Genomic DNA, 72,089 nt, shown 5'->3' on the forward strand with positions numbered 1-72,089 from the left:
GAGGGAGCACTGTCTGAGGTACTGAGGGTGTACTATCTGAGATATTGATGGAGTTGTTTCTGAGGCACTGAAGGTGCGCTGGCTAAGGTATTCAGGGAGCAGTATCTGAGGAATTGAGGGAGCAATTTTTGAGGCAATGAGGGACGGACTATCTGAGGTACTGAGGTAGCCCTTTTTGAGGTATTGGGTGTGCACTATCTGAGGTATTGAGGGAGCACTTTCTGAGGTATTTAGGAAGCACTATATGAGGTACTGAGGGAGTACTTTGCGAGGAATTGAGCAAGCACTATATGAGGTACTGAGGGAGTACTTTCCGAGGTATTGAGCAAGCACTATGTGAGGTACTGAGGGAGCAATATCTGAGGTATTGAGGGAGCACTTTCTGAGGTATTTAGGAAGCACTATATGAGGTACTGAGGGAGTACTTTGCGAGGTATTGAGCAAGCACTATATGAGGTACTGAGGGAGTACTTTCCGAGGTATTGAGCAAGCACTATGTGAGGTACTGAGGGAGCAATATCTGAGGTATTGAGGGAGCCATTTCCGAGGTATTGCGGACGCACTATTTGATTTGCTGAAGAAGCACTCCGTGAGGTGCTGAGGGAGCACTTTCTGTGGTATTGAGGAAGCATTATCTGAGGTACTGAGGGTGTACTTTCTGAGGTATTGAGCAAGCACTAAGTGAGGTACTGAGGGAGCAATATCTCAGGTACTGAGGGAGCACTTTCTGAGGTATTGAGCAAGCATTGCCTGAGGTACTGAGGGAGCACTCTCTGAGGTATTGAGGGAGATCTCTCTGAGGTATTGAGGAACACTATCTGAAGGTATTGAGGGAGCACTATCTGAGGGATTGATGGAGCACTTTCTGAGGTATTGAGAGTGTACTATCTGAGGTTTTGATGCAGCATTTTCTGAGATACTGAAGGTGCGCTGTCTAAGGTATTCAGGGAGCACTATCTGAGGGTTTGAGGGAGCACTTACTGAGGTAATAAGGGACTGACAATCTGAGGTACAGAGGGAGCCCTTTCTGAGGTATTGGGTGCGAACTATCTGAGGAACTGAGGAATCACTATCTGAGGTATTGAGGGAGTATGTTCTGAGGTACTGAGGGAGTACTTTCTGAGGTATTGAGGGAGCACTTTCTGAGGTATTGAGGAAGCACTCTGTGAGGTACTGAGGGAGCACTTTCTGAGGTATTAAGGAAGCACTATCAGAGATACTGTGGGAGTACTGTCTGAGGTATTGAGCAAGCACTATCGGAGGCATTGAGGGTGCAATATCTCAGGTATTGAGGGAGCACTTACTGAGGTATTGAGGAAGCACTTTCTGATGTACTGATGAAGCACTCTCTGAGGTACTGAGGGAGCACTTTCTGAGGTATTGAGCAAGCATTGCCTGAGGCACTGAGGGAGCACTCTCTGAGGAATTGAGAGAGATCTATCTGAGGTATTGAGGAACACTGTCTGAAATATTGAGGGAGCACTATCTGAGGTACTGAGGGAGCACTTTCTGAGTTATTGAGGAAGCAATTTTCTGACGTACTGAGGGAGTACTTTCTGAGGTATTGAGTGAGCACTTTCTGAGCCATTGAGTGAGCATTATATGAGTACTGAGGTAGCACTTGCTGAGGTATTGATGGAGCACTATATGAGGTATTGGGGGAGCACTATCTGAGGTATTGAGTGAGCAATTTTTGAGGTATTGGGGTGTCCTATCTGCGGTATTGAGGGAGCACTCTCTGAGGTATTGAGGAAGCACTATCTGAGGTACTGAGGGAGTACTTTCAGAGGTATTGAGCATGCACTATGTGAGGTACTGAGGGAACAATATCTCAGGTACTGAGGGAGCACTTTCTGAGGTATTGAGGGTGCACTATCTGAGGTATTGAGGGAGCACTTTCTGAGGTATTGAGTGAGCACTATCTGAGGTATTGACGGAGTACTTACTGAGGTATTGTGGGAGCATTTTCTAATGTATCGAGGGATCACTTTCTGAGGTATTGAGGGAGAACCTTCTGAGGTACGGAGGAACCACTATCGGAGGTACTGAGAAAGCATTATCTGACATACTGATGGAGTATTATCTGAGGTACTGAGCGAGCACATTCTTTGGTACTGAAGAAGCACTTTATGAGGTATTGAGGGTGCACTGTCTGAGGTATTGAGGGAGCACTTTCTGAGGTATTGAGGGAGCACTATCTGAGGTATAGGGGTAGCTCCTTCTGAGGTATTGAGCAAGTATTTTCTGAGGTATTGAGAAAACACGATCTGAGGTACTGAGGGAGCACTTTCTGACGTATTAAGGAAGCACTCTCCGACGTATTGAGGGAGAAATGTCTGAATTGTGAGGAAGCACTGCCTGAAGTACAGAGTGTGAACTATCTGACGTATTGAGGGAGCACTTTCTAAGGTATTGAGTGAGGATTATCTGAGGTATTGAGGGAGCACTTTCTGAGGTATTGATGGAGCACATTCTGAGGTATTGAGGAAGCATTATCTGAGGTACTGAGGGAGCATTATCTGGCATACTGAGGGAGCATTATCTGATGTACTGAGGGAGCACTTTCTGTGGTACTGAGGAAGCACTTTCTGAGGTTTTGAGGGAGCACTTTCTGAGGTATTGAGGGTTTTCCTTCTGAGATATTTAGGGTGCTCCTTCTGAGGTATTGAGCCAGGGCTTTCTGATTTATTGAGGGAGCACAATCTGAGCTATTGAGAGTGCACGACCTGTGGTACCGAGGAAGCACTTTCTGATGTATTGAGGAAGCACAAAAAGAAAACTGAGGGAGCACTATCTGAGTTACTGAGGAAGCACTATCTAAGTTATTGAGGGTGCACTGTCTGAGGTATTGAGGGAGCATTTTCTGAGGTACTGATGGTGCACTATCTGAGGTACTGTGGGAGCCGTTTCTGAGGTATTGTGTGTGCACTATCTGAGGAATTGAGGAAGCTCGAAATGAGGTATTGAGGGAGTACTTTCTGTGGTATTGAGCAAGCACTATCTGAGGTACTGAGGAAGTACTATCTGAGGTATTGAGGGAGCACTTTCTGAGGTAGTGAGGAAGCAATATCTGAGGGACTGAGAGAGCATTATCTGACATACTGAGGGAGCATTATCTGATGTACTGAGGGAGCACTTTCTGTGATTCTGAGGGAGCACTATTTGAGGTATTGAGGGTTCACTATCTTAGGTATCGAGGGAGCACTGTCTGAGTACTGAGGAAGCACTGCCTCAAGTACAGAGTGTGCACTATCTGAAGTACTGAAGAAGCACTTTCTGAGGTATTGAGGGTGCACTATCAGAGGTATTGAGGGAGCACTTTCTGAGGTATTGAGTGAGCACTATCTGAGGTATTGACGGAGTAGTTACTGAGGTATTGTGGGAGCATTTTCTAATGTATTGAGGGAGCACTTTCTGAGGTATTGAGGGAGAACCTTCTGAGGTACTTAGGAAGCACTATCTGAGTTATTGAGGGTGCACTATCTGAGGTATTGAGGGAGCCTTTTCTGAGGTTTTGAGGGTGCACTATCTGAGGTATTGAGGGTGTACTTTCTGAGGTATTGAGCAAGCACTAAGTGAGGTACTGAGGGAGCCATATCTCAGGTACTGGGGGAGCACTTTCTGAGGTATTGAGCAAGCATTGCCTGAGGTACTGATGGAGCACTCTCTGATGTATTGAGGGAGATCTCTCTGAGGTATTGAGGAACACTATCTGAAGGTATTGAGGGAGCACTATCTAAGGGATTGAGGGAGCACTTTCTGAGGTATTGAGAGTGTACTATCTGAGGTATTGAAGCAGCATTTTCTGAGACACTGAAGGTTCGCTGTCTAAGGTATTCAGGGATCACTATCTGAGGTTTTGAGGGAGCACTTACTGAGGTAATGAGGGACTGACAATCTGAGGTACAGAGGGAGCCCTTTCTGAGGTATTGGGTGCGCACTATCTGAGGAACTGAGGAATCACTATCTGAGGTATTGAGGGAGTATGTTCTGAGGTACTGAGGGAGTACTTTCTGAGGTATTGAGGGAGCACTTTCTGAGGTATTGAGGAAGCACAGTTTGATTTGCTGAGGAAGCACTCTGTGAGGTACTGAGGGAGCACTTTCTGAGGTATTAAGGAAGCACTAACAGAGATACTGTGGGAGTACTGTCTCAGGTATTGAGCAAGCACTATCTGAGGCATTGAGGGTGCAATATCTCAGGTATTGAGGGAGCACTTACTGAGGTATTGAGGAAGCACTTTCTGATGTACTGATGAAGCACTCTCTGAGATACTGAGGGAGCACTTTCTGAGGTATTGGGCAAGCATTGTCTGAGGCACTGAGGGAGCACTCTCTGAGGTATTGAGGGAGATATTTCTGAGGTATTGAGGAACACTGTCTGAACTATTGAGGGAGCACTATCTGACGTACTGAGCGAGCACTTTCTGAGGTATTGAGGAAGCAATTTACTGATGTACTGATGGAGCACTTTCTGAGGTATTGAGTGAGCACTTTCTGAGCCATTGAGTGAGCATTATATGAGAACTGAGGTACCACTTTCTGAGGTATTAAGGGAGCAATTTTTGAGATATTGAGGAAGCACTATCTGAGGTACTGAGGGAGTACTTTCAGAGGTATTGAGCATGCACTATGTGAGGTACTGAGGGAACAATATCTCAGGTACTGAAGGATCACTCTCTGATGTATTGAGGGGGATCTCTCTGACGTATTGAGGAACACTATCTGAGATATTGAGGAAGCACTATCTGAAGTAATGAGGGAGTACTTTCCGAGGTATTGAGCAAGCACTATGTGAGGAACTGTGGGAACACTATCTGAGGTGTTGAGGGAGCACTTTCTGAGGTATTGAGTGAGCACTTTCTGAGGTATTGAGGGAGCACTGTCTGAGGTATTGAGTGAGCACTTTCAGAGGTATTGACGGAGTACTTACTGAGGTATTGTGGAAGCATTTTCTAATGTATTGAGGGATCACTTTCTGAGGTATTGCGGGAGAACCTTCTGAGGTACTGAGGAAGCACTATCGGAGGTACTGAGAAAGCATTATCTGACATACTGATGGAGTATTATCTGAGGTACTGAGCGAGCACATTCTTTGGTACTGAAGAAGCACTTTATGAGGTATTGAGGGTGCACTGTCTGAGGTATTGAGGGAGCACGTTCTGAGGTATTGAGGGAGCACTATCTGAGGTATTGAGGGAGCACTTTCTGAGGTATTGAGGGAGTATTTTCTGAGGTATTGAGAAAGCACGATCTGAGGTACTGAGGGAGCACTTTCTGACGTATTAAGGAAGCACTGTCCGACGTATTGAGGGAGAAATGTCTGAATTGTGAGGAAGCACTGCCTGAAGTACAGAGTATGAACTATCTGACGTATTGATGGAGCACTTTCTAAGGTATTGAGTGAGGATTATCTGAGGTATTGAGGGAGCACTTTCTGAGGTATTGATGGAGCACATTCTGAGGTACTGTGGGAGCCGTTTCTGAGGTATTGTGTGTGCACTATCTGAGGAATTGAGGAAGCTCTAAATTAGGTATTGAGGGAGTACTTTCTGAGGCACTGAGGGAGTACGTTCTGTGGTATTGAGCAAGCACTATCTGAGGTACTGAGGAAGTACTATCTGAGGTATTGAGGGAGCACTTTCTGAGGTAGTGAGGAAGCAATATCTGAAGGACTGAGAGAGCATTATCTGACATATTGAGGGAGCATTATCTGATGTACTGAGGGAGCACTTTCTGTGATTCTGAGGGAGCACTATTTGAGGTATTGAGGGTTCACTATCTTAGGCATTGAGGGAGCACTGTCTGAGTACTGAGGAAGCACTGCCTCAAGTACAGAGTGTGCACTATCTGAAGTACTGAGGAAGCACTTTCTGAGGTATTGAGGGTGCACTATCTGAGGTATTGAGGGAGCACTTTCTGAGGTATTGAGTGAGCGCTATCTGAGGTATTGATGGAGTACTTACTGAGGTATTGTGGGAGCATTTTCTAATTTGTTGAGTGAGCACTTTCTGAGGTATTGAGGGAGAACCTTCTGAGGTACTTAGGAAGCACTATCTGAGTTATTGAGGGTGCACTATCTGAGGTATTGAGGGAACCTTTTCTGAGTTTTTGAGGGTGCACTATCTGAGGTATTGAGGGTGTACTTTCTGAGGTATTGAGCAAGCACTAAGTGAGGTACTGAGGGAGCAATATCTCAGGTACTGAGGGAGCACTTTCTGAGGTATTGAGCAAGCATTGCCTGAGGTACTGAGGGAGCACTCTCTGATGTATTGAGGGAGATCTCTCTGAGGTATTGAGGAACACTATCTGAAGGTATTGAGGGAGCACTATCTGAGGGATTGAGGGAGCACTTTCTGAGGTATTGAGAGTGTACTATCTGAGGTATTGATGCAGCATTTTCTGAGATACTGAAGGTGCGCTGTCTAAGGTATTCAGGGAGCACTATCTGAGGTTTTGAGGGAGCACTTACTGAGGTAATGAGGGACTGACAATCTGAGGTACAGAGGGAGCCCTTTCTGAGGTATTGGGTGCGCACTATCTGAGGAACTGAGGAATCACTATCTGAGGTATTGAGGGAGTATGTTCTGAGGTACTGAGGGAGTACTTTCTGAGGTATTGAGGGAGCACTTTCTGAGGTATTGAGGAAGCACAGTTTGATTTGCTGAGGAAGCACTCTCTGAGGTACTGAGGGAGCACTTTCTGAGGTATTAACGAAGCACTATCAGAGATACTGTGGGAGTACTGCCTCAGGCATTGAGCAAGCACTATCTGAGGCATTGAGGGTGCAATATCTCAGGTATTGAGGGAGGACTTACTAAGGTATTTAGGAAGCACTTTCTGATGTACTGATGAAGCACTCTCTGAGATACTGAGGGAGCACTTTCTGAGGTATTGGGCAAGCATTGTTTGAGGCACTGAGGAAGCACTCTCTGAGGTATTGAGGGAGATATTTCTGAGGTACTGAGGGAGTACTTTCTGAGGTATTGAGGGAGCACTTTCTGAGGTATTGAGAAAGCACAGTTTGATTTGCTGAGGAAGCACTCTCTGATGTACTGAGGGAGCACTTTCTGAGGTATTAAGGGAGCACTATCAGAGATACTGTGGGAGTACTGCCTGAGGCATTATATGAGAACTGAGGTAGCACTTTCTGAGGTATTAAGGGAGCAATTGTTGAGGCATTGAGGAAGCACTATCTGAGGTACTGAGGGAGTACTTTCAGAGGTATTGAGCATGCACTATGTGAGGTACTGAGGGAACAAATCTCAGGTACTGAAGGAGCACTCTCTGAGGTATTGAGGGAGATCTCTCTGACGTATTGAGGAACACTATCTGAGATATTGAGGAAGCACTATCTGAGGTAATGAGGGAGTACTTTACAAGGTATTGAGCAAGCACTATGTGAGGAACTGTGGGAACACTATCTGAGGTGTTGAGGGAGCACTTTCTGATGTACTGATGAAGCACTCTCTGAGATACTGAGGGAGCACTTTCTGAGGTATTGGGCAAGCATTGTCTGAGGCACTGAGGAAGCACTCTCTGAGGTATTGAGGGAGATATTTCTGAGGTATTGAGGAACACTGTCTGAAGTATTGATGGATCACTATCTGACGTACTGAGCGAGCACTTTCTGAGGTATTGAGGAAGCAATTTTCTGAGGTCCTGAGGGAGCACTTTCTGCGGTACTGAGGAGGCGCTATCTGAGGTACTGAGGAAGCAATCTCTGAGGTACTGATGGAGCTCTATCTGAGGTATTGAGGGAGCACTATTTGAGGTATTGGGGAGCATTATCTGAGGTATTGAGGCATCACTTTCTGAGGTATTGAGGGTGCTCCCTCGGAGGTATTGAGCGAGTGCTTTCTGAGGTATGGAGGGAGCACTATCTGTGGTACCGAGGAAGCACTTTCTGATGTCTTGAGGAAGCACAATGAGAGTTACTGAGGAAGCACATCTGAGTTATTGAGGGTGTACTATCTGAGGTGTTGAGTGAGCATTTGCTCAGGTATTGAGGGAGCACTATCTGAGGTACTGAGTAAGCACTTAATGAGGTATTGAGGGAGCACTTTGAGAGTTACTGAGGAAGCACTATCTGAGTTATTGAGGGTGTACTATCTGAGGTGTTGAGTGAGCATTTGCTGAGGTATTGAGTGAGCATGGTCTGAGGAACTGACAGTGCACTATCTGAGGTACTGAGGGCGCTATTTCTGAAGTATTTTGTGTGCGCTATCTGAGGAACTGAGGAAGAACTAAATGAGGTATTGAGGGAGTCCATTCCGAGGGACTGATGGAGTACTTTTTGTGGTATTGAGCAAGCACTAACTGAGGTACTGAGGAAGTACTATCTGAGGTATTGAGGGAGCATTATCTGACATTCTGAGGGAGCATTATCTGATGTACTGAGGGAGCACATTCTGTGGTACTGAGGAAGCACTTTCTGAGGTATTGAGGGTGCACTATCTAAGGTATGGGGGAGCACTATCTGAGGTATTGAGGGAGCACATTCTGAGGTATCGTGGGTGCACTTTTTGAGGTATTAAGGGTGCACTTTTTGAGGTATCAAGGAAGCGCTATCTGAGGTAGTGATGAAGCACTCTCTAAGGTACTGAGAGAACATTATCTGAGGTACTGAGGGAGCACTTTCTGAGGTATTGAGGGAGCATTATCTGACATACTGAGGGAGCATTATCTGACATACTGAGGGAGCATTATCTGATGTACTGAGGGAGCACTTTCTGTGGTACTGAGGTAGCACTTTCTGATGTATTGAGGGAGCACCTTCTGAGATATTGAGGAGCATTATCTGAGGTATTGAGGGAGCACTTTCTGAGGTATTGAGGGTGCTCCTTCTGAGGTGTTGAGGGTGCTCCTTCTGAGGTATTGAGCAAGTGCTTTCTGAGGTAATGAGGGAGCACGATCTGAGCGATTGAGGGTGCACTATCTGGGGTACTGAGGAAGCACTTTCTGATGTATTGAGGAAGCACAATAAGAAAACTGAGGGAGCACTGTCTGAGTTACTGAGGAAGCACTATCTGAGTTATTGAGGGTGCACTGTCTGAGGTATTGAGGGAGCATTTTATGATGTACTGACGGTGCACTATCTGAGGTACTGTGGGAGCCATTTCTGAGGTATTGTGTGTGCACTATCTGAGGAACTGAGGAAGCTCTAAATGAGGTATTGAGGGAGTACTTTCTGAGGCACTGAGGGAGTACTTTCTGTGGTATTGAGCAAGCACTAACTGAGGTACTGAGGAAGTACTATCTGAGGTATTGAGGGAGAAGTTTATGAGGTATTGAGGGAGGAATTACTGAGGTACTGAGGGAGCACTTTCTGAGGTATTGAGGGAGCACTGTCTGAGTACTGATGAAGCACTGCCTGAAGTACAGAGTGTGCACTATCTGACGTATTGAGGGAGCACTTTCTAAGGTATTGAGTTAGCACTATCTGAGGTATTGAGGGAGCACTTTCTCAGGTAATGAGGGACTGACAATCTGAGGTACAGAGGGAGCCCTATCTGAGGTATTGCGTGTGCACTATCTGAGGAACTGTGGAATCACTATCTGAGGTATTGAGGGAGTATGTTCTGAGGTACTGAGGGAGTACTTTCTGAGGTATTGAGGGAGCACTTTCTGAGGTATTGAGGGTGCACTTTCTGAGGTATTGAGGAAGCAATATCTGAGGGACTGAGGGAGCATGATCTGACGTACTGAGGTAGCACTTTCTGTTGTACTGAGGAAGCACTTTCTGAGGTATTGAGGGTGCACTATCTGAGGTATTGAGAGAGCACTATCTGAGGTATTGAGGGAGCACTGTCTGAGTACTGAGGAAGCACTGCCTGAAGTACAGATTGTACACTATCTGAAGTATTGAGGGAACTCTTTCTGAGGTATTGAGTGATCACTATCTGAGGTATTGAGGGAGCACTTACTGAGGTATTGTGGGAGCATTTTCTAAAGTATTGAGGGAGCACTTTCTGACGTATTGAGGGAGAACCTTCTGAGGGACTTAGGAAGCACTATCTGAGTTATTGAGGGTGCACTATCTGAGGTATTGAGGGAGGCTTTTCTGAGGTATTGAGGGTGCACTACCTGAGGTATTGAGGGAGCACTTTCTGAGGTAGTGAGGGAGCACTTTCGGAGGTACTGAGTGTGTACTATGTGAGGTATTGATGGAGCATTTTCTGAGGTACTGAAGGTGCGCTGGGTAAGGTATTCAGGGAGCACTATCTGGGGAATTGAGGGAGCTCTTTCTGAGGTAATGAGGGACGGACTATCTGAGGTACTGAGGTATTCCATTCTGAGTTATTGGGTGTGCAGTATCTGAGGTACTGATGAAGCACTATTTGAGATATTGAGGAAGCACTATCTGAGATATTGATGGAGCACTTTCTGAGGTTTTAGGAAGCACTATTTGATTTGCTGAGGAAGCACTCTCTGAGGTACTAAGGGAGCACTTTCTGAGGTTTTGAGGAAGCACTATCTGAGATACTGAGGGAGTACTGTCTGAGGTATTGAGCAAGCACTGTCTGAGGTACTGAGGGTGCAATATCTCGGGTATTGAGGGAGCACTTACTGAGGTATTGAGGAAGCACTTTCTGATGTACTGAGGAAGCACTCTCTGAGGTACTGAGGGAGCACTTTCTGAGGTATTGAGCAAGCATTGCCTGAGGTACTGAGGGAGCACTCACTGAGGTATTGAGGGAGATCTATCTGAACTATTGAGGAGCACTATCTGAGGTACTGAGGGAGCACGTTCTGAGCTATTGAGTGAGCATTATATGAGTACTGAAGTAGCACTTTCTGAGGTATTGAGGGAGCACTATATGAGGTATTGTGGGAGTACTATCTGAGGTATTGAGGAAGCAGTATTTGAGGTATTGGGGTGTCCTATCTGCGATATTGAAGGAGCACTTTCTGAGGTATTGAGGGAGCAAAGTCTAAGGCATGGGGAGCAATATCTGAGGTATTGAGGAAGCACAATCTGAGATACTGAGGGAGTACTTTCAGAGGTATTGAGGAAGCACTATCTGAGGTAGTGAGGGAGCACTTTCTGAGGTTTTTATGAAGCACTATTTGATTTGCTGAGAAAGCACTATCTGAGGTACTGAGGGAGGACTTTCTGTGGTTTTGAGGAAGCAGTATGTGAGATACTGAGGGAGTACTGTCTGAGGTATTGAGCAAGCACTATCTGAGGTACTGAGGGTGCAATATCTCGGGTATTGAGGGAGCACTTACTGAGGTATTGAGGGAGCACTTTCTGATGTACTGAGGAAGCACTCTCTGAGGTACGGAGGGAGCACTTTCTGAGGTACTGAGGGAGCACTTTCTGAGCGATTGAGCAAGCATTGCGTAACGTACTGAGGGAGCACTCTCTGATGTATTGATGGAGATCTACCTGAACCATTGAGGAGCACTACCTGAAGTATTGAGGGAGCACTATCTGAGGTACTGAGGGAGCACTTTCTGATGTACAGAGGGAGCACATTCTCTCACCCCCGGTCTCTAACTCTCCGCAGTCTCTCTCGCCACCGGTCTCTAACTTTCCCCGGTCTCTTTCGCCCCCGGTCTCCAACTCTCCCCGGTCTCTCTCGCCCCCGGTCTCCAACTCTCCCCGGTCTCTCTCGCCCCCGGTCTCCAACTCTCCCCGGTCTCTCTCGCCCCCGGTCTCCAACTCTCCCCGGTCTCTCTCGCCCCTGGTCTCTAACTCTCCCCGGTCTCTAAGTCTCCCCAGTCTCTCTCGCCCCCAGTCTCTAACTCTCCCCGGTCTCTAACTCTACCCGGTCTCTCTCGCCCCCGGTCTCTAACTCTCCCCGGTCTTTCTCGCCCCCGGTCTCTAACTCTCCCCGGTCTCTCTCGCCCTCGGTCTCTAACTCTCCCCGGTCTCTCTCGCCCCCGGTCTCTGAATCTCCCCGGTCTCTCTGGCCCCGAGTCTCTAACTCTCCCCAGTCTCTCTCGCCCCAGGTCTCTAACTCTCCCCAGTCTCTCTCGCCCCAGGTCTCTAACTCTCCCCGGTCTCTCTCACCCCCTGGTCTCTAACTCTCCCCAGTCTCTAACTCTCCCCGGTCTCTAAATCTACCCGGTCTCTCTCGCCCCCGGTCTCTAACTCTCCCCGGTCTCTCTCGCCCCCGGTCTCTAACTCTCCCCGGTCTCTCTCGCCCTCGGTCTCTGACTCTCCCCGGTCTCTCTCGCCCCCGGTCTCTAAGTCTCCCCAGTCTCTCTCGCCCCTGGTCTCTAACTCTCCCCGGTCTCTCTCGCCCCCGGTCTCCGACTCTCCCCGGTCTCTCTCGCCCCCGGTCTCCAACTCTCCCCGGTCTCTCTCGCCCCCGGTCTCCAACTCTCCCCGGTCTCTCTCGCCCCTGGTCTCTAACTCTCCCCAGTCTCTCTCTCGCCCCTTGTCTCTAAATCTCCCCAGTCTCTCTCACCCCCGGTCTCTAAGTCTCCCCAGTCTCTCTCGCCCCTGGTCTCTAACTCTCCCCGGTCTCTCTCTCCCCTGGTCTCTAACTCTACCCGCTCTCTCTCGCCCCCGGTCTCTAACTCTCACCGGTCTCTCTCGCCCCCGGTCTCTAACTCTCCCCGGTCTCTCTCGCCCCCGGTCTCTAACTCTCCCCGGTCTCTCTCGCCCCCTGGTCTCTAACTCTCCCCAGTCTCTCTGGCCCTGAGTCTCTAACTCTCCCCAGTCTCTCTCGCCCCAGTCTCTAACTCTCCCCAGTCTCTCTCGCCCCCGGTCTCTAACTCTCCCCGGTCTCTCTCCCCCCCAGGTCTCCAAATCTCCCCAGTCTCTCTCGCCCCCAGTCTCTAACTCTCCCCGGTCTCTCTCGCCCCCGGTCTCTAACTCTCCCCGGTCTCTCTCACCCCCCAGTCTCTAACTCTCCCCGGTCTCTCTCGCCCCTGGTCTCTAACTCTCCCCGGTCTCTCTCTCCCCCAGTCTCTAACTCTCCCCGGTCTCTCTCGCCCCCTGTCTCTAACTCTCCCCGGTCTCTCTCCCCCCCAGGGCTCTAACACTCCCCGGTCTCTCTCGCCCCCAGTCTCTGACCCTCCCTGGTCTCTCTCGCCCCAGGTCTCTAACTCTCCCCAGTCTCTCTCGCCCCCGGTCTCTAACTCTCCCTGGTCTCTCTCGCCCCCGGTCTCTAACTCTCCCCGGTCTCTCACGCCCCCGGTCTCTAACTCTCCCCGGTCTCTCTCGCCCCTGGTCTCTAAATCTTCCCGATCTCTCTCGCCCCCAATCTCTGACCCTCCCCAGTCTCTCTCGCCCCCGTTCTCTGACCCTCCCCGGTCTCTCTCACCCCCGGTCTCTAACTCTCCCCATTCTCTCTCCCCTCCTTTCTCTAACTCTCCCCAGTCTCTCTCCCCCCCAGGTCTCTGACCCTCCCCGGTCTCTCTCGCCCCCGGTCTCTGACCCTCCCTGGTCTCTCTCCCCCCCAGTCTCTAACTCTCCCCGGTCTCTCTCACCCCCGGTCTCTAACTCTCCCCAGTCTCTCTCACCCCCGGTCTCTAACTCTCCCCAGTCTCTCTCGCCCCCGGTCTCTAACTCTCCCCGGTTTCTCTCACCCCCTGTCTCTAACTCTCCCCAGTCTCTCTCGCCCCCATTCTCTAACTCTCCACGGTCTCTCTCGCCCCCGGTCTCTAACTCTCCCCGGTCTCTCTCCCCCCCAGGTCTCTGACCCTCCCCGGTCTCTCTCGCCCCCGGTCTCTGACCCTCCCTGGTCTCTCTCTCCCCCCCAGTCTCTAACTCTCCCCAGTCTCTCTCCCCCCCGTTCTCTAACCCTCCCCAGTCTCTCTCGCCCCTGGAATCTGACCCTCCCCAGTCTCTCTCCCCCCCCGGTCTCTAACTCTCCCCAGTCTCTCTCGCCCCCGGTCTCTAACTCTCCCCAGTTTCTCTCACCCCCTGTCTCTAACTCTCCCCAGTCTCTCTCGCCCCCATTCTCTAACTCTCCACGGTCTCTCTCGCCCCCGGTCTCTAACTCTCCCCGGTCTCTCTCGCCCTCAGTCTCTAACTCTCCCCGGTCTCTCTCTCCCCCGGTCTCTAACTCTTCCCCGGTCTCTCTCGACCCCTGTCTCTAACTCTCCCCGGTCTCTCTCGCCCCTGGTCTCTAACTCTCCCCAGTCTCTCTCGCCCCCCGTCTCTGACCCTCCCCGGTGTCTCTCCCCCCCAGTCTCTAACTCTCCCCGGTCTCTCTCACCCCCGGTCTCTAACTCTCCCCGGTCTCTCACCCCCGGTCTCTAAATCTCCCCGGTCTCTCTCCTCCCCCGGTCTCTAACTCTCCCTGGTCTCTCTCGCCCCTGGTCTCTAACTCTCCCCAGTCTCTCTCGCCCCAGGTCTCTAACTCTCCCCGGTCTCTCTCCCCCCCCCCGGTCTCTAACTCTCCCCGGTCTCACTCGCCCCCAGTCTCTAACTCTCCCCGGTCTCTCTCCCCCCTCGGTCTCTAACTCTCCCCGGTCTTCCTCGCCCCCGGTCTCTAACTCTCCCCGGTCTCTCTCGCCCCTGGTCTCTATATCTCCCCGGTCTCTCTCGCCCCTGGTCTCTATATCTCCCCGGTCTCTCTCGCCCCTGGTCTCTAACTCTCCCCGGTCTCTCTCGCCCCTGGTCTCTAACTCTCCCCGGTCTCTCTCCCCCCGAGGTCTCTAACTCTCCCCGGTCTCTCTCCCCCCGAGGTCTCTAACTCTCCCCGGTTTCTCTTGCCCCAGGTCTCTAACTCTCCCCAGTCTCTCTTGCCCCCATTCTCTTGTCGCCCACCTCTTTCTCTCACCCCTCTGTCTCTCTCGTCCCCCTCTCTCTCGCCCCCTCTCTCTCACCCCCCCTCTGTTGCACCCCTGCCTCTCTTGCCTCCGCTCTCTCCCCCCCACCGGCCTCCCCTCTCTCGCCCCCCTCTCTCTCGCACCCCCCGTTTCTCCCACCCCTTTTGTCCGTCCCCCTCTCTCTCTCGCCTGCCTCCTCTCTCTCTCTTGCCCCTCTCTCTCACCCCCCTGTCTCTGGTCCCCTCACCCTGTCTCTCCCTGCTCTTTCACACTCTCTCGAACCACTGTCGCCTCATCTCCCTTTCTCTACTCCCTCTCTCTCTCATTCTCGCCCCTGTCTCTCTCTCTTTCTCTTGCTGCCATCTCCCTCCCTCTTTTGCCCCCTCTGTTTACCCCTCTCTCGTTCCCTCTCTCAACTCCATCCCTATCTCCTCTCTCTCTCTCTCTCAAGGAGGGAGAGAGGGAAGAGTGGAGAAACCGGTATTGGGGGTGTGTGTGATAGAGACGGGGGAATGAGTGAGAATGAAAAGGAGAGGTGTTGTGAAGGAAAGAGTATGCAGAGATAGAGAGGGAGAGCAATGAGGAGAAAGGGTAGGGGAGAGGAAATGGGTAGTTCAGGTTGGAGGGGGGATACAGAGGGAGTTAAACCCAGCTCCTGAGCTTAGGGCGTGGTGCCCTCCCCTTCCCTGAGGACCAGGACTTGGGGCTGAGTCTGTCTCTCTCCAGCTCAGCTTCTCCAACACAAAGACACACAACAACATCGGTCACTCTGCCGCTCGGCACGCTTTAATCAACATTTTTATTGGTTACAAATGGAAGTGATGGATACAGTCAGTGGGATGGTGCCTTTTCTCACTGGCCCCTGAGTTGTGAGATACATTGAAATGTTTCCCTGTAACCCCCCTGTGGGATAAGGATGGACAAACTAGCGCTACCCTCAGTCTGTTACCATAGTGACAGGCTGCTCCATCACTGAAACACTGAACTGAAATGAGAAAATCCCGGATGGATTGATGAATGAGGGAATTTGATGGATGGACGGATTTGGGTGAAGGGATATTTCAGCACATTCTTCAGCTGCTGCCTGAACTTAGTCTGGGTCACGGCATAAATCGCGGTGTTTGTGCAGCAACTGAGGAGCTGCAGCATGAAGCCCAATTCCTGCACAAACCAATGGAGATACACAGACCGATACCCAATATTCCACATCCGTCTCCATATAGAAAACAGCATGAACGTTGACCATAACAGGATGAAATTGGCCGAGATCATAAACAGTAAAATGATGGATTTTTTTCGGTTTCTCATTTCAGTGTCAGACTGAGCGTCCCCATTGGTGTGAGCGCGGAGTCTCCTGCGGGCTCTGCTGGTCACTAAAATGTGTCTGACGGTGAGAACATTGAGCAGCAGAATCAGGAGAAATGGGACACACGGGGTTAGAATGTGGTGGAGGAACTCGATTGTGACCCAGACACTGGAGAATTGAACAGCGAGTGTTAGATCACAAAACCAGGGGAAGTTCTCCAGCAAATACCGAGCCTTGAGAATAAAATACCAGAAAATGTTCTTTAAACAGCTCAGCACAGTCACTGCTCCCAGAACCACAGCCGCCGTTTTCTCACTGCAATATTTACTTTTCAGCTTCTGGCAACAAATGGCCACAAACCGATCAAAGGTGAAAGTGACGGTGAACCAGACAGAGCAGTCAGTGGCTGCATAAAGCAAGACGGCGTGGATATTACACACTGGGACGGAGTCCATCAGGAAATAAAACTGTTCCCGATAAACAATGGGAATGTGTCTCAGGATCAGGTCGAGGATAATGACCAGGAGATCCACCGCTGCCATGGCCCCCAGGTAACGTCTGACACATGGAGACAATCCACAATCTTTATAAAGCAGGACGTAGATGGTCACTACGTTAACTGTGAGGAAGGAAAACAAACCCATTATCCATCAGCCTGGAGGCAAAGGGACCCGTTTGATCGGGGACCCAGTTAGATTTTCAAATGTGTCCCTGTATTCAGGGATTTATTAAAATAATTGGAGCTGGAATAACAAATGGGAAGGTCGGAATTACTGACAAAAATGTGACATAAACCACAACAAACCCTCCCTCCCCAAACACACAGAGACACCTCCATAAGGACAGATGGTTTCCAGAACATTCCCACACACTCGATCCCTCGAGAGCAGATACAGGTCACTCCTTCCCAGTTCCTAATACGGAGGGAGGGAACGTTGCTGTCCTAAAAGATTCTCTCCCAGTTTCCTGAAGACAAACGGAGTTTGGGAATTCCTGTATTTTGGTCTAAATGGTGGTCGATCCTGTGTCGGGAAGAAATGGAAACGCAGGGAAAACGTATTCCCCCCTTTAACTGACTGAGGGGCCTTCGGAACAGTGTCTCCTTCTCCCCGGAACGGGATCTCTTCCCTCGGGATCTTATTATTTGTTTGTGAACGGCCGGACGTCAGTGAATTGAATTGTCAGTTATAGAATGTCGGGCTCAGAACGTTCCGGGGAATATCAGTTATAGAATGTCCTGGACGGAACGTTCCGGGGAATGTCTGTTATAGAATGTCGGGGACAGAACGTTCCGGGGAATGTCAGTTATAGAATGTCGGGGACAGAACGTTCCGGGGAATGACAGTTATAGAATGTCGGGCTCAGAACGTTCCGGGGAATATCAGTTATAGAATGTCCTGGACGGAACGTTCCGGGGAATGTCTGTTATAGAATGTCGGGGACAGAACGTTCCGGGGAATGTCAGTTATAGAATGTCGGGGACAGAACGTTCCGGGGAATGTCAGTTATAGAATGTCGGGGACAGAACGTTCCGGGGAATGTCAGTTATAGAATGTTGGGGACAGAACGTTCCGGGTAACCCCTTGACCTGTCCATGACCATTCCCCTCCTCCCCCGCCCCCCACCCCTGATCAGCTGAAATGGTGAGATATACCACATTCTCAATCCACCTCCCAGAACCAGCCCAGACACCATACACCCAGAGGAGATATCTGTTCACCGTGGAACACGGTGCAGACCAGGCCAGTGTCCTGCTCAGTACAACTCAGCAATCTGTCCAAATTCATCCATTACACTGGTCAATACAACCCAGCAATCTGGCCAGAGTGGAACACTGCACCGATCAGATCAGAACATTGATGTATAAACCCAGACCATATATATTTGTCCAGCACTGGGGAGCTGTGCAGACCACAGCAGGGCAATAATGTGTAAATTGAAACAAATATCCATCCAGCATGTGGAGCTACACAAACCACATCATTGCATTATCTGTAAACCACAACCAGACAGTCTTACCAGCACAGAGACCAGTGCAGTGATCACCCGTGAATTAATCTGTGAACCAGGAGCAGTTATACTCCCCACATGTAGGACTGTGTACACCACCCCAGTGCATTGATCTGTAACCCAGGAACAGTTACCCTTCCAGCATGTCGGACTGTGTACACCACCCCAGTGCATTGATCTGTAACCCAAGAGCAGTTCCCCTCCCAGCATGTAGGACTGTGTACTCCACCCCAGTACATTGATCTGTAACCCAGGAGCAGTTACCCTCCCAGCATGTAGGACTGTGTACTCCACCCCAGTACATTGATCTGTAACCCAGGAGCAGTTACCCTCCCAGCATGTAGGACTGTGTACCCCACCCCAGGGCATTGCTCAGTAACACTGTGTTATATCCCTGCCCAGCGTGGGGAAACTAGCAGCCCATGATGGAAGTGACTGGATGTTAGCTCCCACCCATTTACAGCTCCATGTCTCCATTGTTGCCCTGACAAGGGGGCGCTGTGGGTATGAACCTCACTGCCAGGGATAGATGGGGGGGAATCAGTTTAAATATCACCACATGAGAGGGGTTTGGAGTACAGACAGAGAGGGGCAGACTGAGAGAACAGTGTCATGGAAGGATGTGTTCCCAGGTTGCAGAATGCTGAAGTGTAGACACTTCGATAACATCCTGTAACATGAGCCTGTCTTCCCAGGAAAGATGGGAAAAAAGTGATATTGGTGTGAAGTCAGATGATCATTTGTTGTGCATCTTTGTAACTGCAATTAGTTTCAACAGAATTGATGCCTCATTTGGGCAGATTCTAACAATAATTTATCTTTGTTTGATTTTCCTTGAGTGTAACAGAGGGATCGTCCACACGAGGCTGAGCTCGTTTCCTGGTGCTATCAAACTCACCTCATGAACTAGCCACCCCATTCCATAGTGTCCCTCTCATTCAATACCAGCCCGATTCTTCCACCCATCATGACTGGAGGTACTCACTATTGACCGGGTGCCCCTGGATATTCCGTGATCCCTGGCACTGGGGCCATCTTTAAAAGACCAAGGGGCACACGGTTGAGCTTTCTCAGTTTGGAGCTGCCCTGCACAGTTTACCCCGAGCATGGCAGATAAGGGGCAATTACACCACTGTTTGTCGACAGGGGAACAGAGATCCTGGTGGATGGGCTAGTACAGAGGGGACCATTCACTTCCCAGAGGGGGCGACACCACCAGACCCACCGAGCACGGTCTGAGCTCCCCACCCAGCTCAGTGCAGTATCTAGGGTCTGAAGAAATGTCCAGCAATACAGGACAAGCATCAATAATCTTCCCCACTCTGTCAGGATAAGGGTCACTGTATTCTCTCTCCTCCCTCACACTCACTGTATATCTGTTATAGCACCGACCCCTGAACAAGGCTCATGGTCCACCACTCTCACTGTCGCATGCTGCACCTTCTCTCTCTTTCTCTCTCTCTCTCTCACTCTCTCTCTCTCTCTCTCTCTCTCTCTCTCTCCCCCTCCCTCCACTTCACCCCCACACTAATAACACTGCATGGATACAACACTGTGGACTGACTCCCTCCGGACCCCTCACCATGACCCCCTCCACGCCTATACTCACACTAACAGGAGGACCACCCACTCCCACCCTCACTCTCTCACTCCCTTTCTCCCATTCCAGGAGAAACAGCCTGGAATAGGACAGAAATGGCCAAGCCGGGTGGTGGAGTGCCCGATATCCGTTCCCTCACCCCCCCTCCCCCCCCCCCCCCCCATGTGGGGAGGATCCTGGTACGAGCTGGAGGGGACCGGGACGTCTCGTGTGGAGATTCTGATACATCTGCATCCCACCGACCGAGTCAGGAGCAATGTTCATTGAAGGGCAATTCTCACTTTAAACCCACTGGCAGCTCCGTTTTCCCCGGCACAACGTAGAAGCTGTGGCCCTGATGCCATCTCCCTTTTGTGTCGAGCTGGTACAAATGGAATCCCCACGGTCTCGGTGGGCAGGAGGGTGGGCTCACAACACATCGTCACCACCACCTCCCAGGAAGGGAGCACAGAGACTCCCTCCTACACCTCCTCCTGTAAACAGCTCAGATACTGAAACTAATGTGTGATAGTTACTGCTGTCCCCACTTGTCCTGATATCATCAATAATCTGTGCTCATATACACCCAGCGCCCTCTGCTCCTGCACCCCCTTTATAATGGTACAGCCTGTTTTAAACTGTCTTTCATTGTCTTTCCGACCAAAGTGTATCACCTCACACAGCACTGCACTGATCCCCATCTGCCATAAAGCTGAACACTACACCAACGTATCACTGTCGTGTTAGAGTACCACACTCTCCTCCATAGACTTCAGAGTTCTTCCAGGTTCGGTGCCACCTACAAACATTGAGATTGTTATAGTGTCACAGTCCCCATGAAACAACTGAAATCCTGCCCCACATACACGAGTGTGAGCAAGTGAAATACTGATATATTCCCACGGACGGAGTTGAATAATGACATACTGTCAATGGAGCAAAAAAAATCCTGACACATACGAGACAGAGTAGATGAAATATTGACAAACCACAGAGCAATAGAAATCGGATAGGATCTACTTATCGATATTCATCAGGGTATAATGTGATGAAGTTGAAAGTGTGTACTGTACCTTTAAGAGAGAGAGTGAATGCTGTTCTGAACTGAGAGCTTACAATCACCTGTGATATGAGAGGATGGCAGATCCAGAAACAGTATATTGCTATAGAGCTGGAGTCGGGTAATAAGCAGTTAAGAGAAAGGGGGTCCCAGAGTTGTGAATAGTTGATGTAAAATGTTCACTTTCAGAGTCAAAAAATAAATTGATGTTTTTATTTAAACAGTGGAATTTGGCAGATCTGCCCCTCATACTTTAATCGTTTACGAGGCGACTTGAGCATTTCTTTATGTTTCATTTAAGTTACCAGATGAGCTTCACGCAGTGCCCTAACCATTCCCGTGTGTGTATCTGTGTGTCTCTGTATGGGGCAGGCCTGCCAGTCTCTGTGGTGATTAAAGTGATGCAATGCCACCATCTGCTGGCCTCCACATGCCACTGCACAGGCATTGACAGAGGGTGAAAACCATTCATTCAGAGAGGGGGAGAGAGAGGGCAGCTGCTCACAGTACCATCCAAACTGTTGTCTTATCCATGGACTGATCTAAATGTCCTTTAAACGTTGTAACTATCTCTGCTTTCACCACTTCCTCTGGAAGTTCATTCCACACACAAGCCAGATTAAAATATTTACTTCTCATGACTTTTGTAAAACTTTTTCCTCGCAGTTAAAATATCCCTCAGTTTTGAATCCACAATTCTAGGGAAAAGACATCAGTCCTTTAGCTTATCTGTACCCCTCATTATTTTTTAAACCTCTGCAAAGTTACCCCTTAATCTCATATTCTCCAGTGAAAAAAAGTCCCAGCCTATCCAGCCCCTCCTTATAGCTCACTCCCTCCATTCCCTGCAATATCCAGGTTAATCTCCTCTGAACCCTTTCCAGCTTAATAATATCAACGTCAGTAATATCTGGGTGAATAGTCAAGGTATTCTCTAAGGGTACGGGGAGTCCAAAACTAGAGGACATAGGCTTAAGGTGAGAGGGGAAACATTTAAAAGTGACCTAAGGGGCAGCTGTTTCACCCAGAGGGTGGTGTGCCTATGGAATAAGCGGGAGGTTGACCAGACTGGACACAGTATTCCAGAAGAGGTTCCACCAATATCCTGCACAACCACTACATGACGTCCCAATTCCGATACTCAAAGTTCTGACTATTGCAGACAAATGTGTTAAACACCTTCTTAACCGCACTATCTATATGAAATGCAAATTTTAAAGAATTAAACCTGACGGCCTAGGTCTCTGTCCTACAGCACTGCCAAAGACCCTACTTTTAATTGTATAGGTCCTGCTGTTGTTTGATTTACCAAATCCAGTACCTCGCATTAATCCAAACTAAACTCCATCCGCCACCCCTCAGCCCAGTGAGTGATATTACTGCCACCTCACCCTCCCCCTTCAATTTTAAAATGCCCATCCATCTCCAGGAAGCCTGCACACTCCGGCCTTGATTTTCACAAAGACCCTGAGCTTGGTTTGCCTTGTGTGGTTAGGGGGAGGAGGGACAGATTGCAGACACAGTCAGTGGGGAGGAGAGGCTGGACAGTAATCAGCGGCTTGGTTACATTTCATAATTTTAGGAAGAGGGCAGTTGCACTTTAGAGGTGGGTAATAGTGATCGGTGGTTTGGGACCAGAAATTAAGCTCTTCCTTCGACTCGAGTGTTCAGTAATAAATATCCATTTGAGTCCCTTCATTGTGCAGAGTGTGTCTGCAAGATTTCTTTCTCAAATCTTGCCGACTGCTGACAATAGCAATTAAAGATGCTCATAGTTAATTTCGATAGCACAGCACGTACACTCAATATCCTACAGTTGAGACAAATATCTTGCATTTGTTTAACAATACAAAGTGTTTTGTGTAGTTCAGTTTTGGTAACCTGATTATAATAAATCCGAGCTGAAAGTGGGCACTAAAATATGACCCAAAATCTGGGTATGGTTGTGTAATGGGTAGTGTCCCAGTCTCTGAGCCAGAGCTCTGAATTTGATTCCAATTCCTGAACTTGTTTGGTAGTTTTCCTAGCTCTGGACTAGAAGGCCTGGATTCAAGTCCTGCCTGTTGCAGAGGTATGTCCCAGCATGTCAGGACAGGCTGATGAACAAACACACAGGAGAATAATGTTACAGCTCTATGGGTATTGCTGAGTGATGCTACTGTCCCTACCTCCGGGCACAAAGGTCTAGGTGTAACGCCCACAGAAGTGTCTCATGATACATCGGAACAAACTGATTAAAATGGATTTAGAATTGTGACTTGATGGAGAAGGAAGAGGTGTCAGTATTGAATTTCAGAATTTAGGCCGGGATGACTGAAAGTACAGCTATTCATGTTGATTGGAGTCACATTTCACACCAGTAAAGTTTTATAAAATCAGAACGGTCATGGAAAGGTGAATAGTCAGGGTTTTCCCCCAGGTTAGGGGCATCCAAAACCAGAGGGCCATTGGTTGAAAGTGAGAGTGGAAAGATTTTGAGGAGACCTAAAGGGCACCTTTTCACGCAGAGGGTGGTGTGTGTATGGAATGAGCTGCCAGAGGAAGTGGTGCAAGATGGTGGAACTACAGCATGTAAAAGGCATCTGGATGCTGACAGACCTGCCGAGCTGTTCCAGCAATTTCTGTATTTCTTTAAAAAATGCATTCATTTTAACAAAGGTATTCTGAATATATTAAACATTTTATTTTTTAATGACGCAGGGCCATGTAAACATATTTAAAATCGAACGAGAACATTTTCTGCTCAGGGTATTGCTCTGTGTATGACAGCAGCAATGATGCACCTACATGGAGCAGGGAATGTGATGGAGACATAGTTTGGACAATGTACAAGGAGACCTCACATGGTCCAGTTTGGGAGAGGATGACATTACTGTGTGATTCAGCTCAGAGAGGGAGAAAATGTAATCTTCCTGAGAAGGAATTGCCTATCACACACTCTCTCCTTCATTGTTCCTCATCACTGCAATGTATGCGAGCTAAAAAAAACCCTCTACAGTCATCGTTACCATTCTTATAGAAATCCCTACAGTGTTGAAACAGGAATTCGGCCCAACAAATCAATACCAACCTTCCCAAACCATTCACCTATATATTCAACTGGCTAATGCTCCTAACCTAGAAATCCCTGAACACTACAGACAATTTAGCATGACCAATCCACCGAACCTACACAGTTTGAGCTGTGGTAGGAAACTGGATCACCCATTTGAAGCTCACACAGGAAAGTGGAGAATATGTAAACTCCACACAGACAGTCACCCAAGGCTGGAATCGAACCCAAGTCCCTGGTGTTGTGAGGCAGCAGTGCTAACCACCGTTCAACCCTTTGGATGATCCCGAACCAGAATTAATTGGAATCTCCTCACTGCCTAAAGCAAAGGGAATTCAGCCAAATCCAACTCTCCCAGGATTAAATCCCATTGCTAGCAGCTGTGTGAGTACAATATCCTCAGAAGCAGAATAACGTTTTGGACAATCACTCAATTTTTCGTTTAGTCATGGGTTCCAATAATATCTGGACAGAAATATTAATTATATATTTGCAATATTCAAACAGTTTGCCATTCATCTTTCCATCACAGTTTGAGTAACATTGCTCTGGATCATAAACGTGTTGTTTTAGCAGATTAAAGAAACTAGCCTGACTTGTTCCTAAAACTGACCCTGACCCAGTCTGAGACCGATATCATCAGCCATATCACCGACCTGGTTACAATTAACATTTGTTGTGAGCAGTGGAGCAGTGGGACTAGAAAAGGAAACAGTGACCCCAAAAGCCGGGGAACTATAGATCTGTGAACCTGATGTCAGTGGTGGGTAAGTTGTTGGAGGGGATTCTGAGGGATAGCATTTACATATATTTGGGAAGGCAAGGGCTGATCGGGGTAGACAACGTAGCTTTCTGCACGGGAAATCATGTCTCATTAATTTGGCTGAGTTTTTTGAAGAGGTGACAAAGAAGATTGATGAAGGCAATTTGGTAGACATTGTCTATAGCGACTTCAGCAAGGTGTTCATTTAAAGAACAAAGACCAAAGAAAATTGACAGCCCAGGAACAGGCCCTTCGCCCTTCAAGCCTGAGCCGATCCAAAAGTACTGTCTAAACCTGTCGCCCAATTCCTAAGTATCTGTATCCCTCTGCTCCCAACCTACTCATGTATCTGTCCAGACACATCTTAAATGAATCTACCGTGCCTGCCTCTACCACCTCTGCTGGCAACGCGTTCCAAACGCTCACCACCCTCTGTGTGAAGTACTTACAGTGTATATCCCCCTTAAACATCCCACCTCTCACTTTGAAAGCATGACCTCTCGTTTTTGAACCCTTTACCCTGGGAAAAAGCTTGTCTCTATCCACCCTGTCTATACCCTTTATGATTTTGCAAACCTCAATCAGGTCCCCCTCAATCTCCTTTTTTTCAGGTGAAAATAAACCTAACATACTCTGCCTGTCTTCATAGCGAGTATTTCATTTTGATTGGGAGACAGATTAGTAAGTTTCAGTCACATAAGGTCCAGAAGAAGCTAGTCACAAATGGCTTGAAGGAAGAGGGATATTTTTCAGCCTGGAGGCTTGTGAGCAGCAGTGTGCTGTAAGAATCAGGACTGAGTTCACTGTATTTTATCATTTATGTAAAGGATTTAGATGTGAATATTGGGGCAATAGTTAGTAAGTTTACAGATGACATCAGAAAGGTGGTGTAGTAGATTATCTCAGAGTATAACGAGACCGCAATTAGATGGGACAAAGGGGCAAAGAGTAACACATGAAGTTTAATTTAGGGAAATATGAAGCTTTGCATTTTGGGAAGGCAAATAAGGGCAGATATTATATACATCATGGTCAGGTCCTGGGGCATGTTGTGAAACAGAGGGGCATAGGGCTACAGGTACATTGTTCCTTGAAAGTGGAGTCGCAGATAGACAGTGTGGTGCAGAACACATTTGGCACATTTGCCTTAATGAGTCAGAGCATTGAGTACAGGAGTTGTGCTGGTATGTTGTATCTGTACAGGATGTTGGTGAGGCCACTTTAAGAATACTGCGTACAACTCGGTTTTCTGCAGAAATGACTTACACGGATGTCCCAGGACTGGAGGTTTGAGCTTTAGGGAGAGGTTGATTAGGTTGAGGTGTTTCCCCCTGGAGTGTCAGAGGCTGGGGGGTGACATTATAGAGGTTTATAAAACCATCAGGGGCATGGATATTCTGAACAGTCACGTTCTGCTCTCCAGGATAGGGGAGTCCAGAACAAGAGGGCATTGTTTGAAGGTGAGGGGAATTGACTTAGAAAGGACCTGAAGGTAAATGTTTCACACAGTGAGTGGTGTGTGTACAGAAAGTGCTGTCAGAGGAAGTAGTGAAGGTGGTGAAAATCGCACATTTAAAATGTATATGAAAGAAGAGGGATATTGGCCAAATGCTGGCAAATGGGACTAGATCAGATTTGATATCTGATCGGAGTGAAAAGATCGGACTAACGGGTCTGTTTCCGTTCTGCATGACTCTCTGGTTCGATAAGAGGGATGATGAAAAATTCTGTAAGGTGCTTTCAAATCGGAATTCTCTTCTCTGGAAGTTTATCGTGCCTCTATGTTCACATTGATTGAAAGCTGCATTAGTTAAATATTTAACAAAGAAGTGAGTCACAGATAATGGGATACAGACAGGAAAGTGGGGCTGATACCACAACCTGATCAGTAACAATCTTAGTCTCTGGTGGAGAAGGCTCATATAGGAAGTGCTGAAGACGGTTACAATCGCACATTTAAAAAGTATCTGAAAGAGGAATGATATTTGCCAAATACTGGCAAATGAAACTAAATCAGATTTGATATCTGATCGGAGTGAACAGAATGGATTAATAGGTCTGTTTTCATTCTGCCTGACTCTCTGATTCTATAAGAGGGATGATGAACAATTCTGAAAGGACCTTTCCAGTCGGAATTCTCTTCAGTGGAAGGTTATCGTTTCTCTATGTTCACATTGATTGAAAGCTGCGTTCGTTAAATATTTGACAGAGAAGTGAGTCACGGATAATGGGATATAGTCAGGAAAGTGGGGCTGAGACCACAACCTGATCAGCCACAATCTTAGTGCCTGGTGGAGAAGGCTCAAAGTATCTAATGACCCACTCCTGCTCCTCAGTCCCATGTTCCTGTGTTCCATTCAGCCCATCAAACCTGCTAGACAGGAGCAGTGGAGGCCACTTACTCCTATAAGATGTTGCACAGAAACAGAGGAGACCATTCAGTCTCTCAAGACTGTCACACACGCTTTGAGGTGATTTGGGAAATGTAATTGGAAAATCCAGGCTGGGTATGAAAGAGGCCCCTCATCTCTCTTTAGAAAGCTTCCCCTATCTGCAGCTTGTGCTCCATTTGTTGGTCATGTTGTAGACCTAGATTCACTGTGAATACAGCCCACATACCTCACCCAGAGATGGTTCAAAAAATCATCTGGTCTCACTGACTGCAATATGCAATACCAGAGCATTCATAAAAATAACACCCACTAACTTTCCAATAACAGAATGTGAGAACATCAGAATGAGGGGCATGTCGTGCACCCCCCAAACCTGCCTTGCCCTTCACTAAGATCGTGGCTGATCTGCTCCTGACCTCAAATCCTCTTTCATACCCAATTCTTCATCGCCCTCAACTCTCTGACAGGTCAATATCCATCTATTTCCTCTTCAAATACTTTCAGTCATCTCGCTCCCCGAACACTATTGAGAAGAGTAACCCTGACATTCAATCCCACCTGTTTGAAGAAAACACTTGCTTCTCCTATATCATGGTTTATTGATATGAACAAAAGAGGTTGAGACAAGGGTTCAGGTAAAAATGACTGGCCCCGATATCAAGGCAGTGGTTGACTTCTGTTGACATCAAGGAGCTTAACAAAACTGGACTTAATGGGAATCAGAGTAAACTCTCCAGTGTTTGGTGTCAAACATGGCACAAAGGAAGATGTTCATCATCTCAGTCCTGGTCACCTCTGTGGGAGATCCTCAGGGTAGCTTCATCGTCGCAAATATCTTCAGCTGCTTCATCAATGTCTCCCCACCCTGACCCTCCTCACCATAAGATCAGAAGTGGGGATGGTCACTGAAGATTCAACAATGTTCAGAACGTTTTGTCCCCCGTCAGCTCCTGAACTGGTCTGTGACCATGTGCAGCAAGACCCAGGCTCCATTCAGGTTTGTGCTGTTAAAGTATCAGTAACATTCATGTAACAGCACTGCCTGACATTGCACATTGCCACAGTAAAACAAGAGTTCATTCAACACCTCACGCTGGTTTCACAGGAATATGAGGAAGCCATTCAGCCCATTGACACTATTGGAGAAGAACAGGGACAGCCCATTCAGTGCCTCCAGCCTATTACTCAGGAAGAGAAGGAGTCTAGTGTGATGGAGCTCACCAGAGCCCCTCGAAAATATTTGACGGCAATAGCCTAGATTCTAATGTTTTCCTATTTTAAAGGAAACGTAAAGTATCTGTTCCAGATGCAATGTGACTGTTCAGACTACTCGGTGTGAAGCAAAACACCATCTACTTAAATACGAAAGAAGAAATAAAACCACAGAAATAGGAATTTAGAATAACGTAATTCTATTGGATAGCTTAACAGAATAATAGATCTAGGAACTATTACTAATGAACTGTTCCAATATAGGGAAATCCCATAAACACAGCCCTTGGCAAAAAGGAATATTCAGACACAGAATGTCACAAATATTTCTCCAATCCAGGAATTAAAAACAGCATCAAGAGAACTTTCAGAGAGGGTAGCAACCAGGAAACATTCACTGAAGTTTCCAACTCTGTGGAGACCCCAATAGTTTCTGATGTCACTGAGAAACCAAAACCCAGAGATCCTAACCTGTGAGAGCTGGCCACACCTATTCAGGCTGCATTAAAATAAACCTAAGGCCTCCATCGCTGTTTACTCAAATGGTCTTAACTACCCAGCTTGGTAATGATCGTTCAATCTCTCTCATAAAAGAAACCCCGACCAAATAACCTCTTAAAGCTGCAGTATTGTCATACTAGTCAGTACAATGAGCTGTCAAACAGGAACCAGGGGTAACCCAGTCAGGCCCTTGGCCCTGTCCAATTGGACGAGGAAGAAGCCAGTCAGTCCCTTGAGTCACTTACACAGGAACAGTAGGAGGCCATTCCCACCTCAATGCACTTACACAGGGGCAGAATGAAGTAATTGATGCTGATTCCTGATGAATGTCTTATGCCCAATACGTCGATTCACCTGCTTCAAGGCTGCTGCCTGACTTGCTGTATTTTTCCAGCAATCGACTCTCTACTCTGATCTCCAGCATCGGCAGTCTTCACTGTCTCTTAATTAATGCTCTAACATGATGCAGAAGCTGCACAGACAGACTGTTCCACGTTGTTCCTCCTGGCTCCCTTGATCGTGATACACATGTAGGACTTTAACATGGTTTTCTAGTGGTGATCAGGGAAGCCATATGTCTTGTGCGAAGTCTCAAGAAGGCATCTTTCATCTCTGAGAAGACAGCCTGGTGTTCTCTATGTAGGGCGGAAGCTGGTGTGAATGGCTACCTGTTTCAGACAGAAGGTATTGTGGCTGCTGTTGGGGATTATGAATAACCTGATGTTCAGTACAGGGTTCACACGCCGACTGCACAATAACGTAGGGAGAGTTAATTAAGACATATAAACTATTAGGAAAGTCACGTTAGACCGATGAATGGATGCTCTCAGTTCAAATAATGCTGGTCTTGTTCATGTTGACCTTGTCGAGGGCACGTCCTGTTCAGTGTAACCTGTATGCCTTACTCTGTCCAAGTCTATTTCCACCCTATGATCTGTCTGGCCATGCTTACTATGATCTGCCTCCACTGCTCATAAATAAAGTGTTTCCCTGTACTGAGGTACACGTGACAATAAATCAAACCAATCAATCCTGGGTAAAGTATGGAATTTCTCTCCCTGTCAATGTGTCTTTTGTAAATACGTGATCGCTGCCACTCCTCGTGTTTCAGCGTCACCATTTTTCCATCTCTCACAGCTCCACAGATTAAACACTCAGCTTATTCACTCTATCCTCATGTTACCATCACCCGTGTCTGTGGGAAGGAGATCATTCCTTACAAAGGAGATCAAATCTGTACAGAGTGCCCCAAATGCTCTCTCAGGAAGGCTCTACAACAGCAGGAAGATGGCTTTACTTATGTACTCGGATCATCTTACAATGAAGCACAGCATAACATTGTCTGCACCCATTACTTACACAGGGTTTGATTTAGAGCAGTCAGCATAGACTTGTGAGTGGGAGATCATGCTTCCCAAATTTCTTAAAGTCCTTTGATGAAGTTACCAGGATGTTGGATGAGGGCAGAATGGTAGATGTAGTCTCTATGGATTTCAGTAAGGTCTTTGATAAGGTTCCACATGGCAGGCTGCTCAGGAAGGGAACATCTCGTAGAATGTGGGGGGAACTGGCCAATTGGAAACACAGTTGGGTTGATGGTCGGAAGCAGAGGGTTTAGTGGAAGGATGCTTGTCAGACTGGAGGCTTGGTCCATTGCTGTTTGTCATCTAAGATTTGGTTGAGAATGTACAAGTTATGATTAGTAAGTTTGCAGATGACACTAAAGTAAGTGGGAGCATGGTCAGTGAGGAAGTTTATCAGAAATTGCAGCAGGACCTTAATCAGGTGGGGAAGTGGGCCGAGAAATGGCAAATGGAATTTAATATAGATGGGTGAGGTCTTGCATTTTGGGAAATCAAATCAAGGTAGGAGTTTCATGGTGCATGGAAAGATCTTCAAGAGTGTAGTGGGCAGAGAGACCTTGGAGTTCAGGTGCACGGTTCTCTAAGAGTGGAGTCACAGGTAGACAGGGCAGTGAAGAAGGCTTTTTGCACAGTGGCCTTCATCAGGGAGGACATTGAGTTCAGAGAAGCTGGGAAGTTATGTTGCAGTTATACTGGACTTTGGTCAGGCTGCACTTAGAGTATTGTGTTCAGTTTTGTCACATTGTTATAGGGAGGATGCTATTAAATTAGAAAGAGTGCAGAAGAAATTTTCAAGGACGTTGCCAGGACCCATTGGTCTGAGTTATAGGGAGAGGTTGGACAAGCTAGGACCTTTTCTTTAGCGTGTAGGAAACTGAGGGAGTCCTTATAGTGCTGAATCAGATCATGATGGTGGGGTTAATGCTCTCAGTCTTTTTCCAAGGTTTAGAGAATCGAGGACGAGAGAGGATCAGTTTAAGGTTAAAGGGGAAGGAATAAAAGGGAACCTGAGGGGCCAGTTTTTAAACAGAGGCTGGTACGTGGATGAGCTGCCCGCAGGTGTGATTGAGGGGGTTACATTAACAACATTTCAAAAGCATTTGGATAAATATGTTGATAGGAAAGGACTGGAAGAATATGGGCCAACTGCAGGGATTTGGGGTTAGCGTGGATGGACATTTACAAGGTAGAGTCGAAACCCCTCTGTTAATTAAACCCAAACACCCAGAAAAGCTCGCCCCACCTTGTAATCTGTTAAAATATGAGTGACACAGATCTCCTACATTCCACTATTTAATCAAAAATTAACAAGTTAGTTTCTTAACTTTAATAGTGAACACTAAACAACAACTATTCACAAATACAAGCTCCTCTTTTCTTAGCTACTTACTATCTGACTCCAACTCTGTAAAGATATTCTGTTCCAACAGCCCACATATTAAACATTACAATCTCAAGATCACACAGTCTCTATCTTCCCTGCTGTGTTCACTCTTCCAGCTGCTGATCTCCCTGGGTCATGTTTTTATTGCAAGTAGGTTTACATGAACATGTATCTTTGATAGAGAGTGTTTGAGATGGTCAGTTAGCACTGCTGCTATACAGCAGTTACTCTGCTGTTGGATGGCAGCAGCTCTCCCTCTAGTGTTCAAATGCTGGGTTTATCTACTCCCCATGATACAACAATTCTCATAACTTGATTGCTTTCCAGGTGTCCAAACAATAATATTCAAGTTCCGTTGGCTTCTGGTATCCTGACCATTATTTAAACTCTTTGGTTGTATTTGAATTATTGTCAAAACAGCAACCAAAACTCAGTTATCCATTTCCCAGCTAATTGTGACACATGGAACAGCCTGAAATTTAGCTGGCATCTGTGCTGTATTTTCTATTCAACAAAACCCGTTCTATCTTAAAGTGCCCATACATACTTTCGGCTTCATAAGACCTCCCTCCTTCAGAAAAAAAAGAACCATCAGATTGAAAAGATGGCTTCGTTTCTTTTCCTCTAATTCTTAATCCCATTGTTATGAAATACAAAAGTATTAATCTCAGTTATGTCATTGATATTAATTTTGTACACCTATTAAAACTGGAATAAGTCAAATCATATCTAAAGTTTTTCCTTTAAATCCGCGATCACACATCTGCTATCACATTTTAGGACCCACAGCATGTACATTTTGAATGTTTAAAGTTGGTGTGATACGACCCCAATGAAATCCTCTCATATTCTGGTATTTAAATATTCCAAAAAACGTGAGAAGTTTGTCGTTGTCCACAACCATCTCCGACAATTTATTTGTCACATAAACATTGAAATATTGTCAGGTCAGTGCAAAACTTAATCATTATTTTTCAATAATGGAGAATGTTGTATTTTTCTTTCTGGTGGATATTGTGTTTTTTCGACACGTAGCCAATTAGCCATTCAAATCCATCATAACCTTTCTGTATCAATACATCTCCAAGCTCTATATCCCTAGAAGCAAATAGAATTTTCAAAGGGTTTCAAAATATTTGGTGTAGCTAAAACTGGTGCGGTGATTAATCCTGCTTTATAATTCTCAAATGTCACCTGGCATTGTTCTGTCCACCACAATTCTGTGTTCTCCTTTAATAAATCCATCAGTGGTGCCCATACGCTGCTGAAGTTTGGAACAAACTTCCGATAGAATCCACTCAGTTCCAAAAATCGAAGCATCTCTATCTTCGAGGATGGTTGTGGAAATTCCTCAAAGCCCTTTGTCTTTGTGTTCCATGGGGTCAATCTTCCATGTCCAATATAATGTCCCAAGAACGTCACCTCTGCCTTCGCGAATTCTGTTTTCTTTAAGTTTATTACCAAGTTTGCTTCTTGTAATCGTTCAACATGCTCTGCCAACTGTAACGTGTGAACTTTTAATCACTTGCTAAAGGTCACTGCATCATACAGATAAACGACACAATTTGTTCATCTGACCATAACTCTGTTCCTGAGTCACTAAACCTGGCTGTGAAGGGAATTCCTATCACTGGTGGCAATACTAATATGTCATCCCCACAGGAAATCGTCAAAATTTCAGAGTTTTTATCTGCCACGTGCTTCATTCTATGCTGTGCCCTTCAGGTGCTGTTTAGCGAACTCACCGACTCCATCTAATCTCTCCCTCACCTCACATACATAATCCGAGTGTGAGATCTCTGACTTCGGTCCTGTCAATTTAAATTCAATTAATTCCAAAGGACCTCTCACTTCAAATATTAACTCAAAGGAAGTAAACTGAGTAGATTTATTTGGGGCAAATAATTTTTGTCTAATGGCAAACAATTTAATGAGAAACCTTCATTCCAATCATTCCGGTAATCCTGACAGTACACTGTTAATATGGTCTTCAGCGTCTGATGCTAACTTTCCAAGGCTCCCTGGGATTCAGGATGGGATGCACTTGATTTGAAGTGCTGTATGCCTAAGCTATCCATGACTTCCTTAAACAGCTGAGCGGTAAAATGAGACCCTTGGTCTGACTGAATCTCTCTGCGGAGCCCACAGTGAGTAAAGAAAGCTACCAACTCCTCCACCTCCCTTTTTACCTGAACACTCCATAATAGAATTGCCTCTGGAAATCTGGTAGACACATCCATTATGGCTGGCATTTCCACTTTTATTTTAGATAGGGGAGCTACACAACTCATCATAACCTACGTGAAATGTTCTTCAAATGCAGGAATTGGTATCAAAGGTGCTGGCTTTATTACTGCCTGTGACTTACCTACCATTTAGAATGTTTGACGTGCAACAAATAATAACCACGTCCGTGTGCATTCCAGGCCACTAGAAATGCCTCTGTACCTTAACCTGATTCTTTAGTACACCTAGGTGACCCCCTGCAGTTAGCTTATGTTCTACCCGTAACATTGTACGCTACCTCTCACACAATCTGGTGCACTTCGGCACATTTCCCTTCTGCACTAACCTATCGGGGTCGCCATTTTAATTTTAGCATTCTATCTTTAAGTTAATAACGTTCGACAATATATTTTGATTCCTTTTCTGTGTGTATGCATGTGTATGTGTGTGTGAATGTGTGTGTATATATCTGTTATAAGTCCATTAGCCTTTCTGGACTAAACCCCTCTGCCTGACCCTCTGCCTGTTCAGGTTTTTCCTGCAACGTGACATCAAACAGGGAGTCAGTTCACTGCACATCAAATCCTTTGGCTTTTTATTACAGTTTTCCTTCCTGCTCTAACTTATGACAGTGGAATCTTGTTACTATACAGTCTGGAAAAATCCTGGGTATTTTTCTTTTAACTCCCCAATTCCCTAGTTTTCCTTTTGCCTTCTCCAACACAAGGGGTGCCACTCCCACCTTGGATCCTGTTAAATCGTTCACAAGAATAAACTGTATTCCTGGAACTGACACTCTGTTACTCACTGTCACTGTTACTTCCCCAACCTTGAATTGGCATTCCATCGTGATGTTACACTCGGGAATACTTAATTTCTAACCCCATTCCACAAATTATCACGAACTTTATTAATATGTCAGAAAGAGTGAAAATACTTTCATCTCTCACTATTCGAGGCCGAGAGAAAGTGAGGGCTTCAGATGCTGGAGATGAGAGTTGAAAAGTGTGGGGCTGGAAAAGCATAGCCAACTAGGCAGCATCTGAGGGGCAGAAGAGTTGACGTTTCAGGCATAAATCCTTCATCAGGAAAGTGGGGGGTGGGGTAAGGGAGGGGGAAGGGGGCCGAGAAATAAATAGGAGGGTGGGGGTGGAGCTGGGTGGAAGATAGTTTGGAAGGTGATAGGTAGGCGCAGGTGGGATGTGATGGTGATATGTCGGAGAGGAGGGTGTTGTGGACAGGACAACTAGAACCCTCAAACTAGAACCATCATCAACGTTGACTTCACCAAATTCCAAATCTCCTCTCCACCATCCTCTCGCAGATCCAACCGTTCAACCTAGCACTGCCCTCGTGAACTGCCCTAACTGGCCATCTTCCTTCCCACCTACCGACTCCACCCTCCCCTCTGATATATCACTATTACTCCCACCGACATCTTCTTATTGCTTTCCCAGTGACCCTCCCACCAGATCAGCTACTACCCTCATATTTATCTTTCAGCCCCATTGTCCCCCCACCATGTTCCTGACGATGGATTACTGCCTGATATTCGATTGTCCTGCTGTTTGGATGCTGCCTGTTCTGTTGTGCTTTTCTGGCGCCTCACTTATCAACTATTAGAGACTGAGCAGATCCCGTATCTCACAAAATTATAACTTCTTGTTCTTCACCCCCTGTTCTTTCTGAGTAAACTTTATCTACAGCGGTGAATTCTTTCAGAGATCCGGTACTCACTCCATACCCAGCCCCTGCCGAGGCTGAGCACTCTCCTGCAGCTCCTCGGCTCCACTTGGGGTCCCCTTTGCCGGTTTCACTAATGCCACTGGGCTTAGCCTCTTCCGCGACATCTTTCCCAAAGTTCCTTCCTTCAGCGACCATCACAGTGTGTCCCAGCTTACTTCAATGAAAACACCTTTTCCTAGTGCCCTTCTTAAACCATCGGCACTGTCATTTTATGTTTTCCACTCCCTTATACTGAGAACACCTGAGGCCTTTCACCTCCTTTCAACCCCTTTGGGCTTCTTTTTTCACCTGTGGTAAACTATTGTGCGCTACTGTTTGCTTTGTAATGTGTGAACTTCCCTTCTCCCAATTTCTATCCCTCATAGCATGTAAATGCTCCTGGAAGCTAAATTTCATCTCATGCACCAATGCATATTTACCTGCCATTTCTGCCGCGCTTCTCGCTTCTTGAACTTTCTGTTCGTGCACATGAATTCTTACCATCTCTGGAAGTGAGTCTTTAAACTTCTCCAGCAGATTAATCTCCCTTCGAGCCTCACAGGTCTTATCTATTTTTAAGGCCAGCACCCATCTAACAAAATGACTGTAGTTAATTCTTTCAAACTTAACAAAGTCTGACCTGGTTCCATCTCTATTTTTATGAATCTCTGTCTATATGCTTCTGATACCAATTCATAGCCAATCAAAATAGCCAATTTGACATCTGCATAATCTCTTGACCCCTCATCTGACAGCGCTGTACATACCTCACCAGCTGTGCCCACCAACTTAGTCTGAACGAGCATTACCCACAAGTTCACTGGACACGTCATCTGCCGAGTCATTTTTTTCAAAAGAAATAAAAAAGGTTTTGACATTTTTCTCATCGAAATATGGCAAGGCACTAACATAGTTGTATACATCCCGACGTTCTCCCTTCATCTCAATCCTGTTAATTTAACTTTTTTGTCTCATTCCCAACTTCTGAATATCAAATTCTCTCTCTCTTTCTTTTTCCTCTCCTTCTCTTTTTTCTCTCTCTGTTTCCATCTCTCTCTTTATCTTCTAACTTCAGTTGCCATATTTGCAATTAAAGTTTTTTTCTAACTCGACTGCACTTGTCTGTTTCTTTGATACATCAAAGTGCTTGACCAACTGCATGATAATTTCTGGTTTCCTTTTCTCCCTGGTTAAACCCAATTCCAACCTATTTGCTAATTCTAAAAAATGTCCTGCTTCTGTCTTTCTAAACTTTCTTGGCAAATTTGGGAACCTCTTTAGTAATGTTAAAAGCCATTTCCCTCACTTTTAATTTAAACAACCACAAGTAAACAAAATTAAACAGATTTTCCGACTGGTTTTACTTGAAGATCTAGGTCACTCATTGCAACGTGTTGGAATTTACTGGGACATTTTGTACCCGAAATCTGTTCAAATCTGTCCAAGTCCCTTACAGCAGGGCCCCAAACTGTAAAGACATCTATTTCGAGCCCTTCTGTTAATTAAAACCACAAACCCAAAAAAGCTCACCTCACCTCGTAATCTGTTAATACATGAGTGACTAAGAACTCCCAAATTCCACTAATAAAAGAAAAATAACAGTTTTTATATCTGCAAGTTAGCTCGCTGTGCTTGAAGGTTTGTTTTCTGATGATTCGATACTATGACTAGGTAACATCATCAGTGAGAGTCTCTGCTGAAGTGCTGGTGGTATGTCGCGCTTCTCTATTTATAGGTCTTGGATTCTTAAGATGGGTGATGTCATTTCCAGTTCTTTTGTTCACAAGAGAAGGTAGACAGGATCTAAATTGATGCGTTTATTGATGGACTTCTGGTCAGTCTGCCATTCCTCTAAGAACATCCTTGCGTGTCTTAGTATGTGTGTGTGCATTGTCCCAATCAAAGTGGTGCCCTTCTTTGTCTGTGTGTATGGAACATAGTGATAATGGGTCATGTCTTTTGGTGGACAGCTGGTGTTCGTGTATCCTGGTAACATGACAACGGGACAGTTTCAATGCCGGAAAATGATTTTATATACACGGTTTAATGAATGTGTGTGTGCAGATATGTAACATTTTTCACATGTGCACAACACATTCTAAATGAACAACGGAGACGCACGAAAAGTGATGCATATGATGGATAAAATTTATAAAACATTATTGGATCCTCATCTAAAGTGATATGTTTCCCCTTCTCTCAACGTTCCCTTCTTTTCTAGAATTCTCCACTCCAATCTCTCCTTCTTATCAGGATGTGTGTTATAAATTCTTGCTGGTGGTGTCCGAAATAATTTCAGTTAATCCCCTTTCTATCAGAATTCAATATATTGGCCTGTTGGGTTCTTTTCAAAGCTAGTGTCTGTCATATAATTGGAGATAAAAAGTCTGGCATCAGAGCCAGCATTTGAACACATTACTCTGTTGTCCATGCACTATACAAGGGACCACAGCACACATGAATTACCAAAACATTGAGAGATGTACATCTAATTCTTTCAATGATCTAGTTTTCTCATTTTTCACATTTCCTCATCTATGTTGTCGCGCTCTTTCTCTCTTTGCATCGAGTTAAGAAATTTACCAATTATTCTTTGTGTCCCTTCTCTCAAAGCTCCTTCTTTCGGTTTATGTCTATTGCTCTCTTCTAGATGTAATGTGATTATAATTGAGCAATGTAATTGCAAAGACATTCAGGAGGAGCTGGCCAAAGTTAATTGGAAAGGGAGCTGAGCAGGGCAGACCATGGAGCAGCAAAATCAGGAATTTCTGGGGATATCTCGGAGGATATCAGAAATTCTCCCAAAGGAGATGAAACATACTCATACTAAAAGGATTATAATTACAATCTGGCCAGTTACCTCCCCCTCAGACCCACCTCGACAGTCAAATTGGTGGGAGTTCTTTTTGACAGAGTTATCAAGCAGCACAGAAATAACCTGCTCAGTACGATTTCAGATAGGTCCCCATGTAGGGATGGTGCTGCTGTGGAAATGTCACTGGATTACTAATCCAGACCAGGCTAATGCTCTGGCAGCTGGTGTAAGTTAAACGCAATATTGTGACCTTCAAGCCAATGTCGATTGTACACATCAATTTGCTTCACAAATGTCCTTTCAGGAAGTGAATCTCCCGTGCTTTCCTGGTCTGGCCTAAACGTGACTGCAGACACAGAGACATGTGATAAACTTTGCAATGGTCTCTGAATCCGCCAAACAAGACATTCTATTGTATCAAACTGTTCCGAGGTCTAAAGGATAAAACGAGACAGGACACCAGGCCCCAGCCTCGGTATCGGAAAAAGGGAATGAGAAACACAGTCCTGTTGACCCTGCAGTGACCTCCTTCCGAACATCTGAGAGCTTGTGATTAACTGTGGGAAGCTATAAAATAGGAAGTGCAGTAGTCCATTTAGTCTGTCGAGTTTGCTACCCAATTCAATATAATGATACCTGGCCCTTTATTTCCATATCGTTCTCCTTCTCTCCCACCATTCCTTTACTGTCTCTAAATCATTATTTATATTCAGTGTCTTGGCTTCCAGGTTCGAGTGCATTCCCCAGGTTCACCAGTCGCTGAGTGCAGACATTTATTGTCATCTCATTGCGGAATGGTCTGTATGTACCTAATACTGTGGACCCTTGTTTGAGACACCACAGCCAGGGGAATTATCATCCCTGCTTCCAATCCGTCTCACCCTGTCAGAGCTTTATATATCTCATTGAGATCTCCACCCATTTTCCTAAACCCCATGGAATACCGGCTCAGTCGCCCCAAACTCTGCTCCCACAACAAGCCTGTCATCACAAAGATCAGTCTGGTCATCCTTCACTGCTCTCTCTCAATGTCAGGTTTGTCCTTTATTCTGTACTGAGACCAAATCTGCACAGTGTTTGAGATAGGGTCTCCCCCAAGCCCTCTACAGCTGCAGTAAGACACGCTTACCCCGGACTCAAATCCCCCTGAAATGAAGGTCATTTGATCTTCCTAACTGCATTCTGCTCCTGCAATATTGTTTTCAGTGACTGGTGTACAGGGAGATCCAGATCCTTTGCAATGTTACAGCTCCCCACTTGGTAGGTCTATGTACACTGGGCAGCGTGTGAATGCCATTCCCAGTATTGCCTTGTGGGTTCAGACCTCACTGTGCTGCAGGGACCTCGGAGGGCCGCACAGAAGGAACCAACAAAAACGTCGCTTTTCAGATCAACATGTTTCAAACAATCCCTTTTCAAACGCTGCCAATCTCTTGTTCCCACCAAAGGGCACACTGTCACCTCAACCCACCTTGCTCTCCATCTGCCACGTATTTGCCCATTCACTCCACTTGTCTTAGTCACCTTGAAGCTTTTATACAACCTTCTCACCCACTCACAATCCAACATCCTTTAGTTCTCTCAGCAGGTTGGGATATATTGTATTTGATTCCGACAACCAAATGTTTAATGGGTATTGTGAACAGTTGGGACCTGAGCACTGATCTCTGTGATATTCCAGCAACATTCCTGTTATCTTTTTAAAAATGATATTTATTTCCTGAATCTGCGTGTGACTGGCTGGGCCGGCATTTATTTCCTGTCCCTGGTTGCCCCTTGAGAAGGTGGTGGTGAGCTGCCTTGTTGAACCGCTGCAGTCCACTGTGGATTCAGTGACAGTAACACCATTGAATGCCAAGGGCAGTGTTTAGATTGTATTTTAGTGGTGATGGTCACGGTCTGGCATTTGTGTGACGTGAATATTACTTGCCACTTGTCAGCCTGGATACTGTCCAGATCTTGTTGTATTTGAACATGGACTGCTTCAGTATCTGAGGAGCAACAACCATTGCCGAACATTGTGCAATCATTGGCAAACATCTCCACTTATCACCTTATAATAGAGGCAAGGTCATTGATCAAGCAGCCCTGAAGATGTTTGGGCCTAGGCTGCTGCCCGAGGGAATCCTACAGACTCGTCCTGGAGCTGAGTTGACTGACCTTTATCAACCATGACCACCTTCCTACGTGTCAGGTATGATTCTAACCAGCGGGGAGTTTGCCGCTGATACCCATTGATTCCAGTTTTGCTAAGACCCCTTGATACCACACTTGGGCGAAGACAGCCTTGTTTTAAAGGGCTGTCACTCTCACCCCACCACTGTAATTCAGCTCTGTTGTCCATGTTTGAACCACGGTAATGAGGTCAGGAGCTGAGTGGCCCTGGTGGAGCCCAAACTGGGCGACATTGACCAGGTTATTGCTAAGCAAGTGCTACTTAAAAGCACTGAGACCTTCCACCACTTTACTGATGATCGAGAGTAGACTGATGGGGTGGTAATTGGCCGGAGTGGATTTGTTCTGCTTTTTACATACAGGAGATACTTGGGGTAATTTTCGATGTAATCGGGGAAATGTTGTTGTAACGGTATTAGAACAGCTTGGTGAGGGCAGTGACAAGGTCTGGAGAACAACTTTTCAGTACTATTGCCAGAATGTTGTCAGGGTATGTACCCTCTGGGGTATCCAGTGTCTCCAACTGAATCTGGATACCGCGTGGAGTGAATCGAATTGGCTGATGACTGGTAACTGAATTGTTGAGGGTCACTGGAGGAGGCCGAGATGGATCATCCATTCAGCACTTCTGACTGAAGATTGTTGCGAATGCAAGAACGTTATCTTTTGCACTGAAGTGCTGGGCTCTTCCATCATTAAGGATGGGGATACTTGTGGAATCTCCCCCTCCGATGACTTGTTTAATTGTCCATAACTATTCTCAACTAGAAGTAGAAGGACTGCAGAGCTAAGATCTGCACCGTTGCTTGTGGGATCACTTAGCTCTGTCTATGACTAACTGCTTATGCTGTTTGGCACGCAGGTAGTCATGGTTGGTGACTTCACCAGGCTGACACCTCATTTTCAGGTATGCCCTGTGCTGCTCCTGCCCTCCTGCACACTCCTTTGAATCAAGGTTGATCCTCTGGCTTGATGGTAATTGTTGTAAGGGGGATATGCCAGGCCATGAGGTTGTGCTGGAGTACAATTCTGCTGTTACTGATGACCCACAACATATTATCTAAACCCAGACTTGAGCTGCTAGATCTGTTCAAAGTCTGTCCTGTTTAGCATGGTGACAGTGCCACCTAAAATGGTGGAGGTTATTCTCAATATGCAAGTGTGACTTTATCTCCACAATGACTATGCAGTGGTCACTATTACCCGATACTGTCATGGACAGATACTTCTGCAGCTGGCAGATTAGTAAGGCTGTGGTCAAATATGGCTTTTCCCTCTTGTGGGTTCCTTCACCACCTGCCGTAGACCCAGTCTCTCAGTTATATCCTTTAGGATACGGCCAGCTCAATCAGTAATGCTGCTGCTGAACCACTCTTTTTGTGGACATTGACGTCCCTAACCCAGAGTACATTTTGTGCCTTTGCCACCCTCAGTGCTTCCTCCAAGTGTTGATCAGCATGGAGGAGTACTGACTCATCAGTTGTGAGAGGCTGGTACATGGTAATCAGCAGGAGGTTTCCTTTCCCATGTGTAAACTAACGCCATGAGAGTTCATGGGATACAGAGTCACTGTTGAGGACTCCCAGAACAATTCCCTTCAAACTGTATCCCACTGTGCCACCACTTCTGCTTTGTCTGACCTGCTGGTGAGAGAGAAGATATCCGGGGAAGGTGATGGGGTGTCTGGGACAAAGTCATACTCACAGAATCAGACCTTAAATACAATGTCAGGCTGTTGCTCCACATGTCTGTTTATTTCTATTCACTGTCTCCTGCCAGCTGTCCCATTCTAGAAGCATGGCCATATATTCGCTCCAATCCACGAAGATTTGATTTTGCAAACTAGACTTGGAGCTTTACCAAAATCTTTCTGAAAATCCACGTTTTACATCCATTGCTTCTCTTTCATTTGTCTCCAAGTCTGTTTCTCAAACATAATTCCCATTTCATAAATCTATGTTAGTGTTGTCTATGACCATTATTTTCAGTCCCAATAATTTCTCCCAAACGATTTTCTTACTATGTTCGATGTTCCATGTACTATTTCGTTTTCCACGCCAGACTTGGTTTTCCTGGTAGTGTCAGAAAGTTCTGTGAAGACAGAACTGAAGTAGTGGATTCATAGTTTTGCCATTTCCCTGTTTCCCATTCTCCATTCTCTGGTTTCAAACTGGAAAAAACCTGCACTTTTTTTTCATACTTCTCACATTGACATAATTTGACAAGCTATAACAGTTCACTCTTATAACCTTTGTGAACATTATCTTCAGAAACCCATCAATTCTTGTGTTAAGCTACTCAATCATTGACCTTCCACATCATACACTCACAGGAGCATAGTCTCTGTGCCAACAGAAATGCAGCACGATCTATATTAGTCCCACTTTCCGACAAAAGGCTCATAGCCTGGAATTTTATGGCACTTCCAAGTGCTTGCCCAAGTACTTTTAACAGTTGAGAGGTTAACCTTGATAACTCCCCTCTCAGAATTTACTTTCCAGACCCCAACACCCTCCGGGTGAACAAAAAAGTCATCTTTAAATCCTCTCTGAACCTCAAACCCTTCACTTTAAAAGTGTGCTCCCTTGTTCTTGACCCTCTGTCTAAAAGGAACAGTTGCTGTCTGTCCACCCTGTCGATGCCCCTTGTTAACTTATCCTTCTGAATCACATCCCCCTCAGCCTCTCTGTCCAAAGTAAACAACCCGAGCTTATCCAGCCTCTCTCCATAGCTGATATGCTCCATCCCAGGGAACATCCTGGTGAATCTCCTCTGCAACACCCTCCAGTACAATCACATCCTTCCTGTAATGAGGGTCCCAGACCGACATACAGTACTCCATCATGGACTAACCAAGCCCTGTATAGCACTTATAATCTTCTCCATATTTTATAAACGCTCCACCCAAGGTTCAATTCTTAACTAGTCCATCACCCTGTTCAGTCACATTCAGGGATGTGTGGAGAAACACCCTCTGAGCTCCCTAGTGTGCTGCCAATCATTGTGTACACCCCATGTCTGGTTCCTCCTTCCAAAGTACATCACCTCATATTTATCAGGATCACATTCCATCTGCCATTGATCTGCCCATCTGATCATTCCACTTGTATTTTCCTGCAAAATCAGAACTTCCTCCTCACTACCAACCACCCGGCCAATCTTTGTGTCAAACACAAACTTGCTTATCACATCTCCCACCCCACCACCCCCCCCCTCCAGATTCACATCTCTCCCATTTATGAATGCTACAAACAATAAGGGACACAGCAGTGATCCCTGTGGTACGCCAGGGGACACTGGTCTCCAGTCACAAAAACAGCCTTCTCCCACGACCCTCTGCCTCCTGACACTAAGACAATTTTCGTTGTAACTTTTCAAGTTATCCTTGATACTGTGAGAATTTACTTTATTTTTTCAGTTTCCCATGTGGAACTTTGTCAAAGGCATTGCATCAAAACTAAATAAGCGACCTCCTCAAACTAATTGAATCAACTCCATTAGTGTGACTTCCCTCTGATAAAGTCATGATGATTATCCCTGATCAAGCCTTGCCATTCTGATTGGAGTTCAATTTTCTCCTTCTCTATTTTCTCCAGTAGTTTCCCGAACAGTGATTTAATACTCGCTCGTCTATAGTTTCCTGGTCTTTCTCTACCACCCTTAATGTGAAGTGCAATCATAATAGCTGTTCTCCAGTCCTCTGGCACCTCCCCTATTGTCAGATTCTAAATAAAATTTCCAGTCAGCGTCTTTCCTCCCTTGACTCCAACATTATCCCGACCTGCAGATTGGTCCAATTTTATACCAGACAAAGCCTCAAACCGCCGCTCGTATTTTACATCAATCTCTTTCCAAGACCTTTCGAGTCCATCTTCTCGAATTCTGTACCTGCATCCTCCTTCTCCCAAGTAAAACAGCTGTGATGTTTACATGTAACAATCTATCAATGTTCTCCGGGTTGACACACTGGTTGCCCCTTTGGTTTCTAATGGACACTAACTGTTTGCTGATTATTCTGTTCTACTTGACCGTGTAGAATATCATGGGATTCTCCCTCATCTCTCCTGCTTGCACTTCTCCATGTCCCTCGGTTGTTGTCTCCCTTCTATGTTTCTAAGTTTCACTAAAATCACCTCTCATCTTTTAAAACTCGAGATCACAGGCTGAGTTTCCACATCAGACAATCTTGCCATTTTAGGGATTAATCTGGAGAATACCTTTTGCAGTTCGTCTGTAGTATATTCTATCTTAGATTGGGACTCCAAATGGTCCACAATACTCTCAAGTTAGTCTCAGCAACACTCTGTGCAGCTGGCGCATGGCATCTTCTATATTTCAATTCCATTCACATGAATGTAAACTTAATTTTTCGTTTCCTATTTGCTTGTGTTTAGATTACATTACGTTACAGTGTGGAAACAGGCCCTTCGGCCCAACAAGTCCACACCGACCCGCCGAAGCGCAACCCACCCCATACCCCTACATTTACCCCTTACCTAACACTACGGGCAATTTAGCATGGCCAATTCACCTAACCTGCACATCTTTGAACTGTGGGAGGAAACCGGAACACCCAAAGGAAACCCACGCAGACATGGGGAGAAGGTGCAAACTCCACACAGTCAGTGACCTGAGGCGGGATTTGAACCCGTGTCTCTGGCGCTGTGAGGCAGCAGTGCTAACCACTGTGCCACTGTGCCGCCCAATTCTTCCCAATTCCTTTTACTTTAACTTTTCTTATGATGTTAGTGGGAGAGTTCTTAAAAAGGATCCTCTTGAATATCCAATTATACATTTTCCATGAGCTCCTCATTACCTACGTCCACAAGAATCATCTTCAAACCATTCCAAAAAATGTTTGCCACTTATGGTTTTCGTTTCATCGATGCATTATCATCCTCCCTAGTTTTTCCATTACCTTCTATATATCCAGTAACACGTTCTTTATAATCGAGCACAACAGACACCCGAAAGCAGATGACAAGTTACTGATCTGTAGTTCACCACTCTCCATCTTCATCCTTTCTAAAACTGTTGGTTAATATTTATAACCTTTGCCTTATTCAGATTGGCTAAATGTCTTTCGGGAAGGAATTGGAAAACAACGTGATAATCTGCGATGCAATCAATATGCCGATTGCTGCTTCCTCTGAAACTCTTGCATGAAGTACATCTGATCTGTCAGATTTATAAATACTCAATCCAGCTTTCTTTTAAAACATGACCTCAACACTGATAAGAATGATCTTAGACTTTACTTACACCAGTCCCATGGTCGCTTGGTATTTCTGGGAGAATTTCTGGATGTTCCGCCTTGAAGATAGACACAAAGAAACTGTTTCTTTTCCCTGCGATTTCTCTATTGTCTTCAATAAATTATTCTGTCCGCACACCCACTGTTCCATGTTTCACCTTGTTTTTATTTTTGTTTCATACACTGATGTACTTTTTTTTAGCAGTCTTTATGTTTTTCTTTTGTTTGTATGCTTTTTCGCTTTTTGATTTTCTTTTCTTGGTCATCCGTTGCTGGGTCCTATATTTCTCCGAATCCACTGGCTTACTACGGTACTTGACATTTTTCTAAGCTAATTCCTGTGATCTAATAGATAGTTGAAGGTGAGGCTGAAAGGGTTAGGTCGAGAGGCGGGTGGACCAGATTGATCGGATGGAAGATGAACACATAGGAACGTTCAAAAGGAGGGAGGATGCTGAGTTGGAAGATTGGACTGGGATAAGGTGGAGTTAGGGTAAATGGGGAAACGGGTGAAACCTACATTATTCCCCTGTGGTTGGAGGGTCCCACGGTAGAAGAGGAACCTTTCTTCATCCATGCTTCGGGTGTTTAGGGTTTGGTGATGGAGGAGGCCCAGGACTCTCAAGTCCTTGGCAGAGTGGAAAGGGGAATTAAAGTGTTCAGCCACAAGGCGGTGGAGTTGGTCAATGTGGCTATCCCAGATATGTTCTCTGAAATGATCCACCTGCCTTACCAATGTAGAGAAGACTACACTGGCTTTAATGTGTGTAGTAGATGAGGCGTTCTGTCTCCCTTCATCACCTTTCACTTTCAACCCCACCTTCATCTACCTATCGCATTCCTAGCTAACTCCCTCCTGCCACACCGCCTTCTCATTTATCTCTCAGCTCCCTTCATCATAAGCCTCATTCCTGATGAAGGGCTTATGCCCAAAACGTCAATTCTCCTGCTCCTAGTACGCTGCCTGACTATGCTTTTCCAGGACCACACTCTTTGACTCTGATCTTCCAGCACCACACTCTTCGACTCTGATCTCCAGCATCTGCAGTCCCCAATTTCTCCTCACACCTTCAGGGCTTGTATGATTCAGATTTATGACAGTTACTTCAAATAAAACAAAAACTACCGTGTACTCAATCAGCATAAAAGAAAACCAATGCATTGTGGTCACTGTTCCCAAAAGGTCCTTTACAGCAACGTTTCCAATTAGCTTTTCTGATCATCCAACATCAATTCCTAAATAACCTGATCTCTCGCTCAGTGCTCGACAAAATGTTAATGCCACCATCTAACACATGCTCATGAAATCCATTTTTCCCAGCATTAGCATTCAGTTGGGTTAACACAGTTTAGATATAATGTAAACAGGACACTATTACTGCAGTACCCACAAATGTGTATATCTCATTTCCTGTTTTATAACATGTCCAGCATTTGTATAGCAGCTTTCACTTTGATATATAACTCCCATCAATGATTCCTTCTCCTTGCTGTTTTTGCACTCCACCTTACTAGATTCTGTAGAATCTGAGCGATGTGGGATTTGGGGAGATTAATGGTCGAGATCATCTCCCCACATCATTTATGATCTTCTTAAGCATCATTGTGACATTTTCTCCAGATCTCCCGTTATGCTGATGGAGTAGAGAAGGACAATGATCGTTCATAAATGCTCTGTATTTCCCCCAGAGAGCTGAGACTGCTCTAACCTGGGTGGGAACCTTACAGCAGGCTGGGAAAGCATTGCTGCTGCTGTACAGGATCTTAGTGAGATCACATCTGGAGTAGTGTGTACAGATTTAGTCTCTTCAATGAAGAAAGGATGTTGTTATATTGGAAGCAGCTCAGAGATGGTTCCCTCAGCTGATTCCTGCAATGAAGGTGCTAGCTTATATCGAAAGGATGATCAGGTTGATCCAATAGCCATTGGAGTTTACAAAAATAAAGGATGATCTTATTTCAACATAGATGACAGGAAGGAGTCAACAACTGAAGAGAATTACACAGATAGTGGGGGAATCCATTCCGTTCTCCAGCCTGTTACACAGCAACAACAGGAGGATATTCAGGCCTTCGAGCCTGTTACACCAGAATAGGACGAGGCTGTTCAGCCCCTCGAGCATGATATATATTCGAAGCCAATCAGCCCCTCGAATCTATAACACTGGACCCAGAGTATGCCATGCTGCACCAGTATCCTGTTACACAGCAACAGGATCAGTCCATTCAGCCTCCTCAAGTCCGTAACATAGGAACTGGAAGTGGTCACACAGTGACTGGAGATTGTTACACTGGGATAACAGGAGGCCATTCAGACCCACCGAGTCTGTTGCAAGGGAAATGTGTTAGGATAAAAACTATCTGAGACTTTTTTCATTAGAAAGGAGGAGGTAATTCAGACACGTGTCTGTTGTATGGGAACAAGAGAAGTCCAATCACTCTCTTGGTCCCATCTCTGGGATACATCAGGAGACCGTTCAGTATCTCCACCGATTATGGAGAAATATGAGAAGACCCATCAACCCCTCAAAATGTTACACAGTAACGGGAAGATTCCATAATCCCCCACCCCTCTAATGCATCAACAGGAGGTGGTCATTCTGGCCTTGGAGATGACAACATGCGAACGCCAGAAAGACTTCATCCCATCGATTTTGTACACCAGCAGGATGATGAGTCCAGTCAGCCACACATACCGCTTATACAGCAATTGGAGCACATCTCTTAAAACCCTTTTGTCCATCAAACAGGAATTCAAAGAAAACGTCAAGGTTTTAGAAAGGGACGAACTTATAATAACTGAATACATTAGGGAGTAAAATGTAACAATAAATATTGTAATTTAAGGCAAATTATTAGAATCCATTGTTGAGGACATTTGCAAACGTAAACCACAATCCATCGGACTCAACATGGTTTTACAAAAGATAAACTATGATTGAAGTGTTTTGTTGAGTTATTTAAAGATGTGACAAACAAGGTGGATAGTGGGAACCCTGGAGATGGAATATATCTGGTCTTCGTGAAGGCATCGGATATGTCACTTCTCCAAAGAGTGAGTGGTAAGATCAGACAGCATCAGTTTAGGAGTAATTTATTGGCTTGGATGGAGGCTTGGTTAACCAACAAAATGCAGTCAGATGAATTAAATGTGTCATTTTATATTGGAAAATGCAATTTGTTGGGTGCCATAGATTTCAGTTCTCATGCCTCAACCATTTGGGATCGATATTATTACTCGGTTGACGGGATAGAAAATACAATAGGTACATTTTCAGATGACACTAACATTGGTGGGAAATTACTTCGGAATGATGATGCAAGAGATTTAAAAACTATATGTATAGATTGGGTGAATGGGCAAACATTTGGCAATGAAAACTAAAGTGGATAAATATGGGGTTATTCAAGTTGGCCAGCCTAATAAAAAGGCAAATTATTATCGAAATGGAGAGAAACTTCAAAGTGCTTAAGTGCAGAGGGATCTGGGTGCCTGCTTGCATATCACAGAAAACTTGCTTGCGGGTACTTCAAATACTGAGAAATGCAAGCATAACTTCATCGTTTATTTGTAAAAGGATAGAGTAGAAAGGTAGGGAGTGTTGCTGTAGCTATGCAAGGCTTTAGTGAGGCTGCAACTGGAGAACAGTTTGGGGGTCCTGCAGAATGAGGTATTTCCATTGGAGGCAATTCAGAAGAGCTTCATTAGAATGATTCCATATTTGAAGTGTTTGTCTTATGAAGCGAAATTGAGCAGTTCATGCCTATACTCTCGATTTTATAAGAACGATAGGAGAGCTCATTGAGGTCTGTAAGATGTGAAATATAATTGAAAGTGTAGATGTGGAGTGGATATTTTTTTCATCAGCCACAATCTCCAACAAGAGACTAGAGTTTGACGATTGAGAGATAGCAGGGATGTGGAACAGAGGCCGCGATGACATCAGCCATGATTGTATTCCATGGCGGAGCAGATTCGAGGGGTTGGATTTCTGACTGATTCTCCTCGTTCATATCCAGCTTTTCCACTGTGTTACACAGTAATGGGAGAGGACTGTGTATCAAACAGGAAGCAGGCACTCCAGATACATCAGTCTTAATCAGTTTGACAGAACGTCACCAGTGGAGTTACACAGTGACCAGTGCTGGGTCCTCAAATATTTACAATCTATATCAATGATCAGGAGGATTGAACAGATATAGCGATACTGAGTTTGGTCATGTTGCTGTGATAAGCAAGAGATTAAATTATCAAGAGAGGTAAAGGAAATGGATAATAATTTGCCAGGTGCAATATAACATGATATAATCTGTCATTTCATTTCCAGGAATAATGGAAGGCAGTATGTTACTGAAATGGAGAGGGATTACAGGGATTAATGATACTGTGTACTGGGGGGTTCACTCAGCCCCGTTCAGACATGGGAGGTTTTGCTCCATCCCTGATCGTCTGCTCCCAGACACTCCAAGTGACCCCATTGCTCTCCGTACAGATGGAATGTTTTGAAGTGTTTGGTTGGTGATGGGGATGCTGTTTTTAAACATGTATTAAGGGGACGGCCTTTATCCAAGATACATTCATTCCTTTCTACATGGAGACCCGAAGACGATGGGAATGTTGTCTGCTTGTGAATGAAGGTACTGTGTCTGCTGTGAGGACAGAGGTATTCACCAACATAGTGTACTGTGCATGGACACACGGTAACATTAACAGAGAGAGAGCTCCTTCACTTCCTCTACCTCTCCCCATTGACATGGGTACTCTGCAGATGCCATGTCCACCATCGGGAATCCCATTATAATGGATACACCCGGCAGCTCCCTACTGTGGGGGAAACAATGTATTTACCTCATCCACCATATATATCCTCCATCACCGAATGGTTACATTGATGGCAACATACTGGGAGATGATGGCTACATCACCCAGTCCTGTTTGGAAAGTTCTAGAACATAGAAGCTGAATGAAGCTGTGACCCGAACAGCCACTGGCAGCACCGTCCTTTCCCCGGGGGGGAAGCTGCAGGACGTGTTAAAGGAGGTGACACTGCTCTGTGACCAGCTCCTTGTTCAATCAGTGTCCCTTCACACTCTGCTCCTGGATTAAGTGTAGCTTGCGAGGCCGTTAATGGAAAACTCGGGTGGGTCCAACAGATCCCTTTCCACACATACACTAACTCTGTGTTTTCAGAATTTCCCCACTCTCTAACCTTTGCTCCATTTGTAGCTCATGTTACAGACCCAGATGCTGTAACTACAGTCCCCATGCTCCACCCAAAGATGGGTCAGCAAATCCTCATGTCTCCCTGAATGTCGCAGGCAGCTCACAGCACAACCTCCAGCAAACCATCCCCAACCCCTCCACTACATTTTCAATAAGAGTCAGTCAGAAACTCCTCATCTATAAGTGTTGTGGACCAGACCAGATCCCTGCAAAATATTGCAAGAAGGTCGCTTAGACCCAAACCTTTCCTTATTTTAATAATAGATGTGAAGTGTGCGTTCCAGATATGTTGTGACTGGTCAAACCACTCGACATTAAGCAAAATATAATCTATTCATATGCTTTAGTTAAAATACAATCAAAGAAAAGAACATTTTGAGATAGCTTATATGTTTGAACACTTACACAAACAATAGATCCCGTACCTTCTTGGTATACACCGCTTGGCACAAAGATATATTCAAATACAGATCCTTACAGCAGTTTTCCAATCGAAGAGATATCAACATCAACAGAGATCTCAGAGAGAAAAGCAGCTGGGGATCATGTATTGAAACTCCCAACCCTTTCCGGGATCCTCAACAGCTTCTGAATGCTGCAGCTAAAAGCAAACCAAGTAAACCTGGTCTGGGAGAGCTGGCCGCTGCCCTTCCATTGTTACCAATGTTTTAATAAAACCGAAAGGCTTTCTCAATTATTTACTTAAACTGTTTTCAGACAGCAGTTCTGCACCTCTGTCTTTATAACCTCTCTTCAAAAAAAAATCCCAAGATAAAATGACCTTTTTACAATGATAGTATACTCACAACTCCACCTTTAATAAAATGATCCATCAATACACAAAAAGAGATTCATTTTAGACCTCCTAACCTTCCTCTCTGTGTCGACTGGCAGGAATGGCAGGATTACCTTACACTGAAAGACTGAAGCGACTGGGCTTGTATACCTTTGAGTTTCGAAGATTAAGAGGGGATCTGAGTGAGACATATAAGATTATGAAGGATTAAACACTCTGGCAGCAGGAAACATGTTTCCGCTGATGGATGACTGCCGAATCAGAGGACACAGCTTAAAAATACGGGGTAGACCATTTTGGACAGAGATGGGGAGAAACTTCTTCACCCAGAGAGTGGTGGCTGTGTGGAATGCTCTGTCCCAGAGTGCAGTGGAGGCCCAGTCTCTGGATTCATTTAAGAAAGAGTTGGTTAGAGCTCTCAAAGATAGTGGAATCAAGGGTTATGGAGATAAGGCAGGAGGAGGATACTGATTCGGAATGATCAGCTATGATCATAGTGAATGGTGGTGCAGGCTCGAAGGACAGAATGGCCTACTCCTGCACCTATTGTCTATTGTTTATTGACTGCAATGCATATATATTACATTGACTCTGAGCATACAAATGTTCACAACGAGATTCGATTTTAGTCATTTTACTCCTGCCACAGAATGCCTTTGACTTTCTTCACTCAAGTTTCCACAACGTGTCAAAACTTAGGTTTTCTAAGCCTGTCACATGCATAATTTCATATTGAATGGTGGAAATAATAAGCTCAGTCGACACAGACTGGTATTTCTCTCCCAAAACATCTCCAAAAACTTTAAGGGGTCACGATCAGTGAAAACGATTTGTCTCAGGTATGTTATTTGCAATTTAAATGCTGAAATGTTGTAACACCAACACCAAGCTCAAGGCCTCCTTCCCCATTGTGGAATAAATCGGTTGATGTTTCCACTGGACACTCCAACCACACGTTACATAATGGAGCACTTCTCATCTCTCCAAAATCCCTCTGAATGACATAGCTCCTCATGTCTCAGCACAAAAGAATTACATTCTTCTGTACCTCTTAATGCTGTAACCTCTTTACCTGCTACTCCTGGCCTATGCCAGTAAACCTTACTCTCACAGGGATATGTTCTAAGAAAATCTCACACATTCTTCTCAATCTCTCACAGAAACCAAACTTTGATTTCTGAACTCAATCATCATCATCAGCCATTTTAGCTTCTAAAATGAGGTTGGAGCGCATAGCTGGGCGGGAAGGTAAGTGAATAGTATTTGAGTTGGTGTGTTCTAGACCCCAGGTCCTACTTTCGTAGGGCCTCCCTCCCACCCTCCTCCTCTAACCTAACTTTAAAGTCCACAGGTTATTGACTCAGTGTTCTTGTTTTTGGAGACAGTGTACAGTCATGGCAGCACAGGTGGTGGAATGTTCCTCCTGCAGGATGTTTGAGGTAGGGGTGACCACCGATACTCCTGCCGACTTCGTGTGCAGGAAATGCAGTCAGATCCTGATCCTCACCGAACGAGTTAGGGAACTGGAACTGGAACTGGATGAGCTGAGGATTATTCGAGAGGCTGAGAGGGTGATCGATAGAAGCTACAGGGACATAGTTACGCCAGAGAACAGAGGTAGCTGGGTAACAGTTAGAGGTGGGAAGGGGAAGAAACAGGCAGTGCAGGGTTCCCCTGTAGTCGTTCCCCTAAAAAATAAGTATGCAGCTTTGGAAACTGTTGGGGGGGACAGCCTTGCAGGTGTAAGCTGCAGTGAAGGGGTCTGTGGCTCTGAGATTCAGAAGGGAAAGGGGGAGAAGAAGAGAGCGCTAGTTATAGGGGACTCTCTAGTTAGAGGGACGGACAGGCGGTTCTGTGGACATGGGCGAGACTCTCGGATGGTTTGTTGCCTCCCGGGTGCTAGGGTCCGAGACGTCTCGGACCGTGTCTTCAGAATCCTTAAGGGGGAGGGTGTGCAGCCAGAAGTCGTGGTACACATTGGCACCAACGACATAGGTAGGAAGAGGGGCGGGGAGGTCATTCAAGAGCTCAAGGAGTTAGGCTGGAAGCTAAAAGCTAGGACAGACAGAGTCGTCATCTCTGGGTTGTTGCCGGTGCCACGTGACAGAGAGGCAAAGAATAGGGAGAGAGTGCAGTTGAACACGTGGCTGCAAGGATGGTGTAGGAGGGAGGGCTTCAGATATTTGGACAATTGGACTGCATTCTGGGGAAGGTGGGACCTGTATAAACAGGACGGGTTGCACCTGAACCAGAAGGGCACCAATATCCTGGGGGGTAGGTTTGCTAGCACTCTTCGGGGGGGTTTAAACTAATTTGGCAGGGGGATGGGATCCGGACTTGTAGTCCAGCAAGTAAGCTAGCTGTGTGTCAGGATGTCCAAGACTGTAGGGAGGCTGTGGAGAAGGTAGCACTGACAGGGACTACTTACGGACACAGAGATGGGCTCAAGTGCGTATACTTCAATGCAAGGAGTATCAGAAATAAGGTGGGTGAACTTAAAGCATGGATCGGTACCTGGGACTACGATGTTGTAGCCATCACGGAAACATGGATAGATGAGGGACAGGAATGGCTGTTGGAGGTTCCTGGTTACAGATGTTTCAGTAAGATTAGGGAGGGTGGTAAAAAAGGAGGGGGGGTGGCATTGCTAATTAGAAATGGTATAACGGCTGCAGAAAGGAAGTTTGAGGGAGATCTGCCTCTGGAGGTAGTATGGGCTGAAGTCAGAAATAGGAAAGGTGCAGTCACCTTGTTGGGTGTTTATTATAGGCCCCCCAATAGCAGCAAAGATGTGGAGAAACAGATTGGGAAACAGATTTTGGAAAGGTGCAGAAGCCACAGGGTCGTAGTCATGGGCGACTTCAACTTCCCAAATATTGATTGGAAGCTCTTTAGATCAAGTAGATTGGATGGGGCGGTGTTTGTGCAGTGTGTCCAGGAAGCTTTTCTAACGCAGTATGTAGATTGTCCAACCAGAGGGGAGGCCATATTGGATTTGGTACTCGGTAACGAACCGGGACAAGTGGTGGGCTTGTTAGTGGGTGAACATTTTGGTGATGGCGACCACAATTCTGTCACTTTCACCTTGGTTATGGAGAGGGATAGGTGCACACAACAAGGAAGTTTTTACAATTGGGGGAAGGGAAATTACGATGCTGTAAGACAGGATTTGAGGAGCATACGTTGGGAGCATAGGCTGTCAGGGAAGGATGTGGTGGAAATGTGGGACTTTTTCAAGGAGCAGATACGACGTGTCCTTGATATGTATGTACCGATCAGGCAGGAAAGAAATGGTCGTGTGAGGGAGCCTTGGTTGACGAGGGAGGTTGAATGTCTAGTAAAGAGGAAGAAGGAGGCTTACATAAGGTTGAGGAAACAAGGTTCAGACAGAGCAGTGGAGGGATACAGGATAGCCAGAAGGGACCTGAAGAAAGGGATTAGGAGAGCTAAGAGAGGGCATGAAAAATCCCTGGCGGATAGGATCAAGGATAACCCCAAGGCATTCTATGCGTATGTGAGAAACCTGAGAATGACGAGAACGAGGGTAGGTCCGATCAAGGACAGTGGTGGGAGACTGTGTATTGAGTCGGAAGAGATAGGAGAGGTCTTGAACAAGTACTTCTCTTCAGTATTTACGAACGAGAGGGACTGTATTGTTGAAGAGGAGAGTGTGAAACGGACTGATAAGCTAGAAGAGATATCTGTTAGGAAGGAAGATGTGTTGGACATTTTGAACAACTTGAGGATAGACAAGTCCCCCGGGCCTGACGGGATATATCCTAGGATTATGTGGGAAGCAAGAGAGGAAATTGCAGTACCGTTGGCAATGATCTTCTCGTCTTCACTGGCAACGGGGGTGGTACCAGGGGACTGGAGAGTAGCGAATGTTGTGCCCCTGTTCAAAAAAGGGAATAGGGATAACCCCGGGAATTACAGGCCAGTTAGTCTTACTTCTGTGGTAGGCAAAGTAATGGAAAGGGTACTGAGGGATAGGATTTACGAGTATCTGGAACGGCACTGCTTGATTAGGGACAGCCAGCACGGATTTGTGAAGGGTAGGTCTTGCCTTACAAGTCTTATTGAATTCTTCGAGGAGGTGACCAAGCATGTGGATGAGGGTAGAGCAGTGGATGTAGTGTACATGGATTTTAGTAATGCATTTGATAAGGTTCCCCATGGTAGGCTTATGCGGAAAGTCAGGAGGCATGGGATAGAGGGAAATTTGGCCAATTGGATAGAAAACTGGCTAACCGGTCGAAGTCAGAGAGTGGTGGTAGATGGTAAATATTCAGCATGGAGTCCAGTTACAAGTGGAGTTCCGCAGGGATCAGTTCTGGGTCCTCTGCTGTTTGTAATTTTTATTAATGACTTAGAGGAGGGAGTCGAAGGGTGGGTCAGTAAATTTGCAGATGATACAAAGATAGGTGGAGTTGTGGACAGTGAGGAGGGCTGTTGTCGGCTGCAGAGGGACTTAGATATGATGCAGAGCTGGGCTGAGGAGTGGCAGATGGAGTTCAACCCTGCCAAGTGTGAAGTTGTCCATTTTGGAAGAACAAATAAGAATGCGGAATACAGGGTTAATGGTAGGGTTCTTGGTCAGGTGGAGGAACAGAGGGATCTTGGGGTCTATGTACATAGATCTTTGAAGGTTGCCACTCAGGTGGATAGAGTTTGTAAGAAGGCCTATGGAGTATTATCGTTCATTAGCAGAGGGATTGAATTCGAAAGTCGTGAGGTGATGTTGCAGCTGTACAGGACTTTGGTTAGGCCACATTTGGAGTACTGTGTGCAGTTCTGGTCGCCTCACTTTAGGAAGGATGTGGAAGCTTTGGAGAGGGTGCAGAGAAGGTTTACCAGGATGTTGCCTGGAATGGAGAGTAGGTCATACGAGGATAGGTTGAGAGTTCTCGGCCTTTTCTCGTTGGAACGGCGAAGGATGAGGGGTGACTTGATAGAGGTTTATAAGATGATCAGAGGAATAGATAGAGTAGACAGTCAGAAACTTTTTCCCCGGGTACAACAGAGTGTTACAAGGGGACATAAATTTAAGGTGAAGGGTGGAAGGTATAGGGGAGATGTCAGGGGTGGGTTCTTCACCCAGAGAGTGGTGGGGGCATGGAATGTGCTGCCCGTGGGAGTGGTAGAGTCAGATTCATTGGCGACCTTTAAGCGGCATTTGGATAGGTACATGGATGGGTGCTTAATCTAGGATAGAAGTTCGGCACAACATCGTGGGCCGAAGGGCCTGTTCTGTGCTGTATTGTTCTATGTTCTATGTTCTATGTTCTATGTTCTATGTTCTAACCTTCCCATTGTTACTCTCTGCTCTTCCACATGAGTTCTCATGACTGCAGGAAGTAAATTGTTGAACTTCTCGCAAATAAGAATCTCTCTAAGGGTCATAGGTTTGCTCTGTTTTAATACCTTTCCCCACCTTTCAAAATTTGTTTGATCCTTTCAAACACAACGTGCGTTTAACCAGGCATGCTATTTTAGATTCCTGAAACACTGTCTGTCAGCATCTGGCACAAGCTCATATGCACTTCAAATGGCTTTCTTTACCTCCTCATACTCAGCAGATACCTCCTCTGATAGGGATGCAAATGCCTATCAGCTTTGTTTGAATCAACTAAATCCACATGTTCTCTGGCAACTGCATTTGTTTAGCCACTTTCTGAAATGATATTAAAAAGGCTCCCTCCATCATTCTCATCAAACTTAGATAATACCTGGATTTATTTAAACAGATCCCCATCAGACCTTTGGCGATATAGGGTTGCTCATCCTCACTATCCTCCTTATCCAGCCGACTGTCTGCCTTCATCTCCACCTTCTATGTCAACTTTCCTCTCTAATTACTAACTTTTGAAGTTGAAACTCTCTGCTTTTCTTCTCTCTTTTTCTCTCTTTCGTCTTCATTTCCTTTTCTTTTATTTCAACTTTTCATCATAATTCAAACATTTTCAATTCTTTCTCATGTTCAAGGTGCCTCATTTGAAATTGAATTCTAGCCATTTCCAAAGAGTCTGATCTCGTTTCCACCAAATGTAATTGCCGAGCTATAGCTGTGATTATCTCTCATTTTCGCACAGACAAACACAACCCCAACTCCAGCTTGTCTGCCAATTCCTACAGCTTCCCTTCATTACCTTTTGTAAAATCCCTAACTTTACTTCTTCCACACCCAGAGAACTCTTAGTGACTGAAATTGTCTTTATACTCAACACACTGTTTAAACCAACCGAATTCAACATCCGGAACCAAAGACACTAACAACTACCATACGGGACCTTTGAACCCAAGAGCCTCCCAGTGCATACTCTCCAGTGTCTGCATAAGCTTATTCTGGATTCTCAGGTTTCCTCCCACAATCAAAAAGTGTGCATGTCAGGTGAATTGGCCATGCTAAATTGTTTGTAGTTTTCAGGGATGTGTGGGTTAGGTGCCTTGGTCGGGGTAAATTTGTAATAACAGGGTTGAGGAATGGGTCTGGGTCGGTTACTCCTCGGAGGGTCGGTGTGGACTTGTTGGGTCGAATGGCCTGTTTGCGGACAGTAGGGATTGTAATTCTAAACACAATTTGGTATTATCGATTTAGAACCAGACAAGAGTCCCCAGTTTGTTATAGACCAACCAGACTGCCTCAAACTAGTTTAAGGAGGTAGCTTGGATGCCAAACGTTTTCTTATTTTAAAGGAAGATGTGACGTGGGTGTTCCAGATGTGATGGTACTCATCAAACCACTCACCATTAAGCAAAACACAATGTATTTAAACACTCTAATCAAAATCCATACACAATGAAGAGGGATTTAGACTAACTTAACTATTGGAAACCATAACAGAATAATGGACACAGTACCTTCTACAAATGAAATGTTCCAATATACTACAATCACCTAAACACACCCCTTGGCAAAAAGGAACATTCAAACATGCATTCTTGCATACTGTTCTCCAATCCAGGAGGAAAGAGCATCAAGTGAGCTTCCAGAGAGAATAGCAGCTCGGGATAATTTACTAAAACTTACACCCGTTCTGGGACCCCAAGCACCTGGTGATTGTTATTGCTACAATGAAAAGAAACCTAGAAAGCCTGGTCTTTGCGAGCTGGCCATTGTTACTACTATTTATTTAAAACCCTAAAATCCCCGTAAGTTATTTACTTGAGCCGTTTTCAGTAGGAAGTTTGGCCTTTAAGACCTCTTACAAACAAAAAGGAGAAAATAACCGTTTATTAAAAACGTGACAGCATTGTCAGGCAATTTAGATGCCTGGTCCTTCACTCAGTGGTCTTCCTCGTGTTACTGATCGCAAGGTCAGCTGAGAGGGACAGCCACAGGTACACACCAAGTTACAAGGATGCGTCTCATAACTTCTGAAACACACCTGTCCATGAACCATCACATGGGACACACCGGGAAGTGAAGAACAGACTGACACACGCCATTTCATTATTTCTGAGCGACACAATGCCAGCACTCGATACACGAGGGAGACAAAACCCAAGACCAGGGAAAGATACAGAGGGACAGAGAGATTCACATTAAAGACAGAAACAGGCAGTTAATTAACTGGGAGGAGGTTGTGGGAATATGGGGAAAAAGACAGGGCAGTGGGACTATCTGCAGAAGTGAGATCTTTGTGAGTAAAATGACAAGAATGTGAACATTGAATACAGGCATTGTCAGATCAGCTGAAATGGTTTGTTACATCAAATTCTGAATCTATATCACAGAACACCACAAACAAACATAAACTGGGACAAGATGACAGCCCAGCATGGAGAGCTGTGCACACCATGTTAGTGTGTTGCTCAGTGAACTGCACTATCTTGAGAGTATTGCAAACTTAAATAACATATGCTAACTATACTCGCATCAGATTACTGCCTATAATGGGAAGGTTTGCTCTCTCTGTGTGTTCATCAGAGACTGAGAGTGTGCGTGATAGGCGTGGTTGAATGTGAAACTCATTGTTTGAGAAGGAACGCACATGGAGAAAACAATTTTAAATAAGAACAGCCCCGGCAGGCTTTTTGTTTATCAATAGAGTGAACGAGGGACGTTTCATGGACAGATGAGGTAAAGTGCTTGAGAATGTTAAAATAAAGGCATTGCCAGAAAAACAGCAATATACATCGGCATGCACATGAATGACAGATCGATGGGAGTTTGGTGTGAGTTCGAATCAGATTTGCTTCGGCAGGTTTGAAGCCGGGAGCGTCAGCAGCTTCATTAAGCCTGTGCTTCATAGCTCAAGGTTCAAACAGCAGATGGAATAAACCAGTTAGATATATTCTGGAGTGGTGAGTATTTCAAGTTAGAAATGTCAGGGAATGGTGTCAAGAATCAGCTCATTGTCAAAGGGATCTCCCACAGTTGTGACTTGTCTGCTTCAACTGCAGATATTGGCCAGGGATGGGATGGAAACAGTGGAAGGAAGTGGAGTTTGTAACCAGAACAGTAGACAGTGACCTCCATGCTCTTAACAGCAAAGGCAATGATACGATGCATTATGATTCTCCCCTGAAACTGAATAGTTCAACATAGAGATCCGTGAGTAACACTGCCAGATCAGAGAGTGAGACAGGAATTGAACACCTTCATTGATGCAGTTAGCAGTGGTCTGTAGAGTGAATATCTAGATTGAGAGATTGGATTGGATTGGAACAATTATAGTGGCAGGAAATGTAGACGATATGAAATAACTATAATACAGTCATGACTGGTTTATAGAAAACAAAATCTGGATAGTGACACTCACCAGGAACACCAACGATAGCCAGGAAGGGATAATAAAAGTATTGAATAATGAGAAGAGCGAAATAGATCCGCAATGATAATGACATCCAATCAAATGCAGAAAGATACCAAACATAATCGGCTAAGCTCCTATCTATTGTTGGAATATTCCTGTCTAATGTTCTCAGATTATGATACATTGTTGGAATATTTCAGTCTAATGTTCTCAAATTCTGATCCATTGTTGAAACATTCCAGTCTCATGTTCTCATATTCTAATCTCTCCTCCCCTTCTCTCTGGATCTGCTGTTCCCTTTCAGTGCTGTCGGTGATGCTCCCGCTCATGTTATGGGATAACACATTGAACGGAGCCCATTTATCATTAAAAGATGGAAACCCTCCACTGGGATAATTAGAATCCATGGAGATTGGCATTAATCGCAGTCACTGAACAAATAGGCTCAGTTAACCAGTTCAATAAATCACTTTTCATTTACTGGTTTTGGACGGAATGGATAAGGTTGCTGAGGGATGGACCATAAATCTTTCAATATTTTATATCTTTTTTTCCTTGTATATGAGAGTATTAACAGAACGCTGCAGGGGTCTAAGTATGTTCCATTCTGTTTATGAAAGGAGGCAGTTATAAAATAACAGATCGGCTGCATAAAAAAGGGGGGGGGGGGACAAGTTTCTAGATACCTGAACACAAAATACGGTGCTTATTGACCAGTGTGCGGCCACTCCTGGTTTTAATGCCCTGTTATCAAATCCTTTCATAACCTTGAGGTAGAGCATTGGGACTGCTGCTCAGGAACAGGCCGAAGAAATTCTCTCCCAATGGGCCTCTTACAGAGGGAGAAGAGAAGACCATTCAGCCCATATTAGCCTGTTGCTACTTGAAAAGGGGGAAAGCTGGAATATTGGCACATTTTGTCAACAGAATCATTCAGAACCATGAGATGTGTTGCTGCAGCTGCATAAAGTGTAACTGAGAGGGCACCTGGAGTACATTGTGTTGTCTGTGTTTCTGTATCTGAGAAAGGATGGACCTCCATCAGATACAGTTTAATGGCTGCTCGTAATCCACGGGTTGTTGTGTCTCGGATCTGTTACACAAGGACAGGAGGAGGCCATGCAGCCTCTCGAGTGTGTTTAGAAGAACTGGAGGAGGCCATTAAGCCTCTTGGGTCTATTACAGAGGGACAGGAGGAGCCTAGTCAGACTGTCGAGCCCATTATAGTGGGGCAGGAAGTGTTGATTTAACTTTCAAGTCTGTTTCACATAAATATTAGTTTTAAATTAGTTGTGGAATAGGAAATACCTGATGTCAACATTAATGTTCTAACTTTGAGCAAGGCCAATTTTGAAAATGTTAGGCGAGCCCTGTGAAAGGTTGATTGGAATACCCTATTCACAGGGAAAGGGATGGTTGGTAAATGCAAGGCCAACAAAATGTGGTTTCAGAGAGTCCAGAGCCAACGTGTTCCCATTAGTGAGATAGGCAAGGCTGGTGAGTGCAGGGAGAGCTGGATGGTTAGATATATTGATGTTATGGTCAAGGTAATGAAGGAGGCATATGTCCGGTAAGCAGAGCTGAGATCAAGTAAATCCAGAGAGGTGTATAAGGGCAATAAGTGTATAGTCAACGGGGAATTCGGGCCAGGAGTATGTGGACATGAGATGGCTTTAGAAATAGGGTTAACGAGGCATTGAAGAAATTCTACAAATCCTTTAATGGTAAAAGGTTAACTAGGGGGAGTACTGGGCCCCTTAAAGATCAGTAAGACTACCTATGTGTGGAACCACCCGAGATTGGAGGGATATGAAACAAAACCTTCTCCTCAGTATTTAATGAGGAGGAGGTTACAAGAGCGAAAGAATGAATAAATATACAGTGAAACATTGAAAAGTGTCTATATTACAAGGAGGTGTTTGACATTTTAAAACACATAAAGGTGAACTAATCCCTGGGACCTGATCAGTTGTATCCCAAATGTTTGTGGGAAGCTAGGAAAGAAATTGGTCAGTATTTTGCTGATGTATTTGTATCATTGATTTCCACAGGTGAGGTGTCAAAAGACTGGAGGGCTGCTAACATAGTGTCATTATTTAAAAAGTAAGGAAAAAAAACAGGTAACCATAGATCGGTGAGCCTGACATCAATGCTGACTAAATTGTTGGAGGGGATTTTGTTGGAAAGGATGTACATGCATTTAAAAAGACAAGGACTGAAGAGGGCTTTGTGCATTGGAGATCACGTCTCACTGACTCGGTGTAATCTTTTGAGGAAGTGATGAAGATGATTGATGAAGACAGGCCAGTGGATGTTGTCTTTATGGAATTCAGTAAGATTCCCAAAATGTTCTACATGGTAGACTGGTTAGCAAGGTTGGACTTCCTCGGATCCAGGGAGAACTCACCATTTAGATCCGAACTTTACTTGAATATTGGAGACAGGGCGTGACAGTGGACATTTGTTCATTAAACTTGGAAACCTGTGACCAGTGGCGTGCTGCAAAGATCAATAGTGGGTCCACTGCCTTTTGTCACTGATACAAATCATTTACATTTGAGTTTATGAAGTATGGTCAGTAAGTTTGCAGATAATAACAAATTTGGTGGTGTAGTCGACAGTGACGAATGATCTCTCAGACGATAATGGGACGTTTTTAGGTGAACAGAGGAGTGGCAGATAGAGTACATTTTAGTTACATATGAGGTGTTGCATTTTGGCAAGACAAATCAAGGTAAGACTGACAGGTAGTGCCCTGTCGAAAGCTGCCAGTGAAGGAGAACTCCATTGAAATTATCGAATCCCTAGAGTTAGGAAACAGGCTTTTCGGCCCATCGAGGCCACACCGACCCTCTAAACAGTATCCCACTGGACAAATATCCTGCCCTATCCCTCTGACCTGCATTTCCCATGGCTAATCCACATGCCCCACACATCCCTGGGTACGGTGCGCAATCTAGCATGGCCAATCTACCCTTATCTGTATATCCTTACACTGTCGGAGTAAAACATAACACCCGGAGGAAACTCACACAGACACGGGGAGAATGTACAAACTCCACACAGCGAGTCATTCAAGGATTGAATTAAACCCAGGTCGCTGCCCTGTGAGGCAGCAAAGCTAGACTAGTGGGGCAGGTTCTCTGTTCCTTGAAAGTGCTGTCACAGGTAGACAGCGCAGTGATGAAGGCATTTGGTGATCTTCCCTGTATTGGTGCGTGCTTTGAGTCGAAGCATTTGCATGACATGTTAAATCTGTACAGGACATTGGTTTGGCCACTTTTGTAATATTGCCTTTCATTCTGGTCTCTCTACTGTCGGATAGATGTTGTCAAACTTGAAAGGGTGCAGAAGAGATTTAAAAGAATGTTGCAGGTGTTGGAGGGTTAGAGTTACAGGGAGAGTTTTAATAGGCTGGGGCAATTTTCAAGTGTTGCGGCTGGGGGGGGGGTGATCCTTAAAGGGGTTTATAAAATCATGAAAGGCATAGATAAGTTAAACAGTCAACGTCTTTTCCCAGGATAGGCGAGTCCAAAATTAGAAGACAAAGGTTTAAAGTGAGAGGGGAAATATTTAAAAAGGGACGTGAGGGACAACATTTTCACACAGAGACTCCTGTGTGTATGGATTGAACAGACAAAAGTGGTGGTGGAGGCAGGTACAGTTACACCATTTAAAAAGCATTTGGATGGATACATGCATGGGAAGGGTGTCGAGGGAGATGGGTCAATGGCTGGCAAGGGGGACGAGATTTATTTCAGATGTTTGGTCGGTATGGACGATCAGACTGAAAGGTCTTTTTCCGTGATGTACATCTCTGAAACTCTATTCCCTCTTGAGTGTTTAACACGGGAACAGGAGGAGGTTATTTAGCTTCTGAATTCTGTCAGTCAGCTGGTTTGCTCAATTACTGAGAGTGAAATACAAAAATAAATCATTCAGATTTTGATGGTGTTTTACAGAAACAGGAGAAAGGCTTTTAGTCAAGAGAAGCTGGAAAGAATGTGAAGAGGCCATTCAGTCCCTCACCTCCATTCCACAGGAGCAGCAGGTGAGCACAGAGCTATTGGAGCATGTTACTCAGAAGCAGGAGGAGGACATCTACTTTCACAAAACTTCGATTAGGAGGGAGTCACTCAACTGTTCGAGACAGGGACACAGGAACAGGAGCCAGTTATTAAACTGCTAAAAGCTGGGACACAGGGAAATCTGGAGGCTAGTGAGGCACGAGGATCCTGTTACGCAGGAACAGGAGGAGGTGACTCAGTCCCCACCAGTATGGGACACTGGGAGAGAAGGGGAGTTTGCTTGGAATAAACAGAAATATATGATCAGTTGCATCAGTGGTCCATTCAATCCTGCCCCACCATTCACTAAGACCACGGCTGATCTGATGGTGATTCCCTCATTCCATTTTACAGAGCTTCCCCTCTCTGCAGCCTCTGCTCCATTTGTTGGTCATGTTGCAGACAGAGATGCTGTAACAACAGGTACCATGACTCATCCAGAGGGTCGGGTTGAACTGGATGAGTCAGGATTTGAAGAGTCCAATCACAAGAATTAAAACAAAAATAAAGACATAGGCAGATGTTTAGTTCTCTCACATTCACAATCTAACTCACATAACCATTGCATATTCAGGATGGAGCACTGTGTAGATCCGGCTAGTGTACTGCTGAATGCAACCCAGCTATATCCAGAGTGAAACTCTGTGCAGCCCAAACCAATGCTGGATCTATAATCCTGGGCTAAATGTCCAGCGTGTGTGTGTGGGGGGGGGGGGGGGGGGGGGGGGGGGGGGGGGCTGTGCAGTCCGCACTAGTTCATTCATATATAAACCCAGATTGTTGCATTGTTCGGTAACACTGTGTTAGATCACAGCTCAGTGTGGGGAAACTTGCAACCAATGTTGGAACTGACAGGATGTGCAGCTCCCATCCATTTACAGCTCCATATCTCCAATATGCCTTGACAAGGGATGCTGCGAATGTGAAAGTCACTGCGAGGAAGAGATGTCAATGGAAACAATTTAAATGCCAATAGTTCTGATTAAGGCGTGTATCACTCTAGTATTTAAAGATGAAATAGCTGAGATAATATCCAATGAGACCTTGTAAATGATGCAAACAATAAGAGGAGTTGGTAACGTTATGGTTGTTGCACTATAAGCCTTCAAATAATCAATGGGAATTGGAAGAACAAATATGCAGGAAGACTGGCGAGACTTGCAGGAGCAAAAGGGTTGTCATAATAGGTGATTTATTTATCCTAACATAGACTGGGACTTCCAGAGGGTTACGAACTTAGGTGGAGCATAATTTGATAAGTGTGTTCAGGAAAGCTTCCACAAGCAGCATGTAGAGGGTCCTACTCGGGAAGGGACAAACTCGACCGACTGTTGGGAAATACGGATGGATAGGTGGCGGAGGTAAAGTGGGGGAGCATTTTGGGAAAAGTGACCAGAGATGTATTAATGTTAAAATAGGTATGGTAGGGAATAAATTGGTCCACGGATTCAAGTTCGAAATTGGGGCAAGGTGAATTTTATTGAAATTAGACAGGAGATTTCAGGGCTTGATTGGAGTAGTGTGTTTCCAGATAAAAGGATCCCGGGCAAGTGGGAGGGCTTCAAAGTGAGATAGCTCGAGTTCCAGGTATGCATGTTTCTGTGAGGGTGAAGGGAAAGTGAGGCTGGAAGAGAGAACCTTGGATGACAAGAGATATTGGGGCTCTGACCAGAAAGAAAGGAGGCGTCACTCAAGTACAGGCAGCTGGGACCAAGGGAATCTCTGGAGGTACACAGAGGTTACAGGAGTTTACTGAAGAAGGAAATCAGCAGGGCTAAAATGGGGTCAGAGATAGCCTTGGCTGAGCAGATTCAGATGAATCTAAATTCAGTATAGTAAATAAAAAGAACAACGAGAGAGAGATAGGACGCCTTACAATCCAAAATGGGCATGCATGTGTAAAACCTCAAGAGATGGGTGAGGTCCTCAATTTCCCCTCTGTGTTTATCATGAAGAAAGACATGAAGACATGTGACCTTTGGGAGGTTAGTTGTGATATCTTGGTACAGTCCATATCACAGTAGAGGTACTGATGGACATATTTGAATGCACAAAGTCAGATAAATCTCTTGGTCCTGACCAGATATATGTAAGAGCACTGCACAAGGCGAGAGAAGGTAGTTCAGGGTCAAGGTCTCGGAAGACTGGGCAGTAGCAAATGTAGTGCCCTTATTCAGAAGGGCTGCAAAGACAAGCCTGGGAAATATAGACCAGTAAGCTTCACATCTGTTTCGGAAACCACTTGAGAAGGTTCGGAGATATTAGATATGTATGCATTTGGGAAGACAGAGTTTGACTTGGAGCAGTCAGCATAGCTTTGTGCGTGGCAGATCATGCCTGACAAATTTTAATCGAGATTTTTGAGGAAGTGACTTGGAAGGTTGACGAGGAAAGATGGTGGATATAGTCTATATGGATTTTAGTAAGGCCTTTGATAAGGTTCCACATGGTAGGCCGCTCTAGAAGGTTAGATCGCATGGACTCCAATGTAAACTGGCAAATTGGCGACACAATTGCTTAATGTTCTGAAACAAATGGCGATGGTGGAGGTATGCTTGTCGGACTGGAGGCCTGTAACTAGTGGAGTGCCTTAGTGGTCAGTCCTGGGCCCATTGCTGTTTGTTATCTATATCAATGATTTGGACCAGAGTGCACAACGCAACGTTAGTAGGTTTGCAGATGACACTAAATTAGGAGACATCATTTACAGTGAGGAACGTTATCAGAAATTGCAGCAGTACCTTGATCAGCTGGGGAAGTGGGCTGAGAAATAGCAAATGGAGTTTAATTTAGATAAATGTGGCGTCTTGCATTTTGGAAAGTCAAATCCAGGTAGGAGTTTCATGATGAATGATAGTGCCTTAAGACGTGTAGTGAAACAAAATGACATTGGAGATCAGGTGCACGGTTGTCTGAAATTTGAGTCACAGATACACAGGACAGTGAAGAAGGCTATTGGCACATTGGCCTTCATCAACACATTGAGTATAGACGTTGGGACATTATGCTGCAATTGAGCAGGATGTTGGTAAGGCTGCAGTTGCAGTAATGAGTTCAGTTTTGTTCATCTTGCTCTAGAAAGAATATTATTGAACTAGAAAGTATGCAGAACAAATTTCCAAAGATGTTTCCTGGGCTAAAAGCTCTAAGTTATAGGCAGAGGTTGGACAGGTTAGAACTTATTTCTTACAGCTTAGGAAACCGAGGGGGTTCTTATAGAAGCGTAGCCCTTATAAGATTATGAGAGGCATGCATGGGGTAAATACTTCAAACTTTTTTCTCAAGTTTGGTGAATCGATGACTAGAGGACATCCATTCATGTTTGGAAAGGATAAAAAATATAAAAATGAAACTGAGGGGCAACTTTTTTACATAGAGTGTGGTATGCATATGGACTGAGCTGTCAGTGGAAGTGATTGAGGTGGGTACAATAACAACATTGAAAAGGCAATTGGACAAATACACAGATAGGAAAGGATTAGAGGGATACAGAACAAGGGCAGGGAAATGGGGTGAGTCTGGATGTACATTTTGGTTGCCATGGACCAACTAGGCCAAATGACCAGTCATACTGGCAGTCTCGTGCAATATGACTGTAAATGAGTGTGTTTTGGGGTGGAGATAGGATGCGGGGTGGGGGGGGGGGGGGTGGTGGAGAGACTGAGATAAAATGTCATGGAAGGATATGTTCACAGGTTCCAGAATGCTGTAATGAAGACATTTCGATAGTATAATGCAACACAGGTCAGTATTTCGAAGAATTATGAGTAAAAGGGATATTGCTGTGAGTTCAGGCGATGGAGAGTTTTGGATGAGCATTTGTTCCGCAGCTTTGTAACTGCGAATGAGGACAGCAGAGTCTTCGCCTCACTGGGCTGAATCTAACAAAAAACTGTCGCAGTGACATTTTCATTGAGTGTGACAGAAGGGTTGTCTGCACGAGGCCGAACTAGTTTCCTGGTGCTATCTTACCAAACTCGACTCATTATCACCCCACTCCACAGTGTCCCTCTCATACAATGCCAGCCCAATTCTCCAACCCATCAAGACTGGAGGTACTCACCATTGCCGGGATGCCCCGGATATTCTGTGATCCCTGACACTTGTGCCATCTTTAAAAAGCCAATGGGTACATGGTTGTACATTCTCAGTTCAGATCTGCCCTGCACAGTTTGCCCCGAGCATAGCAGCTAAGGGGAAATTACACCACAGTTTGTCAACAGGGGCACGGAGGTCCTGGTGGATGGGCTAGTACAGAGGGGGACCATTCTCTTCCCAGAGGGATCACACCACCAGATCCACCAAGCATGGTCTGAACTCCTCACCCAGCTCAGTGCAGTGTGCGGTCTGAGGAAATGTCCAGCAAAACAGGACAAGCTGCTCGGTCAGGATAAGGGTCACCGTATTGTCTCTGCTCCCTCACACTCACTGTATATCTGTTATTGCACCGACCACCGAACAAGGCTCATGCTCCTCCACTCTCACTACTGCATACAGCACCATCCCTCTCTTTCGCTCTTGCTTTTCTAATGCCCCCCCCCCCCAACACAGTTATAAAATATTCGGGAGAATGCCAATTATGGAATGTTCCAGATAATGTTCCAACTTATTCCCAGTTTCAGGAAAACGGCTGTGCCACAGTGTGTAACATGTAAGAGGATGGAGTAGAGATGTACGTTTCTCAAATCACACACAATTAAAATCCATCATGAGGCCAATCAGTACTTCAAATATGCTCCAACATTCAATACGTTCGGGGGTGATCTGATGGTTTTCTCAGCTCCATGTTACAGGAACTTTTAGTCATTCAACCCCAGGTTCCTGTGACCGAGCAGACGATTCTCAGACAATTCATACCCCGGGTTATTTCAGAAGGTATTTCAGAAGACTCCTTGAAAGTGGAGTCGCAGGTAGATAGGACAGTGAAGAAGGCATTTGATATGCTTTCCTTTATTTTTCAGAGTATTGAGTGCAGGAGTTGGAAGATCATTTTACGACTGTACAGGACATTGGATAGGCCACTGTTGTAATATTGCGTGCAATTCTGGTCTCCTTCCTATCGGAAATATGTTGTGAAACTTGAAAGGGTTCAGAAAATATGTATAAGGATGTTGCCAGTGTTAGAGGATTTGAGCCACAGGGAGAGGCTGAACAGGCTGGGGCTGTTTTCCCTGGAGCGTCGGAGGCTGAGGGGTGAACTTATAGAGGTTTACAAAATTATGATGGGCATGGATAGGGTAAATAGGTAAAGTCTTTTCCCTGGGGTCGGGGAGTTCAGCACGAGAGGGCATAGGTTTAGGGTGAGAGGGGAAAGATATAAAAGAGACCTACGGGGCAATTATTTCAAACAGAGGGTAGCATGTGTATGGAATGAGCTGCCAGGTGAGGTGGGGGAGGCTGATACAAGTGCAACATTTAAGAAGCATTTGGATGGGTATATGAATACGAAGGGTTTGGAGGGTTTTGGGCCGGGTGCTGGCAGGTGGGACCACATTGGTTTGGGATATGTGGTCGGCAAGGATGGGTTTGACCGAAGGTTTCCACGCTTTACATCTCTCTGACTTTATGACTTATACTAATCTCTGTTTTTTGGTGCACCATACTGGTGAGAAAGTCCAAAGGGATATTTTCCATGAGGAGCTTACAAAGACCAACAGCCCCGAGGAGTTTTCAGACATCCAACACAACAGAATAAGTTTCCTAGCACAGAAAGTAAGGATTTTTTTTCCCATGTGTCAGATACTCTGGGCAGGCCCAGGAAAGAGAAACCGGGTCCATCTCCAATTCGGTCCCCAAGGCCCACTCTGTCAAACCTAACACAGTGCTCCAATATATATGAAGCCTGCAGCAGGACATTATGCAATGAGCAAGAGTGCTGTTGTCATTTTGCATTTAGGACATGCTGAAGATAATCCCACTTTGAATTTTGAGAGAAACACTGGTGTCAGATTGACCCTATGAAGAATTTACAACTGCATGCAATATGTCCTGTTACAGATCAAAGTCCTTTGAGCATTTTCACAAATATCCTCAAATGTCTCCGAAGAGATCTAAACCATCAACTCTCTCGCACAGACGTCACGAAGCTGCACTGTCTTGTCTGAGGGGACATTATCCAACTGACGATAAAGGGTACTGACAGAGAGTGTATTCTTAGCAAAAAGAACCCACTTCTCTGTATCGGATCTATTAGTCTCGGTTATTTTTGTTAAATCAAATCTCTAATCTGGAAAAAAAAAACAGAAGAAGTCTCTACTAGGTAGTCCATACTTAACGAGTTAATTGACCAAATGATTTTATTGTTTCTCCCTCAAGTAACACGTGGTGGCTCAGTGGTTTGCACTGACTCATAGCACCAGGGTCACGGGTTTGGTTCCAGCTTTGGGTGACTGGCTGTGTGGAGTTCGTATATTCTCAACTGTGTCTGCGTAGGTTTCCTCCAACAGTTACAAAGATGTGCAGGTTCGATGAATTGGCCATTGCTCAATCGCTTATAGTGTTCCAGGATCTGTACGTTGGGGCATTAGTCAGGGTAAATATAAGATGGTAGGGGAATGGGTGTGGGTGGGTTACTCTTCAGAGGGTCGAAGTGGACTTGCTGGGCCCAATTAACTGTTTCCACACTGTAGGGATTCTACTAATTCTAAATCACTCAAGCAAGGTATCCCCCTCGCTGGCCACAGTTTAAACCTGGAATCCATCATCCCCGGTTGTCAACCTGGTATATCAATTAGAGGGGTAAGAAACATGGTTTTGTCTGTATTGCCCTCGATCTGACGCATTGTCCTTAAAGTTTTAACAGTATTGATCATCATTAGTTTATGACAATACTCCATAAACGTTGTCATTTTATCTAAGAACAACAGACTAATAAGGGTTCACTTTGTCTGAGAGGGCTCAATGTCTAGCCATATTGATGCCGAGACCACAGTGGCCCAGGCACTCACATAGGATGAAAAAAACCTAATTGATTGCTTTTAATCGGGGAGATCAACTCCCCAAAATCTGTGGGGCAGTTGCAATTTTGTTAGCTTAATAAAGAATCACTTATGGTGCCAAATAAAAGAGCTAAACCAGCCATTTTTTTCTAAAAATCATCTTAGATTACTTAAAGTTTGCAAACAGGCCCTTCGGCCCAACAAGTCCACACTAATTCGCCGAAGCGCAACCCACTCAGACCCATTCCCCTACATTTACCCCAACATTTATTATAATAACAGCTATCCGACCTAGCCAGGGTATTGGAAATGCCTCCCATCTTTGAAGGTCTTGTTTAATTTTGTCAAACAAATGGATACAGTTAACGTTAAATAAATTATCAAAGACAGATGCAATGAATATACTGAAATAGGGAAACCACCCCAGTGACCGTTTAAAAGGAAACCAGAATTTGGCCTCAGTATCAGGTATTTCCCTAAGACCTCCCATAGGCATGGCCTCCAACCTTGTAAAATTAATCTTATTGCCCGGAAAGTCAACAAGCGAATCAATGAATTGCATCACATGAACTACTGAAATTGCGGAATTTGACAAAAAACATACAATGTAATCTTATGTGACTTCTATCCTACTTCTGGGGCAGATATGTTGGCATCCCTACGGATGGCCTCCGCCAGTGGTTCAATCCACAACGTAAACAGCCATGGTGAAAGGTGTTAAACTTGTCGGCTGCCTGGAGAAATAGTAATATTA

The sequence above is a fragment of the Chiloscyllium punctatum genome, chromosome 47 (assembly GCF_047496795.1).
Source record: "Chiloscyllium punctatum isolate Juve2018m chromosome 47, sChiPun1.3, whole genome shotgun sequence".
Classification (NCBI taxonomy): domain Eukaryota; kingdom Metazoa; phylum Chordata; class Chondrichthyes; order Orectolobiformes; family Hemiscylliidae; genus Chiloscyllium; species Chiloscyllium punctatum.